Source organism: Zalophus californianus, chromosome 2 (genome assembly GCF_009762305.2).
Source record: "Zalophus californianus isolate mZalCal1 chromosome 2, mZalCal1.pri.v2, whole genome shotgun sequence".
Taxonomy (NCBI): domain Eukaryota; kingdom Metazoa; phylum Chordata; class Mammalia; order Carnivora; family Otariidae; genus Zalophus; species Zalophus californianus.
In genome coordinates this window covers 197,803,736-197,875,824 of record NC_045596.1, presented here as the reverse complement: position 1 = coordinate 197,875,824, position 72,089 = coordinate 197,803,736, and positions in this window count along the sequence as shown.

The following is a 72,089-nucleotide window of genomic DNA, read 5'->3' as shown; positions in this document are numbered from 1 at the left end:
CAACTTAAAACCAATAATTATGGTATTTCATTACCTAAGTCATCCATGAGCAGTCATGTAATAAAGACCTCTTCAATTCTTCAATTCATTCATGCATAATTAGAGAATTTTTGTCATATTATATTCATTGTTTGCTTGCCTGCCCAGAGAAATAAGACCCACATTGGCTAAGACATGTTGCTGTTCTTCTTTGGATACTTATAATTGTCCAACAGATTCTTATGTTAATAAATAAATACACATATGGTACCTAGTATGTTCTTTTAAAACGTTTCTGTAAGGGTTAGTCTCTCCCCAGCTTCCCTAAATTTCATCAAAATAGGTTAATTACTCTTAGGTAGGAACTCACTTGAAGCCTGACTGAAAGCCATATACTCCTATATCTAAATGCTCATTTATTTTCCTTCCTAAAAAATTCATAATTTCTAAATATTTTTACACAAAAATACCAACCAGCTTGATGAAATTGAAAAAAAATAGATAAATTCAGTACTCACATACCATGATGCTTTTAAGATCAGTGATAAACAGTAAGAGCACATTAAATAGATTCACAAATGCACTGCTGATGGGGAATCTGTACGCAAACAGAAAATCAATACAACTGATCAGGCATTGCAAAAGATTACTGAACACAATTATCAGAATGTTTATAAATCCAACAGAAGCCTAAGGGAAATAATGGCAGACACAACATCCATTTTGTGCAATGGGAATCATAGTAAAGGAAAAAAGACCAGAAGAAAAGTGTGATGCTGGGGATTTTGTGTTAAGGGATGAAACCTGAAAAGAATTCAGAATTGATCTTAAAATTTATAAAGGAAATTTAAAAAGGATATCTGAAACGTATTTTAGAGCTACATAGCAGAAGAACAGTCATATAAAACATGTACCTTTTCAAAAGTCTGAAAAGAATTAGGAAAAGTTTAGCATTAAATGTATTTAGAGATCAACTATGTCCTTCTGATTATTCTTTTGTTTAATTTAATTTTATTATGTTATGTTAATCACCATACATCATATCATCAGCTTTTGATGTAGAGTTCCATGATTCATTGTTTGCATATAACACCCAGTGCTCTATTCAGTATGTGACCTCTTTAATACCCATCACCAGGCTAACCCATCCACCCACCGCCCTCCCCTCTAGAACCCTCAGTTTGTTTCTCAGAGTCCATAGTCTCTCAGAGTCCATAGTATCATAGTCCAATCATCTACCCCTCCGATTTCCCCCCTTCATTTTTCCCTTCCTGCTATCTTCTTTTATTTTTAAACATATGTTAATCACCATACATTACATCATTAGTTTTTGATGTAGTGTTCCATGATTCATTGTTTGTGCATAACACCCAGTGCTCCAAGCAGAACGTGACTTCTTTAATACCCATCACCAGGCTAACCCATCCCCCCACTCCCTCCTTGAATCCTCAGTTTGTTTTTCAGAGTCCATCGTCTCTCATGGTTTGTCTCCCCCTCTGATTTAGTCCACTTCATTCTTCCCCTCCTGTTATCTTCTTCTTTTTTTTTCTTAACATATATTGCATTATTTTTTCAGAGGTACAGATATGTGATTCAACAGTCTTGCACAATTCACAGTGCTCACCATAGCACATAACCACCCCAATGTCTATCACCCAGCCACCCCATCTCTCCCACCCCCACCACTCCAGCAACCATCAGTTTGTTTCCTGAGATTAAGAATTCTTCATATCAGTGAGGTCATATGATATATGTCTTTCTCGGATTGACTTATTTCACTCAGCATAACACCCTCCAGTTCCACCCATGTCATTGCAAATGGCAAGATCTCATTCCTTTTGATGGCTGCATAATATTCCATTGTGTATATATACCACTTCTTCTTTATCCATTCATCTGCCAATGGACATCTTGGCTCTTTCCACAGTTTGGCTATTGTGGGCGTTACTGCTATAAACTGTGGGGTGCACGTACCCCTTCAGATCCCTACATTTGTATCTTTGGGGTAAATACCCAGTAGGGCAATAGTTGGATCATATGGAAGTTCTATTTTCAACTTTTTGAGGAACCTCCATACTGTTTTCCAGAGTGGTGTGCAAAAGATTTTTAAGCTGATAAGGTCCAATAGTTCATGTTTACCCTTGCTTCCCTTGCCTTTGGCGATGTTTCTAGGAAGAAGTTGCTGCGGGTGAGTTCGAAGAGTTTGCTGCCTCTGTTCTCTTTTAGGATGTTGATGGACTCCTGCCTCACATTTAGGTCTTTCAACCATTTGGAGTTTATATTTGTGTGTGGTGTAAAGAAATGGTCCAGTTTCATTCTTCTGCATGTAGCTGAAATAAGACCCACATTGGCTAAGACATTTAGCCAAATTTCCCAACAGCATTTGTTGAAGAGACTGTCTTTTTTACACTGGACATTCTTTCCTGCTTTGTCGAAGATAAGTTGACCATTGAGTTGAGGGTCCATTTCTGGGCTCACTATTCCATTCCATTGATCTATATGTCTGATTTTGTGCCACTCCCATACCATCTTGATGATGACAGCTTTGTAATAGAGCTTGAAGTCTGGAATTGTGATGCTGCCAGCTTTGCTTTTCTTTTTCAACATTCCCCTGGCTATTTGGGGTCATTTCGGGTTCCATACAAATTTTTAGGATTTTTTGTTCCATGTCTTTGAAAAAAGTGGATAGTATTTTGATGGAGATTGCATTGAATGTGTAGATTGCTCTAGGTAGCATTGACATCTTCACAATGTTGGTTCTTCCAATCCATGAGCATGGAACGTTTTCCATTTCTTTGTGTCTTCTTCAATGTCTTTCATGAGTATTTTATAGTTTTCTGAGTACAGATCCTTTGCCTCTTTGGTTAAATTTAGTCCTAGGTATCTTATGGTTTTGGGGGCAATTGTAAATAGGATCGACTCCTTGATTTGTCTCTCTTCTGTCTTGTTGTTGGTGTATAGGAATGCCACTGATTTCTGTGCATTGATTTTGTATCCTGCTAGTTTACTGAATTCCTGTATGGGTTCTAGCAGTTTTGGGGTGGAGTCTTTTGGGTTTTCCACATAAAGTATCATATCATCTGCAAAGAGTGAGAGTTTGACTTCCTCTTTGCCGATTTGGATGACTTTGATTTTTTTGTTGTCTGATTGCTGTGGCTAGGACTTCTAATACTGTTGAATAGCAGTGGTGATAGTGGACATCCCTGCCGCGTTCCTGACCTTGGGGGAAAAGCTCTCAGCTTTTCCCCATTGAGAATGATATTCGCTGTAGGTTTTTCATAGATGGATATTCTGATATTGAGGTATGTACCCACTATCCCTATACTCTGAAGAGTTTTGATCAAGAAAGGATGGTGTACTTTGTCAAATGCTTTTTCTGCATCTATTGAGAGGATCATAGGATTCTTGTTCTTTCTTTTGTTTATGTATTGTATCACGTTAATTGATTTGTGGTTGTTGAACCAGCCTTGCAGCCCAAGGATGTATTTCTTTGGTGTTGGTTGTGATCTCTCCTCTTTCATTCATGATTTTGTTGATTTGGGTCATTTCTCTTTTCTTTTTGATAAGTCTGGCCAGGGGGTTATCAATCTTGTTAATTCTTTCAAAGAACCAGCTCCTAGTTTCATTGATCTGTTCTACTGTTCTTTTGGTTTCTAGTTCATTGATTTCTGCTCTGATCTTTATTATTTCTCTTCTCCTGCTGGGTTTAGGCTTTATTTGCTGTTCTTTCTCCAGCTCCTTTAGGTGTAGGGTTAGGTTGTGTATTTGAGACCTTTCTTGTTTCTTGAGAAAGGCTTGTATTGCTATATGCATTCCTCTCAGGACTGCCTTTGCTGTATTCCAAAGATTTTGAACAGTTTTGTTTTCATTTTCACTGGTTTCCATGAATTTTTTTAATTCTTCTTTAATTTCCTGGTTGACCCATTCATTCTTTAGTAGGATGCTCTTTAGCCTCCATGTATTTGAGTTCTTTCCGACTTTCCTCTTGTGATTGAGTTCTAGTTTCAAAGCATTGTGGTCTGAAAATATGCAAGGAATAATCCCAATCTTTTGATACTGGTTGAGAACTGATTTGTGACCTAGGATGTGATCAATTCTGGAGAATGTTCCATGGGCACTAGAGAAGTATGTGTATTCCATTGCTTTGGGATGGAATGTTCTGAATATGTCTGTGAAGTCCATTGGTCCAGTGTGTCATTTAAAGTCTTTATTTCCTTGTTGATCTTTTGCTTAGATGATCTGTCCATTTCAGTCAGGGGGGTGTTAAAGTCCCCCACTATTATTGTATTGTTGTCAATGTGTTTCTTCACTTTTGTTATTAATTGCCTTATATAATTGGTTGCTCCCATGTTAGGGGCATGGATATTTACAATTGTTAGATCTTCTTGTTGGATAGACCCTTTTAGTAAATATAGTGTCCTTCCTCATCTTATTACAGTCTTTGTTTTAAAATCTAATTTGTCTGATATAAGGATTGCCACCCCAGCTTGCTTATGGTGTCCATTAGCATGGTAAATGGTTTTCCACCCCCTCACTTTCAATCTGGGGTGTCTTTGGGTCTAAAATGTGTCTCTTGCAGACAGCATATTGATGGGTCTTGTTTTTTAATCCAATCTGATAGCCTGTGTCTTTTGTTTAGGGCATTTAGCCCATTTATATTCAGGGTAACTATTGAAAGATATGAATTTAGTGCCATTTTATTGCCTGTAAGGTGACTGTTACTGTATGTTGTCTCTGTTCCTTTCTGATCTGTGCTGCTTTTTGTCTCTCTCTTTGCTTAGAGGACCCTTTTCAGTATTTCTTGGAGGGCTGGTTTCGTGTTTGCAAATTCCTTTAGTTTTTGTTTGTCATGGAAGCTTTTTATCTCTCCTTCAATTTTCAATGATAGCCTAGCTGGATATAGTATTCTTGGCTGCATATTTTTCTCGTTTAGTGCTCTGAAGATATCATGCCAGTCCTTGCTGGCCTGCCAGGTGTCTATGGATAGGTGTGTTGCCAATCTAATATTTCTACCATTTTAGGTTACATATCTCTTCTCCCGAGCTCCTTTCAGGATTTTCTCTTTGTCTCTGAGACTCGTAAGTTTTACTATTAGATGTTGGGGTGTTGACCTATTATTTTTGATTTTGAGAGGGGTTCTCTGTGCCTCCTGGATTTTGATGCCTGTTCCCTTCCCCACATTAGGGAAGGTCTCTGCTATTATTTGCTCCCATATACCTTCTGCCCCTCTCTCTCTTTTTCTTTTTCTTCTGGGATCCCAATTATTCTAATGTTGTTTCATCTTATCGTATTGCTTATCTGTCGAATTCTGCCCTCGTGATCCTGTAGTTGTTTCTCTCTTTTTCTCAGCCTTTTTATTTTCCTCATTTGGTCCTCTATATCACTGATTCTTTCTTCTGCCTCATTTATCCTAGCAGTTAGTGTCCCCATTTTTGATTGCTCCTCATTAATAGCCTTTTTGATTTCACCTTGGTTAGATTTTAGTTCTTTTATTTCTCCAGAAAGGGTTTCTCTAGTAACTTCCATGCTTTTTTCAAACCCAGCTAGTATCTTTAAAATCATAATTCTGAACTCTAGGTCCGACATCACACTAATGTCCGTATTGAGTAGGTCCATGGTGATGGTACTACCTCTTGTTCTTTTTGCTGAGGTGATTTTTTTCGTCTTGTCATTTTGTCCAGAGGAAAATAGATGAATGAGAGAACAAAATGCTAACAGGTTAACAACGTCCCCAGCAAATATACTCTATACAAATCAGAAAAGACCTGAAACCAGGAGAAAAGAAAGAGAAAGAAAGAGAAAAGAAAGAAAAAGAAAAAAAAAATAAAACAAAAACAGAACAAAAAAAAAACAGAATATGATCAAATATGATCAGGCTAGTGCATAGATCAGTGCCACACACTAGATTTTGGGTGTATTTTGGTCTGTTAGGAAAAAGTGCCTCCTAAAATTTTAAAGGAAGAAAGACATATATATACAAAATAAGGGTTGATACAATGAAGGGATGGAAGATGACTGTAAAGATGAAAATTATAAAAGATTTTATAAAAGGAATTGATAAGAAGTTGTTTGAAAAAAGAAAGAAGATTTTAAAAAAAATGGAAAAAAAAAGGGAGAGAATGTGATCAGGCAGGAGACTAGAACAAAGCCATATACTAGTGATTTAGGGTATATTTTGATCTGTTAGAAGAAACTGTATCTTAAGATTTTAAAGAGAGAACAACTTATATATATATGCCAAAAATAAGGGTAACTACTATGAAGGGATAAAATATGACTCTAAAAAGAAAAATAAAAAACGGTTTTTAAAAAAAAAAAGGATTGATAAGATGTTGGTTGAAAAAGGGAAAAAGAAAAATTAAAAAACAGTTAAAAAAATTAACTTTGAAAAACTAAAAAATCATGGTAAAAGAAAGCCATGAATTCTATGTGCAGTATTCCCCTAGCACTGGAGTTCTCCCGTTCTCCTTGATAGGTAAACTTGGTCTTGGCTTGCCGGCTGTTTGTGCTGATCTTCTGGGGGAGGGGCCTGTTGCCGTGGTTCCCAAATGTCTTTGCTGGAGGCTGAATTGCCCCACCCTTGTCGGTCCGGGCTAAGGAAGCTGCTCCGGTTTGCTCTCAGGAGCTTTTGTTCCCTGCAAGCTCTGGTACAGCTTTGGAGGACCAGGGTGAAAATGGTGGCTTCCCAATCTCCACTCAGAGGAGCTGAGAACTCGGGGCCCCGCTCCTCAGTGCGCCCCCAGAGAAAAGCAGTCACTCCCGCCTCCCTGGTCTCCGGCTGCACTCCGTGCTCACCTGGCCTGTGACCGAGTGTTTCTATCTCTGGAACTCGACCCTGTGTGGAGTCTCCAAACCCAGCAGATCCCTGCGGTGCGCTCCCGTGCCGCTCCTCCCGGGAGAGGAAGGGGAGTCTTCCCGGATCTGCCGCTTTTGGGTCCCTGTTGGAGGAGCAGTGGCCCGACTGGGCCACAGATCACAGTTTATGACAACCCCGAGCTGAGAGCCCACTCCTCGGCTCCATGTCTGCAGCTGGCTTCCCCACTCCAATACCTGGGAGCTCTGGTGCACTCAGGCACCCCCGGTCTTTCTGTGACCCTGAGGGTCCTGAGACCACACTGTCCCGCGAGGGTTCCACCTCCCGCTTAGCCACTGGAGTGACGTCCCTCAGCGGAGCTGGCTTCTAAAAGTTCCGATTTTGTGCTCTGCGGCTCTATCACTTGCCAGAAGCGGCCGACGGAGGCCCCCTCCCCCGCCGTCCATCCTTCTGAATATCGCCTCGGATTCACTTCTCTGCACATCCTACCTTCCAGAGAGTGGTCGCTTCTCTGTTCAGAGAGTTGTTGCTACTCTCTTCTCTGGTCTCCTGTTGAGTTCATAGGTTTTCAGAATGATTTGATCCCTATTCAGCTGAATTCCTGAGACCAGACGAAATCCAGGTCTCCTACTCCTCCGCCATCTTGCTCTGCCCCCTCCGAACAATCTATTATTTAAATGGGCTATAAAATCAAATAACATTTGAACAAATATATATGTATTGGCATATATATATGAGTATATGTATATATATGTATCTATCAAATAATCTTTCTTTGTTTTGTTGTTTTTGTGGGAAGAAATAACATGGAAGATTTGAGTTTTTCCCACCCTATGATTTTCTCCCAAAATGTTTAGAAAAGGAACAAATGATGCCTAAGCCACACATTAGAAGAAAAATAATTAAGATTACAGCAGAGATCAATGATTTAGAAACCAGAAACACAGTAGATCACACCAATGAAACTAGAAGCTGGTTCTTTGAAAGAATTAATAAGATCTATAAACCACTGGCCAGACTTATCCAAAAGAAAAGAGAAAGAACCCAAATTAATAAAATTATGAATAAAAGCGGAGAGATCATGACTAACACCAAGGAAATAGAAACAATTATTAGAAATTATTATCAACAACTATATGCCAATAAATTGGGCAACTTGGAAGAAATGAATGCTTTCCTGGAAGCCTATAAACTGACAAGACTGAAACAGGAAGAAATTGACAACCTGAATAGGTCAATAACTAGTAACAAGATTGAAGCAGTGATCAAAAACCTCCCAAAAAACAAGAGTCCAGGGCCTGATGGATTCCCTGGGGCATTCTACCAAACATTCAAAGAAGAAATAATACCTATTCTCCTGAAGCTGTTTCAAAAAACAGAAACAGAAGGAAAGCTTCCAGACTCATTCTATGAGGCCAGCATTACCTTAATCCCCAATCCAGGCAAAGACCCCATCAAAAAGGAGAATTTCAGACCAATATCCCTGATGAATATGGATTCCAAAATTCTCAAGAAAATCTTAGCTAATAGGATTCAACGATACATTAAAAAGATCATCCACCATGACCAAGCAGGATTTATCCCCAGGATACAAGGGTGGTTCAACATTCGCAAATCAATCAATGAGACAGAACACATCAATAAGAGGAGAGAGAAGAACCATATGGTCCTCTTGATGCAGAAAAAACATTTGACAAAATACAACATCCTTTCCTGATTAAAATTCTTCAGAGTATAGGGATAGAGGGAACATTCCTCAAGTTCATAAAATCCATCTATGAAAAACCCACAGCTAATATCTTAAGGGAGGAAAAGCTGAGAGCCTTTCCTTTAAGATCAGGAACACGACAAGGATGCCCACTCTCACCACTAGTGTTCAACATAGTACTAGAAGTCCTAGCAACAGCAATCAGACAACAAAAAGAAATAAAATATATTCAAATTGAAAAAGAAGAAGTCAAACTCTCTCTCTTCATAGATGACATGATACTTTATGTGGAAAATCCAAAAGACTCCATCCCCAAGTTACTAGAACTCATACAGCAGTTCAGTAATGTGTAGGATACAAAATCAATGCACAGAATCAGCTCCTTTCTTATACACTAACAATGCAATGTAGAAAGAGAAATTAGAAAAACGATTCCATTTACAATAGCCCCAAAAACAATAAGATACCTTGGAATAAACCTAACCAAAGAGGTAAAGGATCTATACTCTAGGAACTACAGAACACTCATGAAAGAAATTGAAGAAGACACAAAAAGAGGGAAAAACATTCCATGCTCATGGATCAGAAGAATAAACATTGTTAAAATGTTTATGCTGCTCAGAGCAATCTCTACCTTCAACGCCATCCTGATCAAAATTCCAAAGACATTTTTCAAAGTGCTGGAACAAACAATCCTAAAATTTGTATGGAATCAGAAAAGACCATGAATCACCAAGGAAATGTTGAAAAAGAAAAACAAAGCTGGGTGTATCACGTTGCCTGATTTCAAGCTCTATTACAAAGCCGTGATCACCAAGACAGCATGGTACTGGCACAAAAACAGACCTATAGACCAATGGAACAGAATAGAAAACCCAGATATGGACCCTCAACTCTATGGTCAAATAATCTTCAACAAAGCAGGAAAAAATATGCAATGGAAAAAAGACAGTATCTTCAATAAATGGTGCTGCGAAAATTGGACAGCTATATACAGAAGAATGAAACTGGACCATTCTCTAACACCATACACAAAGATAAACTCAAAATGGATGAAAGATCTCAATGTGAGACAGGAATCCATCAAAATCCTAGAGAAGAACATAGACAATAACCTCTTTGACATGGGCCACAGCAACTTCTTTCAAGATACATCTCAAAAAAAAAAAAAAAAAAGAAGAAGAAGAAGAAGTCTATGTAAGCAAAAAAAAAAAAAAGATACCTCTCCAAAGGCAAGTGAAACAAAAACAAAAATGAACTTTTGTGACTTCGTCAAGATAAAAAGCTTCTGCACAATAAAGGGAACAGTCAACAAAACAAAGAGGCAACCCACAGAATGGGAGAAGATATTTGCAAATGACACTACAAACAAATGGCTGATATCCAAGATCTATAAAGAACGTCTCAAACTCACACCCAAAAATCAAATAATCAAGTCAAAAAATAGGCAGAAGACATGAACAGACACTTCTCCAAAGAAGACATACAAATGGTTAACAGACACATGAAAAAATGTTCACTATCATTAGCCGTCAGGGAAATTCAAATCAAAACCACACTGAAATACCTCCTTATACCAGTTAGAATGGCAAAAATTGACAAGGCAAGAAACAACAAATGTTAGAGAGGTTGTAGAGAAAGGGGAACTCTCTTACACTGTTGGTGGGAATGCAAGTTGGTACATCCACTTTGGAAAACAGTGTGGAGGTGCCTCAAAAAATTAAAAGTAGAGCTACCCTATGACCCAGCAATTGCACTCCTGGGTATTTACCCCAAAGACACAGATGTAGTGAAAAGAAGGGCCATATGCACCCCAATGTTCATAGCAGCAATGTCTGTAATAGCCAAACTGTGGAAAGAGCTGAGATGCCTTGCAACAGATGAATGGATAAAGAAGGGGGGACAAGGGGCGCCTGGGTGGCTCAGTTGGTTAAGCGACAGCCTTTGGCTCAGGTCATGATCCTGGAGTCCCAGGATCGAGTCCCACATCGGGCTCCCCTGCTCAGCGGGGAGTCTGCTTCTCCCTCTGACCCTCTTCCCTCTCGTGTTCTCTATCTCTCATTCTTTCTCTCTCTCTCAAATAAATAAATAAAATCTTTAAAAAAATAAAAAAGAAGGGTGGACAAATGAAGTGGGGGAAATCAGGGGGCGAGATGAACCATGAAATACTATTGACTCCAAGAAACAAACTGAGGGTTTAGAAGGGAGAGGGGTGGGGGGATGGATTAGCCAGGTGATGGGTATTAAGGAGGGCACGTATTGCATGGAGCTCTGGGTGTTATATGAAAACAATGAATCATGGAACACTACATCAAAAACTAACGATGTGGGCGCCTGGGTGGCTCAGTTTGTTAAACGACTGCCTTCGGCTCAGGTCATGATCCTGGAGTCCCGGGATCGAGTCCCGCATCGGGCTTCCTGCTCAGCAGGGAGTCTGCTTCTCCCCCTGACCCTCTTCCTTCTCATGCTTTCTATCTCTCATTCTCTCTCTCTCTCAAATAAATAAATAAAATCTTTAAAAAAAAAACTAACGATGTACTGTATAGTGACTAACATAATATAATAAAATTAAATGAAATTAAAAAAAAGAATATTATCAGAAGTGTCATCTTGAAAACAGCTGGATGTTTGTATATGAATGTTTTATTTCCTTCTACAATGACTAGATTTCTTAAAAAATGATAAACAAAGGAAATTTTCACCCCACCCACAATTTGAATAAATGAGAAAAAAAGCAGATAGTGGTGAGGAAAACCTAAGACTGAAACCATGGCATGGAAATGCAGGTTGCTTCACATTGTGAAGAACGTACGGCTGCCTGCATCTTTTCCTGATGTCTCTATAGAACTGAGGAACAGTAGAGACCCTTCTCTTCCTCCATGTGCCACACAAGGAGTTCCCTTCCACTTATGCACCATCTGGTATTGTCACTCCACAGGGCTTTGAATACTTGGAGAACAAAGGGATAGAGAAAAAAATAATATTTCATTTTTAATGCACATATATTCTGGGTGATTGAACTTGGTGTCCCTTGATATTAGTGAGCTTTCTGCATTGAATTAAATCTAATAATTTTTATCATGTGTTTTCTTTTTATTTTGAAGAAAAGAAAGAATTTAGCAAATGTGTATCAGGTAGTAAAGAGAACAGGGAAGATACAATATCCTACTAAACTAGAGCAAAGCAATCAAATGTATTAGAGACTACTCACAACATAATAGACCTGTTAGATGGCATAATTTGCTTTTTTTAAATATGATAAGATGTGCATTATTTCCCCTATTGGGAAGAGAACATTGGGATCTAAAACTGTTAAATATGTTGCCTAAGGTTAGAAAACCAAGAAGTAGTAAAAGTGGGTTTCAAACTCAGTCGTATTTCAAAGCCACATTTTCCACTGTATCCCATTGACTTTAAGGTTAATGTATGATTGACTCACTAACCCATTGAATGAATGAATGAATGAATGAATGAATGAATGAAAAGTGAAAGAATTACTCACCTAGTAATATAAACATTATGCATGGACAATTTTAGTACTTGTCATTTTGAGTCACTACATGAAATGTTTAAACATAATTTTATCCTTATCATGTCCATCATATGATATGTTGGGCATATCTTAGATTTTTATATTACAGTCAGCCAGAATTACAAGACAAAGTAAAGTGTCTCTGTCTGACCAGAACATAGGTGAGGATTATGTTGTCACTAAGGACACCTATGCAAGAGAAAAAAGAGCCCAGAGCTTTAACCATGAACACGTGTAGGTCAACCAATATAACTGCTGCCTGGTCAGTTGTTATTAGAAAAGAAAAAAAAGCTTGAATGAAGAAAGTTCTTGACTGGATCTACTTCTTTACAATCACTGCAAGGGTTTGCAAGAAAAAACTGACTTTCATGAAAATCACATTCATGTATCTTTAACACAAAGAGAGAGAAATAAATTGTTGTTAATTTGTCAGGAATCCAAGATTTGACAGTTTTCCTACCATAGAATTAGAAGGACTGGATTATTCATAAATAATAACATGAAGCAATTTATTACTAAATCTGATCTGAAGGTAGAGTTTGGTTTCTTCAAAAACTGAAAAGATAAATATGAATCAACATTGTCAGAAACCTAACAAAATTCCTTCCAAGTATGTTTTTATTGTTCATAAATAAAGTATTTTCAAAACTGCAACTGAAAAAATTACATTTTGTCCAATATATATTTATTAAAATATAAAACAAAAAATTTGCAAATCAAAGAGACTGGGAATGTTGACTTGTGAATAATTTTTTTCTGTTCCTTAAAGCACTAATGGAAAGATTATTATATTCTCTGGTTTAATGTTAAGTATATATTCATATGTGTTATATAAGTACTTATAAATATATATAACATATAACATATACATATGCTAAGTTAAATTTATATATATGTATATATATATATAAACGTACATATGTTAGTTTGTTATTCTGTGCAAAGATCTTTGTTAAACCTTAGTGTGAATTTCAAGATGTGCATGAAAAAATTCATATCTGTGAGGTGTTGAATACCACATTATAGTATGATAAAATATCTATGTGTATTCATTTAGATATATGTATTAAATTAGATACATTGATTACACATATATAAATTGCTGATGGATATTATGTTATTGTGATCTGTGATTCAGGAAAAATATGATATATAAAATAAGATGTATTATAAATTGGTTTCCAAAACTATCCTCAAGTTAATGCTAACTCATATTTGCATGCATGATTTCTGAAACTGAATGTTTGGAAATATTAGTTACTAATTGAGAATTTTGCCTTAATCCCATTTTCTAATGGGGTATATCCAGAACAGGATTGATAACTACAATTCTTTAGCTAAACTATACTGCCTCCACTCCTAAGTCATCAATATTAGTATGAGTTATGTGAATTAGGTTTTTGCTGTGATAATGCTGTATTTACAAACAACTCCATAATCTTCATGGCTACAACACTCTTATTCCTCATTCACAAATGTTTGGCTAAGTGACAAAGGTTTAACTAAACGTGGCTGAGCCTGAGTTCAAGTTTGCTCCATGTGTGAACGAATCACACTATCATACTATATACAAGTTCACATCTATGATTGAATGGAGACCATTCTTCTCTATGTGTTTACTGGTGGCTATTATATAACTGCTGAACAGCCATCTGATATACTAAAAAAAAAGCAAAACAAAAACAAAAAAGAAACAGTAGAAACTTTCAGATATTCAAAATCATTGTCATCTGCTAAAAGTTGATAGTCTAGCCTTTGGGAAAAAGAAAAAAATAATTCAAAAGTGAAAGCTGCATCCACCACCCTCCCTACCTGCACTTGACCTTTTTAATGTGTATCTGCATTTTCCATCCAGAGAATTGGTCCCTATGATGAATATAGAAGCCCTAGTAGAGACAGGGTTTCATATTTAATGTGCTATAAGCAAATATCTTGTCATTTGTAATTGGGAAAACACACTGTCAGGAGTGCTGTTTCAATTACTTTTGCAGGAAAAAAACTTCATGTACACTTCAGACACAAAGATGAGTTCAGTAGGAGATTCTATACTACTCAGAAGAAGGAGCTCTGAGAACAGAGGATGCTCTCCCTGCTCCTGGACAAAGATTTTGAGAATAGACTGCATACCTCTAATACATTTTCTAGCTCAAAGAGCAAATTTACCTATGAAAACTGCCTTGGGAGTTAGAAAATAATTTACATACAATTTACTCCCCTATTTTTTCCATAGGATACTCAATTAAATTTGAATGTCAGATTTTATTTATTTATTTATTTATTATTATTCTTTATTTAAATTCAATTAAGTTAACATATACTGTACTATTAGATTGTTCTGCACATCAAAGGAAACAATCAACAAAATTAAAAAGCAACCTGTGGAATAGGAAAAAAATATATTGGCAAACCACATGTCCGATAAGGGGTTAATATTTAATGTATATATAAAACCCTTACAACTCAATAGCAAAAAAATAAACAAACTAGTTAAAAAATGGGCAAAGGACTTGAATAGACATTTCTCCAAAGAAGACACAAGATGGCAAACAGGAACATAAGAAGCTCAAGGTCACTAATCATCAGGGGTATGCAAATCAAAACGTCATACCTATTAGGATGGTCATTACAAAATGAAAAAACAAAACAAAACAAAGAAGTGCTATTGAAGTTGTAGAAAAATTGGAACGCTTGTACAGTGTTTGGACAGAGTGTAAAATGGTACAGCTGCAATGGAAAACAGTATGGAGATTCCTCAAAAAATTAAAAATGAAACAACTAAATCATCCAGCACTCTCCCTTTTGGGTATATATTCAAAAGGATTAAAACGAGGATCTGGAAGAGGTATCCATACCCCATGTTCACTGCTGCATCATTCATAATAGCCAAGATACAGAAACAACCTAAACGTCTACCAACACATGCATGGATAAATCAAATGTATATACATACAGTGGAATATTATTCGGCCTTAAAAAGGTGGGAACTCTATCTAATTTGCAACAACATGGATGGACAGGGAGGACAATATGCTGAGTGAAATAAGCCAGTTACAGGAAGATGGGTGCTGCATGATTTCACTTACATGAGCTATCTAGGACAGTCAGATTCATAAAACAGAGTGGAATGGTGGTTGCCAGGGGCTGGAGATAGAGATCTGCTGTTCAACTGGTATCAAGTTTCAGTTATGCAAGTTCCAGAGTGCTACTGCATAGCACAGCACCTACAGTTCATTCTTAATATTAAACATTAATTTAAATATTTAAATATTTAATATTTATTTATAAATACTGAATGTTCATTATTTGGGTAGATCTTATGTTAAGTATTCTTATCACAATAAAAAAGACAAAAAACAGGCTGAAAAATTATGCTTACTAAGTCATCAGTACTTAACCCGAAAATAAACCAACACAAACTATATTAAAATAAAATGGAAATAAAGTCACCAACATGTTTATTATGATGCTATTTGGTGAAGAGAACTTAGAAATTCCCTTTCCTATAAATTTTTTTCTTTATTTTAATATGTTTTCATTGTTAATAAACATTATGTTTATGATATCAAAATATTTATGAATAAAAGCATGTTCAAGCACAGATTTGTGAAATTTTAAATGATAAGCTAAATGATATAGACCCTACTTAGTTATATTAAGAAAAAATAAAGAGTAGTATTTGTGCTTTAACTGAAATTCCTCTATTTTCCCTGGCACCGCCCCTCAGTGGACTATAGGAGTGATGCTGGGTCACTTGGCTTCTTAGCTCTACAATGTGTTCCCAGCCCTATGAAGATTACACCTGGGTCTCTTTCCCTAGCTTCTCTTCCTCTGCTTTGTCTTCTAGCAATGGCATCCTCCAATCATGTCTCATCCTCTGTTTGCTTCATTTTTACCAGCCTCTTTGGAGGTCACTTCCACTTCCATGTTAAAACTGACACTGAGGATACTAGTTGTCCTATGTCTAGCACACTGAGAATGTAATGTTTTAGTTCTTTAGCATGTAATACCAGGATCTTTCAAGTGGGTCTCTCAAAAATCCTAAATTAGCTGTATGCATTTCACACCTGGCTTTGGGCAGGACCTGTGGAATATTCTGAATCACAGTGTAAGAACACATAACAGGCATTCCATGGGACCCAATAAAGGAATATTTATTGAGCAATTATTTATCATACACTTGAATTAACTGAAAAGTGACAAAAATGAAAGAAAATATAATTTTGTTCTGGCATGTCACAATTCTCCTTTTCCATTCACACAACTGAAACATTTACAGATTTCTTTTTACACTAATAGAGATATGTTTCACATGTCACTGAATCGTATTTTAACCTAGATGACCTTTTCATAGACTCTTGCTGGGAATAGCTTTATTGCTTGACCATCAAGGCTCTTCATTCACTTGGTGAGATTAACCCTGAATTGCATCTCTATTTTGAAGAGAATTCATTTACTGAATATTTGCTGTGTGTCAGACTCATGGGATGGAGACAATATTGTGAATAAGAAAGAACTGGCCACTGCCTCAGGTTTTACATTTCAGTCGTATGTATTTCTGGACTGTTATATTTTTGAAATAAGTTCTTAAAAACACACTAACACAACTGCCAAACACATACCTAGGATAATATGGCCAATGAATAATTTCAGAATCCTGCAGAAATTCTATCTAAATATCTAACTTAGGAAAAAATCTCCTTATCATGGAAATACAGAAAAATCACTAAATTATTATACTTCCATTTCAAATATTAATCAGATGGCTCTATATGCACATCATACCATGTAGAGTCAAAACCAGAGATTAATAATTGTTTGCTTGAATCTCATAATGACATATTTTTTTATTTTCTACAAAAACCTCAATCTCAAAATTTTCACTCTTTTTTCACCTGGAATAAAAACATCTGTAGTAAAAGCAAAAGAATGACCATCTTCTCTCACACATACACACACACACCCATCTACATATAAAATTCCTATTTATCATAATTATAATAAAGAGTGAGTCAGAGTTAAATTAAATTTCTGTAAAGAGTAATAAAAACTAGTATAATAAATTTATACTAATAAAATTACTATAAAACTAATTTTGTTTCAAATCCTCTGGTTGAAAGTGCTTATTAAATAAACCAATATAAATGGAACTAATAAATATTTATTTAATATTAATTATATTACTATATTAATAATTTACTTTCTGCTGAACTCCTCAAGCCACATGCAGAATCTGTGAGCTAACTCAGGGGTTGTTGCAGAATTTTTCATTTTCTGTTGACTCATCTTTATTATATTTACCCAGAAGAAGTGAGTGTTGCACAAATTTCAACTCTGTTCAAAGGCAGCAGAATGGGCTTATTAAACACTGACATAAATTTTTAGAATTCAAAAACCTGTTTGTTTGTATTTGTAAAAGCTCTAGGCTTAGTGTTAAGCTAAGGCTTACCAAGCCTGGCATGTTCTGACAGCTCATATGCAGCCCGTAATGAAATAAAAGAATCTGACTCTCAAAAGAAAGCTGATGAGAATGTTTTCACTTCCTGAAGCTGTTTAAAAAAAAAAAAAAAAGCTTATACCGTCCAGTTTAATTTATTTTAAATACAGACTACTTCTATCTTGGTCCCAAATGCTCATTTGCATATAGTCTTTGTTTTTAGGCAGATACCAGAAAAACATGCTTTCCCACCTTCTCACCAGGCTTGTTTTATAATACTTTTTTTTTTCTTTTGAGAGGCTAGGTCATATAGTTTTATAAAGTAAACAATGAGAAAAGAGTCCAGACTTTTATTCTTGGCCGTAAAACTGACTCATGGTGTCCTCTCAGAGACCTTATTTCTCCTGGAAGCATCTTGTCCTGAGAAACAGCCATTAGGAGAGGCGTGTGGTTCTCTGTTCCAGGAGATGGCCCTGGCCCACCTTCAGAAAAACAGTCTTCCCTTCCGGCGCTGGCTCCTTAGCCCGGGCGAGCTGTTTGTACTGAGCTGAAGACAGACACTCGACTGTCCTACTACACGACTACTTCTTACAGTAATTAGACCCACAAAACATCATTTTAAAATATGGAGTTCTTGGTGTGAATGAGGCATTAAAAATGTAATTATGGCAAAATAGCGAGAGGTAGTTAAATGAGAAAAGTGAGTGTTTTATCTTTGTATACCCAGCCCCTAGTCAAAGCTTACAGCAGTGAATTGTTTTTCAACAAAGAAAAACAAACTAATAAAATCAAGAAGAGAAATTGTTTTAGAAAGAAGATATTTGATAACAAATTATTATGCACATGTTGTTTTACATATTTCATCCAAAATTGTCTTTTAACACATAATAGCCATCATTTTTAAAATTTAAATGCTAGGTAAATTTAGACAGAAACAAAATATATGGACAGACAGACACACAAACATATGCAATTTTTTGTAATCAAAAAAACTACAAAATGATGGCGTAAACTTTTCAACTAGATCTTTGTGATAGAGGAGACCATATTCTTTCTCATCTACTACATTATTTACATCAATAAATAGACAAAGGGATTATGAAAATTTAGTTATTTTTTAACTTTCAAGACTTCTTTGCATTTTTTTATGAAACCCTTCATAATCCGTAAGCTGTGAAAACTCCAAATTGCCAAGAAAACAAGAAGTTATGTATTTATCCAATATTTGAAGGCTCTACCATCGGATTGTACACCCCACTTGGACCCACACATCCCCACCGTACCAATGCCATATTGCTCACTTAAATTTCAAATTTCTAGCTTACTGCTGATAAATGTATACACAGCAGTACTGACTCATTCCAAGTACTAGGACGTAAGAAGACCATGAGATGTACAAAGAAAAAGCATGAGAGGCTGAATTCTAAAATTGTTGATTTCTAAACACTGAGAGATACAGTTGTCTCATGGCCCACACAAGTTTGCAGGTCTACTGTGGCAGCAAGAGGAACACTTATGAGCTAAGGTGACTCTTCAGCAATTGCCTTAAATCTTTACCTTTTTTAAGTAATCTCTACACCCAACATGGGGCTCTAACTTACAACCCCGAGATCAAGAGCCACATGCTCTACAGACTGAGCCAGCCAGGCGCCCCCCTTAAATCTTCATCTTAACACTTCTAATATGATTGCAATCAGAATTTCATCATGAACCTAAGTTCCACTCTGTGCACCACAATCCATGGCTTCACCAGTCAAAAGAAATAAGAGACACCCAAAAGGGTTTATAAGATAAAAATATTAGGGCTGGTTTCAAGCAAAAACCAACATAATGAGCTATGGAAGGATTTTGGTTTCAGATTAGAAAGGACTGTCCAAATTACACATTTTGAGGAGATTTTGGAGAAAACAGTGATTGGACTATTCAGTTATACAAGGTGTAGTTGTATAGAGGTAAGCACACTTGCATTAACCCAGAACCTAAGTCACTCCCAGTTCTATAACATTGGTCAAGCTACATCCTAGTGTTAACTTCTTATTTGAAAAGTGGGAGATTTATTTAGGTGACCTGAGAAACCTCTAGCAACACTGGATTTTTCATATTTAATATGAGGTCAAAAAGGGTCGGAAAAGCAAAGTTAGAATGTTTAATGGCTACACAAATGTCAGAATCATTATAATTAAAACAGATAATTTGGAATGCTAATTTGTCTTACTAACAATTTAGAAGTTTTGGTTGGCAAAACCGAGAGAGAGAGAGAGATTACAATAAGGACACAATGTGCTTCCCTTGAGATATACAGACCAGAGGAAAGCCTAGATGAATTTAGTATGGCATCATGAAAGAACAAATTTTTTAGTGGGGGGAGGGGCAGAGGGAGAAGCAGACTCCCTGCTGAGCCGGGAGCTGGACTTGAGACTCGATCCCAGGACCCTGAGATCATGACCTGAGCTGAAGGCAGACACTTAACTGACTGAGCCACCCAGGCGCCCCGAGAAGAGTTTAAATCATTTTTAACAAAAGAAATGCATCTGATATTGAAACAATATTGTTGGAAGTGCCACCCATATGTAATCGTACTAGAAGGGAGTCTAAAGACCACTTGATTATAAAACAAGTAGACATATTTCAAGATTTTAAAAAACACACAAAAATAAATATATAAATCATGTAGCAGCTAGACAGGGTTTGCATGTACCCACTTGGATTGGTGAATTTATTGTTCAGTCAAGTCAAACATTTGAATACCTAGAACAAGAATTATGCCAACCTAGATTAAGTATATGGTCACAGAGCTCATTGAAATTTATACACAATTACCAACCTTCAAGGAAGCCCACTCTAATGGGACACATAAGGTACGTGTTTTAAATTAAAATAACAAAATCTAAAAATAATAATAAAAGTAAATAATAGTAAAGACGTCATGGGACCTTTTGGTACTGACTTCTTGAACTTCATGCTAAGTGCTTACACGGCCTTTTGGAGAGAGGGAATGTGGACTGCAGGCCACGGACGATGATGGTCGCCTTAGGAAGTGGATAATCAGTGCTCTGCATGGGTCCCTTTGTTGGCTCCAGGCGTGTTCCTGCCCAAGCAGCCAGAAACCGAGTCTCTGATGGACACTCAACTCAAACTGCTGGATCCCACCTGCCTGGACACAGGAGAGCTGGGGGTGCTCCCCCTCGTAGGCTTTACCAATGCTTTATAGATGCAGAGACATCACATTCCATTTGCCTTCCTAACGATTGGAACAACTGGGAAGTATCACCTGCATTGTTACGAGTTCTCGCCAGGATTAAGCCAATTACTCTCTGTGCACAGTGTGTAATATTATATCCTTATTTGGCTGTTACTGCTTCTCTGACCCACTTCCTGACATCCCTACTGGTTTTTCCTGGGAAATCTTCCTAATAATTTACTTTCACAAGAAATTTTCTCTTAGGGTTTCCTTCTGGGGACCCAAACCTATGATACCTTTGCAATATCCATTTTTTTTAGGGGGAGAAGAACAGGGGAGAACATGCACAACTGAAAATTATAACTGACTGCTCCTATTAGCTGGATGTGGCCAGGTGACAAGATTCCAGTACATGATACCCTGATGGATATTTGAGGGAAAGCCCTAGTTTTCCAATATGTTGATTGTCCCTTTCTCCATAAAGCATCCTTTTTTTCCTGCCTGGTGTATCTGCAGGGGCCAGAGGCAGAACAGCTAAGAGGCGATGGTGAAGACCAAAGGAACCTGTAGAGGATCACAGAGCAGAAGGCAAGGGAGCACAGTCCAGTGTTCAGTGCCACTGAGGACTCTGGATGGACACTGCCTGACACCTAGACAGCCAATCTCCAGACACCTGAGCAGAGAGCCAGACTTGGGACTTGATCCCAGGACCCTGAGATCATGACCTGAGCTGAAGGCAGATGCTTAACTGACTGAGCCTCAGTCAGAAATATGACTCTTCTTTTTTAAAGTTATGGACCATTCTATTTCCATGCAAGCAAAGGCAATCTCTCATTGATACCGTGCTGATGGAAACAGAGAACTTCAGGACATTTTTTGTGGGGTTTTTTTTTTTTAATGGATGAACATGATTTGCAGTTTTTTCAATAGCAGACGAAAGGCCCAACTCCCTTGACATGGGCTGGGTTGGGACCATGCTGAAGTAACCTTCAGGAAATTTGCTTGAAGTTGCATCCTAGCATGGCTTCCAGGCCCCTCTTGAACAACTCTCCTTAATTTAGCAACAGAGGACTTTTCCACCTCTGAAAACCATCAATCAAAGTCAGAATGCCTAGAAATGAATCTCAGCCTAGCACCGTACTAGGTGATTGACCTTGAGCAACTGTGCTAGGTTTTACCAACTGCAAATGGTATAAAACATCACCTACCACAAAGGTCAGTTGTGCAGGGGCAGCTGGGTGGCTCAGTTGGTTAAGCGTCTGCCTTTGGCTCAGGTCATGATCCCAAGGTCCCGGGATCGAGCCCCACATCGGGCTCCCTGCTCCGCGGGAAGCCTGCTTCTCCCTCTCCCACTCCCACTGCTTGCGTTCCCTCTCTCGCTGTGTCTCTCTCTGTCAAATAAATAAATAAAATCTTTATTAAAAAAAAGGGTCAGTTGTGTGGGTTAAATGTAAAGTACTTAGACTATGTTTGGCCCATGGTGTTAATTTTACAAGAAACTAAGTTCATTAATTTGAATTTCCTTCAATTCAGGATTTGGATTAGAACAGAAAGAGAGGGTTTTTTGGATGTAATGAGAAACTATTTCTAGGGAAATATTAAGCCTATAGGATGTCAGAAAATTCAACATGAGTTAAGGTTTATATACTGAGAGTCTGGGGTCTTTTGAATCCTTACATCAAACTGCAAATATTCCAGTGAAAAACAATATTTTAGAAGACATGCACTGAGAGCTAGTGGGCAGTAGAGTCCTGGCGATGGGAAGGGGGTTTCACTGTCACCAGGAGATCAGCGATACTCAAGTGCAAACAGTAGGTACACAAAGCTAGGTGGGTTAGGCACCTTCGTTGAGAACAACTCATCTGCAAATTGATATCTGGAGTATATTTTGAACTTCCATATATACAATCCTTGGCCATTTGTTAGTGGCAGTACTTTGGCTTATGTTGGCCCAATTGTAGAATTGCTTTGTCACCACTTATTTCATCCATAGTTCCACTGAGTCCAGCACTAGAGTAATAGGGAATCTTTCTTCAATAAAGATGCTGCCACTGGCCCTTTTTAAATAATAGTTCCCTAAATACAACTCTTTTATTTGTGCTTCATTGTGCAGATTTCTAATGAGTTGATGGCTCTGAAATCTTACCCTGGATGATTTACAGTAAATGGGCTAAATTATGAAAACAAAAGGGCTTTTTATTTACATTTTTTCAGTGACGACCTGCAAAGAGATGATGGAACTTTTCGGGGTTCTTGGAGATTTACGAATTTTGACCAATGGAACCCTGACAGTTGATTGCAAGGGATCATAGGAAGAGCTATGCCCATCTTGCATCCATCTACCAAGGGGTGAGGTTCTTATAAGACACATCTTCATCCTGAAATAGGGTCTTATTGATGAAAAACAGAGGGCCAGGTGTGAGCCTCTGTTCATCATGTTCATTATCCAAACTTGCTGATTGCGAAGTCATTATACAAACAGGTGATTTACAGAAAAAGAGGTGTGATTACCATGATAATGCACAAAAAGTTCCTACTTAATTCAGTGACTGACTTAGAGCATCAGCTTGATAAAAGTTAAGTAGTAAGATAATGTACAACATCTTAATATGTTATTGATGTTGTATGTACCCACTTGGATTGGTGCATACATTAAACAGAGTCAAAAAGTCTAAACAGTGAAAAAATAAAAGAAACACACATGAATTAAGCAAATATGAAGGGAAACATATGAAAGATTTGACAAGGGCAAGATGCCACTGGAGACTCCTGAATGAGGAATGAGTTATAAAGACGTACAGACTTAGGGCAGTTTGGTTTCCTGTAGAGACAGGTGCCCTCTGAACCCTGGGATTTCTTGTCTCTGCTCTTGGGGTGAGGCATGGTCCTGAGGGAATTTTGCATTCTGGGATTTATTTTACACCTGTGCACTCTCTGAACAACAACTTTGTCCAGTTCTACAAGCTGTTCAGTGAAGAACAAGATCAGCACTGGCGATAGATCATCCATCCGAGCAGTAACCACCGAGTTTCTGCAGTTCCAGATAGCTGTTTTTCAAATACTGGACTAAACTCTGGGGAAACCAAAGATGAGCCACCTGGGAGCCCCCTTGTGCTTAATGTGCAAGCTTCTGAAATCTTCACTGTCACCTGTGATGTTTACTACAGGTGGGATCTCCTGCAAGTTAATTTGCCCCTTACTCCCCACTTCTGCTTTCTTGAAGATAAAGGTGATGATCATGAGAATATCTCTCACAGGGTGGCAATGAGGACTAAATAAGGCAATTTCGGTAAAGTACCTAGCACAAGGACTGTCCCATGGTAAGCCCTTAAGTACTGCGGGCCAGATTTACTCCACCAACTTACTTAGAGTGCTCTGGAGAAAGAACGTACCCAAGGGAGAGAGGGACAGAGCTGCTGCAGGTGGAGCAGGGGAATATCAGGACCGGTGTGGGTTCTCTGAATGGGAAACAAGCTGTGGTCAGTTAGGTTCCATCGGCAAGGGAACTCCACCAAATAAGAATAAAATAAAGCCTGAGCCTGTGTGGCTGGAGCTAAAGAAAATGGATGGACGAGGTAGCATGAAGTACTGAGATTTAGTGGTAGAATCTTATCTGCTAAGGCTCTGTGAAACCAGGGGAGTTTAAAATTGCAAATATCCACTTAAAATTTTAGGAACGTGATTTCCACCTCAGGACACAGTGAATGCAGTATTTCTGTATATTTCTTTTTCTGGTACGTAATCATTTTCCCTTGTAACTTACTTTTATACACTCAAGCTAAAATGGATTCCAAGGACACCACATATTGCCAATAACCGTCCTGTTGAACTGTTTTATGGGACAATAATCTGGCATCCTGGTGGTGAAAGCCAGCCATCAACATCACGATTAATTCACCAGGGAGGTGTATTATTGCTTCATAAAACATCACTGCAGTATTACTATGAGTAAATGATAAGTAAACTTTTTGGTATTTCAATTGTTATTTAACAAATATACATATATATATTTAAAGGATATCTGGCACCATGTCAAACAAATATATTATATATATATATTTCCCCCCCTCCAGTGGGTTTAAAATACTGAAACCCCAAATAGAGCTGTAGTTTATGCCTCCAGTAAAGGTAATTAAGTTGTAAATGCTGATCTTGCTAATGCTAATGAGTGGTTTACTAGAAATAAATTGCACTTAACTGCATTTAGAATGCAATCCACACAATCAGAAATGACTGGCAAATTAGTACCAGTCAAAGCTATCAGCATACAGTAAGGATGGCAAGTGAAAAAAGAAAAAAAAAGTCCTTGTTGAATTCATGCATGCATAGATGAAAATATCAAATCTGAAAATTTCAAGTGCTACCATGAGTCTAAGAAACCATTTATTTCATGCCCCTGCTTTCCTATAAACCATGCAATTTTTTTTTAGCTTTCTTGGCAATGCAGTCTGGTGGCTCAGAGTCTTGATAAAAGAATGTTCTTTTTTAATGTGTAATCTAAATCCCCTCTGCTGTAATTTAAACGAATCTCTGCTTTCAGTCTCTCAGCAGGAACAAACTTGAGCTCCTTACCTCCATTCCTGTAAGGCTTCTTTGCTCACCTTCCCATCCTCACTCAATTCCATATGTGACTAATATAGATCCACAGTTTATAATCCATAATATTTAAAGGGTGGGTGATAGAAACATCAGCAAAGAGCTTTTATTCTATTCTATTCTTTGCTTTAATTCCTTTGAGTTGTAACTAGTATTACTTATTTTTTGAAATAATTTCCTTCTGATGTATGAAATGTCACAGAAGTGGTTTTGCTTTATGTTGTTGCTTATTAGGACCCAGTTATTTTTTTTTAATTTTTCAGATCCTACACACTAAGTGCATGGCTGGAACATGTGCAAATATACTGACATGCATATTCACTGTTTTCTGTACATGTAAATCGAAATACTGCTTCTGTGTGTGTGAGGAGGGAGAAGGAGCCAAGCAAAATAAGAAAAGGAAGAATCTCCATCTTCCTAGGAAATATTGCATTATATTTTCAGATGTACACTTAGCATTTCTGAAACTAATTAATTACAGTGAATTAATGCATTTCTTTTGCAGCTTTCTCATATGGGAACATGTAACTATTAAAAATTAATGATTTTTATTATTTTTTAAAATCATTGTGGTTAAGTTAAACTTATTAGTAATCTATTTCTCTCATGCACTCATATTCAGTAGTAATGCATGGAGTGTCTCCTATGCATCTCCTGCCCCTCATGACTAAATAGAATTCTCTAGACTAGTATCACCCACTAGTACTCATCCTTAGGATTACCTGAGTTCTGAAACTTTGTTGCTATTTCTTGTGTATGAGTGTGTGTGTATGTTTAACCGTTTGTCAAAGGTATAATTAACAAACTATAAAATTCACATTCTGTAAGTGTATGATTGAGTGATTTTTAGGATATTTGTGGGACCATTACCACAATCTAGAACACTTCCATCACTTCAAAGATATCTATTTTATGTAGTCTGTAGTCTGTTTCATATGGTTTCATTGTGTGATGATTTCTTTCTAAAACCATGTCATCTAGGGGAAAATTTGGAGCTACCCAACACATTAATTTAGCTTGTATGATGCTGAATATATTTTGTTATAAAAATAAAACAACTTTGGGGCCTCCTAGGTGTCACCATTAAGCATTTGATTCTTGATTTTGGCTCAGGTCATGATCTCAGGGTTGTAAGACTGAGCCCTGAATCTGGCTCTCCACTCACCTGGGAGTCTGCTTGAGATTCTCTGCCTCTGCCCCTCCCCCTAGTTGTGCATGCTCTCTTTCTCTCTCTCAAAAAAAAAAAATAAATCTTTAAAATAATAAAGCAATTTTCACATCTCTAAATGTGTCCCATAAAGCATATGTGTCTTAGTCCATCTGGACAGCCATCACAAAATACCATAGGCTGGGTGGTTTATAAACAGCAGAAATTTTTGCTCACAGTTTTGGAGGCTGAAAGTCTAAAATCAAGGTGCCAGCATGATTGGATTCTGCAAAGTCTTTCTTCTGGGGTTGCAGACTTCTTATAGCCTCACATGGCAGAGAAGTCTGGAAATTCGTGAGATCTCTTTTATAAGGGCACTAATCCCATTCATGAGGGTCCCACCCTTATCACCTAATCACCTCCTGAAGGACCCCTCCTAGTTCCATCACCTTGGAGGTTTGGATGTCCATATAGAAATTTTCAGGGAGAGACACAGACATTCAGCCCATAGTAACATATTTTGATAAAAACAAAAACCGAATGCTCATGATTTCTAATATATTTCAAATAAAAAGATTGGACACAGATTCTGACCACAGACAGATCAATGACATGGAAGAATATTCAGTTAGACTTTAGTCTCAATCTATAAATTTCCCTACTATGTCTTCAAAAAATGGGATCTAGTTGGTCAGGTTCTCAGGTTCCCAACCCTGCTTCCTCAGTAACCCAAAAGTCACACTCACATACATTTTTCACATGAAAGTCTCTAATGTTAACCTCCATGGGAACAGACAAAAAGCAGCCCAATTAACCCATTCAAGGACATTACAAAGTTTAAAGCAATTTACTATGTTCTTACATTCATGCTACATACTCCCGAGTCAAGGGCTATCTTATATACATGGTGTTACAGCTTGTACTTGAAACTAAAAAAGGCAGTAAATGTTACCATAGCTAAAAGTAAACTGTTTCTCTGGATGAAATTAGGTATAATCAAATATAAAGGATGAGATCAAACACCTTTAAAAATTACCCAGGTATTTTTTATATATATTTAAGTCCAATCTAGGGAAACTAGGTTGTAATTTTTTGTAGAAATGTTCATATATATTTACAATATAATCTACATTAGTAAACAATGCATTAGTGAAAGATATGGTCTCAAGAAACCTACAAAAAGGAAGTCAGAGAAGTAAGTATGATGAGTGTGTTCCTAGACATGGCCAAGGGCAAATATGCTAGCAATTTTGTGTGGCAAATATACAAATGTCTTTATTAAAGAGGGTTCTATTTGTGTATAATGGTTTGATAACATTAGCTAATAGGATCATACCACTAGTACTCTGATATGATTTTGTGGTCACCAACCAATCTTTTTCACAATTGACATTATTTACTAGGCATCCATAAAGACAGACAATATGCCCATTGTTGAACAGAGGTCACATTTGATAGTTACTATTTTCAGTATCAATTGAGGAACAATGTTCACATATTAGCACCAAGGTTTATTCGGTTATGCCAAATTAAACTCTAGGACCAGATGATTTGTGAGATCATGAATAATTAAATTTCCAAACCTAAATGCTGAAGAGTAGTCTTTGGAAAATCCTTAAATTATCAAGAAAATTCCTTGGAATACAGTTACTACATTAGGATAATGCCACCTAAGGAAATCTGTTGGGGTAACACTGCTCTATCCCCAGTAATTTCAACTTTGTTTCATTTCAAAGTGCAATCATTAAAGCAGAGTGCTCATCCATGCAGGGGAACATAAATCCTCTCTTGGTTATATGGCTGTGGGAGCTTAAGGGACTCCGTTTCCACATCCCCCTTTCCACATTTGGTCTTTCTTAACCTGTTCTGAGACTGAACTTTCAGTTTGCAGTTCTTCCTTCCACCCCCAACCTCCCCTTCACACTTCCACTTTCCAAGAGAAAGGCAAGCCTCTCACCCACATGGAATCTTATTATGGTTCTTTGCCTAGAGTGGAATAATACACATGGAGCCAAAGAGGGAGACCTTTCAGAAATCATTGTTCCTGAGGGAGAGCCCATTGAGAGTAAAACAAAGAAAGATTCATGTAAAACATAGAAATGGAAAGTAGCTTAGTATGGTACTGGCACAAAAATAGACACATAGATCAATGGAAAGGAATAGAGATCCCAGAAACAAACCCATGATTATATGGTCAATTAATCTTCAACAAAGGAAGCAAGAATATGCAATGGGAAAAAGAGAGTCTCTTCAACAAATGGTGTTGGGAAGACTGGACAGCTACATGCAAAAGAAAGAAACTGGACCACTTGCTTACACCATTCACAAAGGTAAAGTCCAAATGGATTAAGGACCTAAACGTGAGATCTGAGGCCATAAAAATCCTAGAAGAAAGCACATGCACTTACTTCTCTAACATAAGCTACAGCAACATTTTTCTAGGTATGTCTCCCGAGGCAAGGGAAACAAAAGCAAAAATAAACTATTGGGACTGCATCAAAATCAAAAGCTTTGCACAGCAGAGGAAACAATCAACAAAACTAAAATGCAACTTACAGCATGAGAGAAGATACTTGCAAATGGCATATACCATAAAGGGTTAGTATGCAAAATATATAAAGAATTTGCACAACTCAACACACATACACAAACGAATAATCCAATTAAAAATGGGCAGAAGACATGAGCAAACATTTCTCAAAGAAGACATACAGATGACCAACAGATACATGAAAAGATGCTCAACATCACTCATCATCATGGCAATGCAAACCAAAACTACAATGAGATACCACCTCACACCTGTCAGAATGGCTAAAATCAACAACACAAAAAACAACATGTGTTGGTGATGATGTGGAGAAAAAGGAACCCTCTTGCACCATTGTTAGTAACAGAAACTGGTGCAGCCACTGTGGAAAACAATATGGAGGTTCCTCAAAAAGTTAAAAATAGAACTACCTTATGATGCAGTAATTCCACTACTGGGTATTTACCCCCAAAATATGAAAACACTAATTCAAAAGGATATATGCACCCCTATGTTTACTGAAGCATTATTTACAATAGCTAAATTACAGAAGCAGCTCAAGTGTCCATTGATTGATGAATGAATAAAGAAGAGGTGGTATATATACACATAAGGGGAATATTATTCAGCCATCAAAAAGAATGAAATCTTGCCATTTGCAATGACATGGATGGAGTTAGAGAGTATAATGTTAAGTGAAATAAATTAGTCAGAGAAAGACAAATACCATATGATCTCACTTATATATGGAATTTAAGAAATAAAACCAACAAACAAAGGGGGAAAAAAAGAAAAAAACAACAAAAAAAATGGACTCTTAACTCTAGAGAACAAACTGATGGTAACCAGAGGGGAGGCAAGTGGGGGAATGGGTGAGTACACTTATCATGATGAGCACTAGTAATATATAGAATTATTGAATCATTACATTGTAACCTGAAACTAATGTAACACTGTATATTAACTATACTGGAATTTAAATTAAAAAAAAAGAAATGGAAAGTATTTTGTTTTATGTAGGCAATGGGGGCTTGGAGTTCTTTCGTTCACTCGTACGTTCACTCATTCAACAAATATCACGTGGTTACCATGAGCCTGTCTCAATTCTAGGTAGGGTTTTCTTTTCCTTCCTTCCTTCCTCCCTTCCTTCCTTCCTTCCTTCCTTCCTTCCTTCCTTCCTTCCTTCCTTCCTTCCTTCCTTCTTCCATGTTTAGACCCAAGTTTTCTGATCTCTCAGTAAATACATTTCAATTATTTGGAGGGAGGTCTGAATTGCGTGTGCCTCACAACCAATTCAAACACATTTCTATTTCATAAGCATCTGATTTTAGGAAGCATAAGGATTTTGCCACAAGGTTGTGCTCCATTAAAAAGTATATTTTTGTTATCACTGCAAAAACAATTCCATTTCATTGCCAAACTTTTAACTTAATTTGTGATAGCACTTAGAATGTTTTAACATTCAAGAGAATGAACGACAAAAGCATTATTTTATTCAGTGAATTGAATGAAAAAGGAAAATTATTGGAATTAATGGTTACAAAACTGGCATCACTTAAGTGTGAAGTTATTCAGCTAGTGGAGTCAACATATTAGCAGCCGTGGTGTTAATACATTTTGTATGTGACAGGAAAGCATCAACTCCAAAATGAAGAACGTTACTTTAGAACAATCTTTTGATCTAAATGAAATATGCTTTCCGAGCACTGGACAAACACATTTTATGCAGCTGCATGGGCTGTATAATCATTGGGCCCAGACATCTTCACAATTACCAACTTCTAAAGGTGGGATAGAAAATGGAATCTTATTAAAGCCACACCAAATTATTCTCTTGCAGCTATTAATAATATATCTCATTAAATATTGAGAAATCCTGAGAAAATTCTTACCTGGATGGAATGGTTTAAACCAGGTAATATGGCCAACCTAGGTAAAGACTTTGTAATACTGCTCTGCCATGATAAGCACTATGTAAATGTTTGATAATTTTTTATGGTCCGATTGTATTACTGCCAGAAAAAAATAAAAACTCTTACTTGCCTGGCAACTTTCACAGTTAAACTAGCTTTGTCCATTAAATTATCATATTAACTCAACTGTAAGATGTCCTTTTCTTCTTTATCAGTCTCTGAAAACTGTATTGTGCTTATTGACAGCTCAGGTTGGCTGCAATAGTAGCCTAATTAGTGTGCGCATAGAAGGAAAATAGCTTTATGACTGGAAAGCTACGAGATGGAGTCGACAATTAATATCATTTTAGGAAGGGCTGTAAAAAGTGGATTGCTATCACCCAGCCACCACATCCCTCCCACCTCCACCACTCCAGCAACCCTCAGATGAGAGATGATGGACTCTGAATAACAAACTGAGGGTTCTAGAGGGGAGGGGAGTGGGGAGACGGTGATTAACATAACATAATAATAAAAAAAATCCCCCCCAAAAAGTTAAAGAAAGAAAGAAATGACATGAAGTTTGGAAGAGGAAAAAAAAAAACTGGATTGCTTACATCTGTTCAAATGACATTGTCTGGGAAGGATCGACTACTAGTGAGGAATCTTGGAGTGGAAAACAGAGTACTCTTAAGAACTGCTACCTCGTGGCAGAATTCGAGAGATAAGCAATACCAAAAGATGAAACAACATTAGAATAATTGGGATCCCAGAAGAAGAAGAAAGAGAGAGGGACAGAAAGTATATTGGAGACAATTCTAGCAGAGAACTTCCCTAATGTGGAGAAGGAAACAGGCATCAAAATCCAGGAGGCACAGAGAACCCCTCTCAAAATCAATAAAAATAGGTCCACACCCCAACATCTAATAGTAAAACTTATGAGTTTCAGAGACAAAGAGAAAATCCTGAAAGCACCTCGGGAGAAGAGATCTGTAATCTACAATGGTAGAAACATGAGATTGGCAAGAGACTTATCCACAGAGACCTGGCAGGCCAGAACGGACTGGCATGATACATTCAGAGCACGAAATGAGAAAAATATGCAGCCAAGAATACTATATCCATCTAGGCTGTCACTGAAAATAAAAAGAGAGATTTAAAACTTCCAGGACAAACAAAAACTAAAGGAATTTGCAAACATGAAACCAGCCCTACAAGAAATATTGAAATGGGTCCTCTAAGCAAAGAGAGAGCCTAAAAGTAACATAGACCAGAAAGGAACACAGACAATACACAGTAACAGTCACCTTACAGGCAATACAATGGCACTAAATTCATATCTTTCAACAGTTACCCTGAATGTAAATGGGCTAAATGTGCCAATCAAAAGACACAGGCTATCTGACTGGTTAAAAAAAAACAAGACCCATCAATATGCTGTCTGCAAGAGATCCATTTTAGACCCAAAGACACCCACAGATTGAAGTGAGAAGGTGGAAAACAATTTATCATGCTAATGGACACCAAAAGAAAGCTGGGGTGCCAATCCATATAACAGACAAGTTAGATTTTAAAACACAGATTTTAATAGGGGTGAGAAAAGACACTATATCCTACTTAAAGGGTCTATCCAACAAGAAGATCTAATAATTGTAAATATCTATGCCCCTAACATGGGAGCAACCAATTATATAAGGCAATTAATAAGAAAAGCGAAGAAACACATTGACAACAATACAATAATAGTGGGGGACTTTAACACCCCCCTGGCTGAAATGGACAGATCATCTAAGCAAAAGATCAACAAGGAAATAAAGACTTCAAATGACACAGTGGACCAAATGGACTTCACAGATAGATTCAGAACATTCCATCCCAAAGCAACGGAATCCACATTCTTCTCTAGTGCCCATGGAACATTCTTCAGAATAGATCACATCCTAGGTCACAAATCAGGTCTCAACAGGTACCAAAAGATTGGGATCATTCCCTGCATATTTTCAGACGACAATGCTCTGAAACTAGAACTCAATCACAAGAGGAAAGTCAGAAAGAACTCAAGTATATGGAGGCTAAAGAGCATCCTACTAAAGAATGAATGGGTCAACCAGGAAATTAAAGAAGAATTTAAAAAATTCATGGAAACCAATGAAAATGAAAACACAACTGTTCAAAATCTTTGGGATGCAGCAAAGGCAGTCCTAAGAGGAAAGTATATAGCAATACAAGCCTTCCTTAAGAAACAAGAAAGTTCTCAAATACACAACTTAACCCTACACCTAAAGGACCTGGAGAAAGAAAAGCAAATAAAGCCTAAACCCAGCAGGAGAAGAGAAAAAATAAAGATCAGAGCAGAAAGGAATGAAATAGAAACCAAAAGAACAGAAGAAAAGATCAACGAAACTAGGAGCTGGTTCTTTGAAAGAATGAACAAGATTGATAAACCCCTGGCCAGACTTATCAAAAAGAAAAGAGAAAGGACCCAAATCAACAAAATCATGAATGAAAGAGGAGAGATCACAAGCAACACCAAAGAAATAGAAAAAAATTATAAGAACATATTATGAGCAACTATATGCCAGCAAATTAGATAACTGGAAGCAATGGATACATTCCTAGGGATGTATCAACTACCAATACTGAACCAGGAAGAAATAGAAAACCTAAACAGACCTATAAGCACTAAGGAAATTGAAGCAGTCATCAAAAATCTCCCAACAAATAAAAGCCCAGGGCCAGATGGCTTCCCAGGGGAATTCTACCAAACATTTCAAGAAGAATTAATACCTATTCTTCTGACACTGTACCAAAAAACAGAAATGGAAGGAAAACTTATAAACTCGTTTAATGAGGCCAGCATTACCTTGATTCCAAAACCAGACAAAGACCCCATCAAAATGGAGAATTACAGACCAATAACCTTGATGAACATGGATGCAAAAATTCTCACCAAAATACTAGCCAATAGGACCAACAGTACACTAAAAGGATTATACACCACGACCAAGTGGGATTTATCCCTGGGCTGCAAGGTTGGTTCAACATCCACAAATCAAACTCATACAGGAATTCAGTAAAGTGGCAGGATATAAACTCAACACACAGAAATCAGTGGCATTCCTACACACCAACAACAAGACAGAAGAAAGAGAAATTAAGGAGTTGATCCCATTTACAATTGCACCCAAAACCATAAGATACCTAGGAATCAATCTAACCAAAGAGGCAAAGGATCTGTACTCAGAAAACTATAAAATACTCATGAAAGAAATTAAGGAAGACACAAAGAAATGGAAAAACGTTCCATGACCATGGATTGGAAGTACAAATATTGTGAAGGTGTCAATGCTACCTAGAGCAATCTACACATTCAATGCAATCCCCATCAAAATACCATCCACTTTTTTCAAAGACATGGAACAAATAATCCTAAAATTTGTCTGGACCTAGAAAAGACCTCGAATAGCCAAGGGAATGTTGAAAAAGAAAAGCAAATCTGGCTTCCTCACAATTCTGGACTTCAAGCTCTATTGCAAAGCTGTCATCATCAAGACAGTATGGTACTGGCACAAAAACCAACACATAGGTCAATGGAACAGAATCGAGAGCCCAGAAATGAACCCTCAACTCTATGGTCAACTAATCTTTGACAAAGCAGGAAAGAATGTCCAATGTAAAAAAGACAGTCTCTTCAACAAATGGTGTTGGGAAATTTGGGCAGCCACATGCAGAAGAATGAAACTGGACCATTTCTTTATACCACACACAAAAATAGACTCCAAATGGTTGAAAGACCTAAATGTGAGGCAGGAGTCCATCAAAATCCTAAAGGAGAACACAGGCAGCAACCTCTTTGACCTCAGCCGCAGCACTTCTTTCTAGAAACATCACCAAAGGCAAGGGAAGCAAGGGCAAAAATGAACTATTGGGACCTCATCAAGATAAAAAGCTTTTGCACAGCAAAAGAACAGTCAACAAAACCAAAAGACAACCAAGAGAATGGGAGAAGATATTTGCAAATGACATATCAGATAAAGGGCTAGTATCCAAAATCTATAAAGAACTTATCAAACTCAACACCCAAAGAACAAATAATCCAATCAAGAAATGGGCAGAAGACATGAACAGACATTTTTCCAAAGAAGACATTCAATTGGCCAAGAGACACATGAAAGTGCTCAGCATCACTCGGCATCAGGGAAATCCAAATCAAAACCTCAATGAGATATCACCTCGCACCAGTCGGAATGGCTAAAATTAACAAGTCAAGAAACGACAGATGTTGGTGGGGATGCGGAGAAACGGGAATCCTCCTACACTGTTGGTGGGAATGCAAGCTGGTGCAGCCACTCTGGAAAACATTATGGAGGGTCCTCAAAAAGTTGGAAATAGAGCTACCATATGACCCAGCAATTGCACTACCAGTATTTACCCTAAAGATACAAATGTAGGGATCCAAAGGGTTACGTGCACCCCGATGTTTATAACAGCAATGTCCACAATAGCCAAACTGTGGAAAGAGCCAAGATGTCCATCAACAGATGAATGGATAAAGAAGAAGTGGTATATATATATATATAATGGAATATTATGCAGTCATCAAAAGGAATGAGATCTTGCCATTTGCAACGACGTGGATGGAACTGGAGGGTATTATGCTGAGCGAAATAAGTCAATCAGAGAAAGACATGTGTCATATGACTTCACTGATATGAGGAATTCTTAATCTCAGGAAACAAACTGAGGGTTGCTGGAGTGGTGAGGGGTGGGAGGGATGGGGTGGCTGGGTGATAGACATTGGGGAGGGTATGTGCTATGGTGAGCGCTGTGAAGTGTGCAAGACTCTTGAATCACAGATCTGTACTTCTGAAACAAATAATACATTATATGTTAAAGGAAGAAGAAGAAGAAGGAGGAGGAGGAGGAGGAGGAAGAGGAGAAGAAGCTAGCAGGAGGGGAAGAATGAAGGAGTGAAATCGGATGGGGAGACGAAGCATGACAGACGATGGACTCTGAAAAACAAACTGAGGGTTCTAGACGGGAGGGGTGTGGGGGATGGGTTAGCCTGGTGATGGGTATTAAAGAGGGCAGGTTCTGCGTGGAGTACTGGGTGTTATATATGCAAACAATGATTCATGGAACACTACATCAAAAACTAATGATGTAATGTATGGTGATTAACGACATAATTAAAAAAAAAAGAAATGTTACCTTATTATGAATGCTTTCAATATAGCAAAGGATCCATATAGCAAAGGTTGGTATATTATGTAAAAGAATTTGATGACTCTCACTTAAAGGATAATTGGATTTGTGTTAAGAGAGTTGAACAACGAATGGAAAAACACATAAGAAGTAAGTGCTTATATCACTGGTGTGTTTTTTTTTGATGAAGCACATGAGAGACAGATAACATATATAAGTAATTTTAAGAGATCTCTCTCAAAAGGCAGAACACAAAACTTGGGGTGAAAAGAAATCATTACATCATCATTTTCCTTTCTCACTGATATATGCTTCTAAGTATTTCTCCTCTTTTCCATATGGTAAAATGTAAAATTTATTTTAAATCCCTGATAATAAATTTGGAATCTTAATGTAGTGTCTCTAATGATGGGAACTTACAGACTTCGACTCGCAGTGCCTCGTACTACCCCAGAAATAGAGTTGTCACTTCCTAATATTTTTTAAACTGAAATGAAGAAGAAATCAAGATTAAGCAAGGGATGTGAACTAGAGTTTGTATGAATACATATTTCTGCTTATAATTCTTATCTTTTTTATGTATTTGTATTTTTCTTCTACACTTTTTCCTCCCATCTTTCATTTCTTCCCTTCCTTCATCCCTAACTTTCTATAAATTTGTAATCTCTCCTATCAGGCAATCTACAGGAAGTGGGCAACTTAAATTTCTGGAGAGTCTACTGAAGTGATAATAGGATAGAGTCTCCTACAGCACACCAGCTGCTCAGGACCGCTACTTCCTGGGCTTTCCCTGAAGGGTTGAAGGGAACTGTCTGGCCATCCACACCAGCCAAGGAGGTGGTAAAGGCAACTCACACTCTGTATCTACTCTTTCACACTGGAACAGGTCTCAGAATTAACTCTTGAAGGTAAAACCATCTTTAAAATCATACAATTTTTACAAATGTAAGGGAAAACTGTTGTACTCATTCACATAAGAATCTGGCATAACAGCTTAATACATTTTCAGTGCTACCCAATTTTATTTTCATAAATCTACTAATTGGGATATGTTTGAATTTTAAAAGGGAAGAAAACAATTTCCCCATCTCCTGCTCCTAACTGAATATGAACCAACAGCCGCCATTTTAAATGGAGGTGTAGACTCTAAACTCGGAAGTGTGTATCCTCCATGTTATCCATCCAACTTCATGTAGACTTGTCGGTGTATATGAGAATGAAGTTGAATATGTTCAAGACTTCTATAAAATGGTTCAGCTGTTCAGAGTAAAACCATCCTGAGCTGCTGCTATGTAGAAATATAATATCAACGCTGATTCTGATGATCTGTATGGACAAGTATGACAAAATCTATGAGGTATAAATCTAAGAGGAGCAGATTTGTTCAGAGAAAACAGTTTGACAGGAAAATTACCACATAAGAAATAGAGTTCTTAAAGTGTGAGAACCCTTACTGGAAATGGCCAAGGGGAAGTGGAGGCTAAATGGCTGTAATTAGCTCTTCAGTAAACACCCTCCATGTTCATCTTCTTACTCCTTGACCTCCTCCTGCCCCCATGTTCTTGTCTTTTCTTCTTGTTCTTTATTCACTGGGTTCGCCTTCTTAATATTCAAATGCTCACTCAGGCTTTCTTTCTCCTTTCTTTGCAGAGTATAATTGCTTTGGGACATTTATTGCATTTTGAATATATACAGTGGATATTTATGAGCATGCCAGATTTCTCCCATTTGCCCTTCACATTGTCCTATCCCCCACCTAATCTATGTCCCAGGTCCTTTATGGAATTCATAGACAGGCCCCCTGCCCCTTGGCTTCTAGGTGTATTCCACTAACTGGGAGCCTCATGAAGAGATTGGAGAGAGAGAGGAGGACATTTAAGACAGGTTGCTTATTCTGCGAGCACCTTCTGGATGATGTTGCTTGTGTCCTTTGACTTGAACTTCTCATGGCAGCTCCTTTATTTGTCCCTGCTTCCAGATTCCAGCTACTGATCTTTCCCCACTGTCCTTTAGGGATGGCAACAGCTGAGCTAGCACTGGGCCATTTGCACTGTGTCTCATGGTTTCTCCATGCTCATGCCATTCTAAATACTTCACTAACAAACAAACTTTCTGAATTCTCCCAGTGGGAAAGAGACCTCTGTCTCATATCAAGAAATCATCGATACAATGGACCCCCTCTGCTAAAGGTATACAATTTACCTTTAAAACACACTGCCCCAGCCCCATCCTCCTCCCTCACTTACCAGAGGAAATCACGATCCTCAATTTATTGTCTGTTCACTCCTTACATTTCAGTATGAAATTAATATTGTGATATTGCTATGGAATCTTTTTTCATGTTTTTAACTGTTCATAAGTAGATTCATACTATATGTATTCTTCGGAAACTACTTTTTCCACTGGAGTTTATATTCCAGAGTTTCCTGCCTATCGGACATTTTCACTACTGCATTTCTTCAGTTTCATGCTATACACCATATATCATGTGTCCTTTATACTGTGGATGAACATCTGTATTGCTTCCATCATTTTGCTGTTACCCATTTTTCAGCTATGGTGATGCTTGCACAGGTCCTCTGGCTCTCGTGTCTCTCTAAGTTGTGAGGTATTGCATGGGAAAACCTTCAATTTTACCAGACAATGACAGTTTTTTTTTTTCCTAGTGACTAAACTATTTTTTTAAGCCACCAGAAGTATATAACAATCCAAGAATCTGAAATCCTTGCCAATACTTGATACTGTCCAGCTTTTAAATCTTTATAAATTTGGTCCATGTTTTAAGTGCAGATTTCATTGACAGTTCCCTAGATAACTAATTAGGTTGCAAATCTTTTCATGTGATTTTTCTTCAGGCCTTCTGCCCATTTTTTTCTAGTGGATTGTTGACATTCTCACTGATGTGTAAGACTTTTCTTTTTAATATCCTACATATAAACCATTTTTAAATCATGTTTGATGGGAAAGTCTCCCTGTATGTGACTTTACTTTTTACTCTCTTTATGGAAGTTTTTGATGAAAAGAAGTTCTTAATTTTAATGTGGTTGAATTTACAACTCTTGACCATCCATAGTTTTGAATTTTTATGCCTGACTTAAAAATATATTTTCCAATCATGATATCATAAACATATTCTATTTTGTATTCTAAAATTTTATAATTTTGCTTTTCTTTAACCTTGAAAATTTAATTGAGCCCACAGTAACTGCTTTATATGTTGTGTAGGAAGAATCCAATTTCTGTTATTTTCTTTCCAAATGGATCACTCTTTGTGATGAGATAAGATATTAAATAATGCCTTCTCTTCTCACTGCTAGGCAAAATATACCCTTGTCCATCCAGGTTACCTATATTCATTGTCTATTTGAGGGTTATCTATTGCTTTCACTGGTCAATTTTTCTTTTTCTATAATATAGACATGCAGTTATAAGAAGACATTTTTATTACAAGTCTTTTTTTTTTAAGATTTTATTTATTTATTTGACAGAGAGAGACACAGCAAGAGAGGGATCACAAGCAGGGGGAGTGAGAGAGGGAGAAGCAAGCTTCCCCCTGAGCAGGGAGCCCAATGTGGGGCTCGATCCCAGGATCCTGGGACCATGACCTGAGCCAAAGGCAGACGCTTAACAACTGAGCCACCCAGGCGCCCCTTATTACAAGTCTTGATATGTGGCAAGGCAAGTCCCTTCAACATGATCCTAGTGTCTTGTCTATTATTGGAACTTTGAGCAACCATGTAAATTTTAGAGTCAGTGTGGATAGTTAAACACACACACACACACACACACACACACACACACACACACACACAATACTGGCATTTTAATTGGAAATTTACTAAATCTAAAAATCAATATGGAAGGAATTATAATCTATATTTGTTTCCTAGGGCTTCCATAACAACATTCCACAAACTGGGTGGCTTAAGACAATGGAAATGTATTCCTCTCACATTTCTGGAGGCCAGAAGTCTGAAATTAAGGTGTCAGTAGGACTATGCTCCCTTTGATGGCTCTAGAGCAGGATCCTTTCTTCCCTCATTCTAGGCTCAGTTATTTGCCACCAATCTTTGGTGATCCTTGGTTTACAGATACCAACATTTTTTTCTATATGCTTATTTGCCATCTGCATATCTTCATTGGTGAGGTATCTGTTAAGGCCTTTGGTCCATTTTTTAATTTTTTTTATTGTAGAGTTTTAAGAATTCTTTGTGTATTTTGAATAGCAGTCCTTTATCGGATGTGTCTTTTGCAAATAGTTTCTCCCATTCTCTGGTTTACCTTCTTCTTCTCTTGACACTGTCTTTTGTGTAGCAGAAATCTTTAATTTTAGTTAAGTCCAGCTTATCTGCTATTTCTTTCAAGGATTATGTCTTTGGTGTTGTATCTAAAAGTCATCACCATATTCAAGGTCATCTAGATTTTCTCCTATGTCCTCTCCTAAGTGTTTCATAGTTTTGTGTTTTACTTTTAGGTCTGTGATCCATTTTGAGTTAAGTTTTGTAAAGTCTTCAAGGTCTACATCTTTGTTCTTTTCTTTTCTTTTCTTTTCTTTTTAATTTTTTTATTGTTATGTTAATCACCATATATTACACCATTAGTTTTTGATGCAGTGTTCCATGATTCATTGTTTGTTTATAACACCCAGTGCTCCATGCAGAACGTGCCCTCCTCAATACCCATCACCAGGCTAACCCATCCCCCTCCACCCTCCCCTCTAGAACCCTCAGTTTGTTTTTCAGAGTCCATCATCTCTCATGGTTCGTCTCCCCCTCTGACATACTCCCCTTTTCTTCCTCTCCTGTTATCTTCTTTTTCTTTTTTCTTAAAATATGTTGCGTTATTTGTTTCAGAAGTACAGATCTGTGATTCAACAGTCTTGCACAATTCACAGCACTCACCGTAGCACATACCCTCCCCAATGTCTATCACCCAGCCACCCTATCCCTCCAACCCCCAACCACTCCAGTAACACTCAGTTTGTTTCCTGAGATTAAGAATTTCTCATATCAGTGAGGTCATGTGATACATGTCTTTCTCTGATTGACTTATTTCACTCAGCATAACACCCTCCAGTTCCTTCCACGTCGTTGCAAATGGCAAGATCTCATTCCTTTTGATGGCTGCATAATATTCTGTTGTGTATATATACCATTTCTTCTTTATCCATTCATCTGTCGATGGGCATCTTGGCTCTTTCCACAGTTTGGCTATGGTGGACATTGCTGCTATAAACATTGGGGTACACGTACCCCTTCGGGTCCCTACATTTGTATCTTTGTGGTAAATACCCAGTAGTGCAATTGCTGGATCGAACGGTAGCTCTAATTTCAACTGTTTGAGGAACCTCCATACTCTTTTCCAGAGTGGTTGCACCAGCTTGCATTCCCACCAACAGTGTAGGAGGGTTCCCCTTTCTCCGCATCCCCGCCAACAACTGTCGTTCCCTGACTTGTTAATTTTAGCCATTCTGACGGGTGTGAGGTGGTATCTCATTGAGGTTTTGATTTGGATTTCCCTGATGCCGAGCGATGTTGAGCACTTTTTCATGTGCCTGTTAGCCATTTGGATGTCTTCTTTGGAGAAATGTCTGTTCATGTCTTCTGCCCATTTCTTGATTGGATTATTTGTTCTTTGGGTGTTGAGTTTGGTAAGTTCCTTGTAGATTTTGGATACTAGCCCTTTATCTGATATGTCATTTGCAAATATTTTCTCCCATTCTGTCGGTTGTCTTTTCGTTTTGTGGACTGTTTCTTTTGCTGTGCAAAAGCTTTTTATCTTGATGAAATCCCAATAGTTCATTTTTGCCCTCGCTTCCCGTGCCTTTGGCGATGTTTCTAGGAAGAAGTTGCTGCGGCTAAGGTCGAAAAGGTTGCTACCTGTGTTCTCCTTTAGGATTTGGATGGACTCCTGTCTCACGTTTAGGTCTTTCAACCATTTGGAGTCTATTTTTGTGTGTGGTGTAAGGAAATGGTCCAGTTTCATTCTTCTGCATGTGGCTGTCCAATTTTCCCAACACCATTTGTTGAAAAGACTGTCTTTTTGCCATTGGACATTCTTTCCTGCTTTGTCAAAAATAAGTTGACCATAGAGATGAGGGTCCATTTCTGGGCTCTCAATTCTGTTCCATTGATCTATGTGTCTGTTTTTGTGCCAGTACCATACTGTCTTTATGATGACAGCTTTGTAATAGAGCTGGAAGTCCGGAATTGTGATGCCGCCAGCTTTGCTTTTCTTTTTCAGTATTCCTCTGGCTATTCTGTTTTCTTTTCTTTTCTTTTATTCTTTTTTTCTCTCTCTCTCTTTCTCTTCCTCCTTTCTTTTTCTTTCTTTTTTTTTTCTTTCTTTCTTTCTTTCTTTCTTTCTTTCTTTCTTTCTTTCTTTCTTTCTTTCTTTCTTTCTTTTTTCCTTCCTTCCTTCTTTCCTTCCTTCCTTTCTTTCTTTGCATGTGGATGCCCGTTGTTTTAACACCACTGGTTGAAGAAAATCTGTGCTTCATTGTGCTACTGGGTCAATGATCAGTGGACTATATTTATGGAGGTCTATTCTGTTTCACTGATCTATTTGCCTGTTCTTTTACCAATGCCTCATGGTTTTGATTACTGTAGCCTTACAGCAAGTCTTGAAGTCAAGTAGTGTCCATCCTCTAACTTTGTTCTCCTTCAATATTGTGTTGCTTATTCTGGGTCTCTTTTTTAAAAGATTTTATTTATTTATTTGAGAGAGAGAGAGAGAGAAAGGGACCAGCTCTGAGGGGCAGAGGGAGAAGCAGACTCCCTGCTGAGCAGGGAGCTCAATGCAGGGCTCAATCCCAGGACCCCGAGATCATGACTTGAGTCGAAGGCAGACACTTAACCAACTGAGCCATCCAGGCGAGCCTGGGTCTTTTCTTATTAGTTTTTGTTGTTGCTTTGTTGTTATTGTTTCTGTCAGCACAGTGAAGGCATGATTTTCAACACAATTATATAATTGGACGTTAAAAATATAATTTTCATGTAAATATAATTACATTTGAAAAGCCATCTATCAGTTTAATTATTTTTTCTTTATAGAAATTGTTCATTCTGTATGTTTTCAGTCTTCCCCTTGGCATTCTTGAGTTTTACCACTATGTGTCTACATGTGGAACTTCTTTGCCTTCCTTTATGTTGATATTCACTGGGCTTGTCAGATCATTTAATTGGTTTTCAATCAGTTTCAAAATTCTTAGCCAAAATGCCTTTCAATATTGCTTATCTCTATTCTTTCTCCTTTTGAAAATTCAGATATTATCTATGACAATATCTCACGTTATCTATCAGAAATCTACTTCTCTTTCATATGTTTCCACTCTTTGGCTTTCAATGCTTATGCACTGAGATGCTTTCTCCAGATATCTCCCCAGTCTGCACATTCTCTCTCATGGTGTCTAATCATCTCTTTAACCCACCCCCATGTTTTAATTTAGGGCATTCTACTGTTTAATCCTAGAAGTTTTATTTACTCATTTAAAATACTATTGTTAATTTTTATAAACTTATCTTTATCTTTTCAAAGTATTTATTTCAGATGTATGACAAAAATTTAAGCATTTAACACCCCTGTAAATTTAATCTGCTATCTGTACTTTGGGTGATTCTTGGCATGCGCTGTGTTTTATTTTTTTGTTGTTGTTTGTTTTGTATTTATTACTGTGAACTAGTGTTTTTTGAAACTTTATCTCTAGGGATTATTTGAGGAAAGAGTTGAAAGAAACTTAGTTTAAACATCCACACCATAACCAACAAAGGTTACCTGAACATAAATCTGGGCTTTAGCCTCTCAGGTAACACAGGTTATACAAATGAGGAATGAAAATCCATGTGAAGGTTGGCTGTGGTGACAAATTCCTAGGGGGCATATTTTCCCCCTTCACTCAATGGATGAAACAGTCAGATATCCTCATCGACACGTTATGGTGAATGGGCTATATGGCAACTTAGTAAACCTTTGATTTGTTTTCTAATCCAGTTTTTGAATGAGTATCACATTTAGATGGGTCAGAATTCATCAAGGTGCAGAACTACATGCTCTGGAAAGCTATTTCCCATTCCTGTACTTCAGCCTCCTAACAACCCCTCCTTGCAGGCAAACCCTGGATTCAATTTGTGTGTGTCCTTTTGTAGACATTTTCTGCACATGTAAGCAAATACTTTAAAAGATTATCCACCTAATGCCTTTTACACAAATTCCACCATACATGATCCATCTTTTTCACTCACCATAACTTGGATATCTTCTATTGTAAAAAAAGAATTTCCTTGTTCATTTCATGCAGCTGTATAGTATTCCACTGTATGGATACACCAAATTCATTGATCTAGTCCTTACTGATGGGTATCTAGGGGGTTCTCAGTGTTTTGCCATTACCCAAATACTTCATTGAATAACCTAATACATCTTTCTGCATATTTGTGTCTGTGTTCATTTGTTTGATTAGTTAATCATATGCATAAGGGTGCAGCTCCTTGGGGTCTTTATTGTGGGGATCTCATGTGAGGCTCCTACCATAGGGAGACACCTGTCTAAGTAAAAAAAAAAAAAAAATATATATATATATATATATATATATAAGCTTTAATTCCCTTAGCTTTAGCAGATGTGGATGTTTCAGTGTGAAAGTAGCTCCAGGCTTTCCTGAACACTCTGGATTTCCACTTTAGTTTCTACTTCTTCCCCCCCCAAAGACTTTCCATTTGCTTTCCAGTTAAATGGAACCCTTAAAAGATTTTTAAAGACTTTTGTCATATTGTTTTAAAGTGGGGAATTTTTTTAGCTATTGAATCAATCATACTGGTGGAAACATATGTCTAAACCTTTACTTCAAACTACAAACCAAACCATGTTATCTAACAGTCAGATTCAAAGAATGTATATGAAATTAATATTTAAAGAAAATAAATGACACATATCTAACATTCTAAACACACTTGCAGTATTAATTAGAAACCGATTCTTTCATAAATCTATGTAACAAATATGTTTCTATCAATTTCTTTCTTTTCATAAGCTCAGGACAGGGTTTTTGTTGGTTGGTTAAGTGGTTTGCTTAATCATGGGTTTTAACAGTCAACTTGGAATATGGGAACTGTGAAATGAGTTTTATTATTTAGAGAACTACTATCATACAGGATTTTGCCAAGAATTTATCATAATACACACTCAGTTATTGGGATATTGGTATTTTAGAAAGCTTAAATATTTCATTGGACTGATATAAAAGGAAAATTGATAACTATTATTATTAAACAGAAAAGAAACATGAATGATCAAGACTCTCTGAAATTAAAAAAACACTAAAACAGTTATTTTTCAAAATGCACAAGTCTGTCTTATATCTCTGCATATAATAAACATGTAAATCTTAGAAATGAAAGGAACTTGGAAATTGAATAATCTAGCTCTCTCTTAATTAGTGAGTACTGTTTTTAGGGTGGTAGTTGATCATGAGGCCATATTAACCCTCCTGCGTTCTATGTGACAATATCTGTGACAGGATCAAAGAAAAATAAGCCCGGGTAGGATGTACAGGTAGATTGAAAAAAAATTCATCCTTTACTACAGTCAACAACCAGGTTCTCAAGTATTTATTGAGAGTCTAGTGTGTGCATGTCACTTTACCAGACAGGGCTATCATGGTGATAACCCCCAAGAGTTAACAATGAGGTTGGAATATAGTTTTATTTTCTACCTAGTCATGTCCTCATGGTGCACACACATCTCAAAATAGGCACTGAAAAGAAGGAGGTTTGCAGCCAGGAACATTCAGGAAAGCTTAAAGACAGGCGGGGTTAGAGCATGTAGATGCTGGACAGATGGGAAGAACGGACATGAAAAGTAGTAGAAATAGCAGACACAAGGCTTCAGAGCTGGAACAGTCCTGGGGAAATCTACCCCACCCATTTCTGCTGGATTCCCCCTCCCCAGAGTAACTGGTCACATTTCACGGAGATTTTTTATTCCTTGCCTCCACCTACTTTTCCATGCACCCCATTCTTCAGCCATGAATTACCCTCATCTCCCCTCATTCTTATTTTCTGTATTTTAGCAAACATAATTATTTCGTCTGTCATGGATAAAACCCTTCCTATTTTTCAACAACTTACTCCATGCCCTGACCAAATACCAGCTCATTTATGAAGTTATCCCTGATCCCTCACTGTGATATTTTCCCTCCAAAAAATCTGCATGTCATATGTCTAACATTTTCCATGTAGCTTAGAGCAAGTCCCATTTATGGAAATAGATGTGGCAGAAAACAGCTCTCCATTTTGTTTTATTCCCTAGAGTAACTTGCAGAGTATCTCAAATATAATTTAAAAATTCTAAAGGAAAAAGATGATAGGTGCTGAAATGTGTTTTTCTCCCTTTTTCCTGTATGCCTCATGATTTGACACTTCATGTATATTACCTTATTTACATATAGTTTTATTGCATTTATGCTCTAACTAGGTGGTATTATTATTATTATTTTCTTCCACATGAGGGTCAGACACATGTCACTTACCCAAGGTCAAAACCATAATAAGGCAGCAGAGCTGGGATTAAGATTCAAATTAAGATTCAGATTCAGACCAGCCAAGTCTGTTCGCTCCCTGCAGTAGCATAAATCACAAATAACTGACAGAGCTTGGCCCTTGCATGAGTCCCTTGCCTTGACCAAGAAGGGAGAAAATCTAGAACAGTGTATTCTTAGGGAAGACATCTCAGATAAGGAGAACACAAGAAACAGAAACAGGCTTTTCTTACATGCACACAATGTCTTTCTGTTGTGTCAGCTTGATTCCCAAGCAGATTTGAGGGCTACTGAATAGATTTGCTACAACCATCAAGGGAAAAGTTGAATCACTAATGATGAATCGTAGAATATTAGGCATTGTATGTGTAGGCAATATTTGCTCAAGCAAAGAAACAACTTAGCAATAAAATGCTGTTTGAAATTGAAGGCTAGACTAACTAGATGACAAATAATCAGAAAATTAATGTTTCTTTGTTGGAAATTAGTATATATTGTAATGTCCATATTAGGAAATGAATAGGTTAATTTAACAAAGTACAGTAAAAACTTACAGATGCCTGATTTGGAGGTCATTTAGTAAATAGGAAAAAAGTTAAAAACTAAATAGAAATTCTCATGTCACTCAATTTTCCTGCCACCTCAGCCCTCCTTACCTGTTGATTAATTCCACACTTTAGCTGTCATGCCACTCCAAGAGTTGGTTCCCATTTGCACAAAGTGTGACAGTTACCAGCAGACTAAATAAAATATCTTTTAAGCAACCTTAGTGATATTCAAGCCTTCTCATGTAAATGAAAGAGGCACACAGCCTTCATAGGATGTCACTTTTCTTTGATGCTGACATCTAAGTGCAGTCTACAAAAATTCCAAGTAATTCTTAATTCTCTAATGAAGCAGAGGACCTCAGGCTTCGTTTACTTAAAAGTTATACCACAATTTTCAAGTATGATTAGAATTTTCTGAAGGTTTATAATCTTTTATTGATCAATAAATAGCAATTTGAACATAAAGTCCCATTTAATGGGTGAAACTGACCATTTTAATTCTCAATCAAAAGTTAACCAAAGCAACACCATAAAAAAAATGGGACTGACATAGGAAAGGAGAAAATGTTATGAAATTATATATAGTGGCCACCAAATACTACACTTTGAGACTTTTTTCCCCATTACTTATACTATTTGTCCTTCACATTAACCTTGGCAACACCACTGTGCTATTTTGGTTTTGTTCTCATATTGCAGAAGAGAAGAATGAATGTAAAAGATATAATAAAATGCAATGTCTCCTCAATAATGAGAGTTAGTAGAAGGGAGTTCTGGGATCTTTTTTGAATCTATCACTCCTGATATTGCCAGTATTTCCTTGTTATACATATGACACAATAAAATGCAAACACAATATTATGAATGCATTTTTAAGAAGTGGGAAAAATTAATCAGGCTAAATTTCCTAATGATTCACACTTTAGAAAACTGGAAGTGTTCATAGCTACTTATTCAGCTTTGTGATTCTGCAGTTACCTGGAACCAACTCCCAGGATTCAAATCCATTTTCCCCTGTGCCATGCTAAATGCTATATGCATAGACGATTTATACTTAAACAAAACAAAACAAAAAATTACTCATCTATTTAAAAGGAAAAGGCTACTGGAGCAGTAACCAAGGTATGCAAAAACCCCAGGGCTAAATTTGGGGCTTAGAGAGAGAAGCTCTTGGTATCGGTACTTCTTACAACACTGAAGAGGCTTTTGGGTAGAATGTAAATATTAGGAGATGTGGAAATATCTGCCCCCAGAAGCACTCTCCTCCTGTCTCCTTCCACCGGTGTAGTTACTTTCAGCACCTAGGAGAGCTCATCCCTGCCACACCCTTCCCCTTCTTTCTGATGATTGTTGCAGGAACACTTCATTCCCCTGCCCCACTTCTTATCACTGCCCCTATTGCTGGCCTACTCTGTCCTGTCTCTTCACACACTATGCCTTCTACCCCAACACTGTGACATGGCCCCCTAATATATGCTCCTTGGTGGGTCAATTCACTTTTCATCCCATCTAGGAAAGTGCTGCCAAGTCCCATTTCACATGAGTTACAACTAGACTCAGCCTCTACTATGAAAATTACCATTTTCTATTTTATTTTATGCTGTGTGTGATAGGGACTTCAGAAGGTGCTTGTATTTTCCAAACTAAAATTCCGGATTCAATGTCCAAGCAAAAAAAAAAAAAAAAAAAACCCAAAGTGTGGGTTCAATTGTATGAGTTTATAAAGTTATTAAATGCAAACCACATTTTCCTATATACATAATATATTCTCTATTTTTAAGCTTACAGAATAGAATAGAATTAGGTATCACTAAACAAATGTTGGGTATTCTGATTCTGGGATGATTCTTTACACTTATTTTTATATATTTAATAACTTTTCCAAGATTTGCAAAGGTGTACTCTACCTAAGTTCCAGTATTCTTGGTGGAAAATGAGTATAATAATAGAGATCTACATTATATAGTTATTTCAATGATTAAATTGAGATTATGCATACAAAACCATGAGTATATTTACGAACTCAAGGAATGCTAGCTCTTGTCAATATTAGCAGGTGTTGCAATAATGAAGAATATAGATATACTACAAACTACATGTAGGACTTTATTTTTTTAAGATTTTATTTATTTTTTAAGTAAACTCTACACCCAATGTGGGGCTCGAACTTATGGCCCTGAGATCGAGTCCCATGCTCTACTGACTGAGCCAGCCAGGTGCCACCACAGGTAGAACTTTAAATATGTACCTCAATAAAACTGTAAGTTTGGCTGATTACATGTTTCAAATATATGTCTTTCAAACCCATTCAAGCACTCTATGAAATGTATGTTAATATAGGTTAAAAAACATAATTTGTTTTGTCTGTGTATCAATGAGCTACAAGAAGAGAATGGGTATAGAAACAAAACAGTGAGATTTTATGTAAATAGTCCCCTCTCTCATTTTAAAGATCTGTTTTAGTAAAAAAAAAAAAATGAAATAAGGATTTGTTAATTTAGTTTCTATAGAGGTGAAATGCCATGTTTAAGGTCACTCAGCTAGTTCATAACAGAATTGTAATGGTAACCTATATGTCATGATTCTCAAATTAGTGGTATATTTTGGTATCAACATTTATAATTATTCTAATAAATATGGGCTATATTGAAACATATCTGAGTTTTTTTTTAAGGACCAAGAACTTAGGAAGTTTTGTAAAAGCCTTTTAAAAAGTCTTCTAACTAGTGTAAAACAAATAACTCACAGCACATACTGCTTTTGTATTCATCAGGGGCTGCTTTGTAATCCATCATAATATTTAGAATGGATTTGCTTCCATAAATTATGTTTTGGTGTGATTCATTTTACCTTTGTGTATTATTTTCTGCACAGAGAAATAAAACTTTGTGTCACCCAAGATTCTCAGAATAGTATTAGATTCATGAAAATCCAAAATCCTGGAAACGTTTTCCAAAACGCTCACTCAGTTAAGATTCTCCATTATTGAAAACACTGAGCCAAATCCTCTCCTTTTGTAATTTTTAATTTAATTACTAGCATACATAATTTATACACTCAAACCACTTACAACTAGTTCTTCATATAGTTTTATAGCCTCTAACAGAACAGCTTCCTCCCAGCCTGACAGTCTCACTACCTTGTGGGAGGATTAACTGGACAACTCAATAAAATATGGCCAGGCACTACAGAATCCAGAGAATTATAGTGGTGCTAATAGCCTGCCTATTGCGAAGACTGCCGTGGTGTTTTCATGATAAACTCTGATTAGCAGAGCTGTACATTTAAACTATTCTAAATTGCACTGTCTGAACCCTGGCATCATGGCAGCAAATCTTTCTGTGAGGCTCTTTGAAGGGCTGCACAGGTTGTTCTGAGGTTTAGATCTTGGAAACACAGTCGCCAAGTTATTGTCTTGGTACTCCAGAAACAACTATGCACTATGTGGATTGATGAGAGTCAGCTCTGTGGTTCTTCTCCTCAGGTAAGGCTCCCTGTTGGAACCAGGCTATTTGGAGTAGAACCCAAAGCCTTCAGGCAGACAGACTGAGATGCCACAACTGTCCATATCCACAGAAAGTAAAGAAGAATTGAACCCTAGCCCCCTAGGCTGAATAAGACATGGATATGCCAGTTCATATCTCACCGGCATAGACTTTTCACTGTCAGTATCTCAAAAAGATGGATCTTTTTCAGGATTATTGTCATTTATATTTATTTTGCAACAAGATATCCTTTTCCTTTTGGTAGAGCACCTGAATCCAATAGATTCAGTGGTCCCAATCCCCATCATTTTCTGAAGTATCTGGTTAAATACTGTCCCATAGGGCAACAATTACAAACATTATACTGTATTAATCTTCAATGACTGATATCTTTGTTACTCAGTAAAGACCTCCAAACTGGTTAAATTCTTTATGTTCACTAGTTAACCCCTGAAGGGAGGAGAAAGGACACAGTCTTATCTTCCCAACAAATCTCTAAATTAAATATAAGTAAATAATTGTGAAACAGTATATAAGGAGGAAAGACAAAGAAACAAGGAAAATGAGTTAGCCATAGGCTAAAAGAAAATGTGAATGATAAAAATAAAAAATAAAAAGCCAGTAGCTATCAAGCACGCAAAAGTCATACACCATTTTGACCATTACAGACTTTAATTTGACTTACTATTTAGAGTTGATTTTGTATGTGCATGTGCATACACTGAATTCTTATATTTTGGCTTCAGGTACTCATGATGGGTGATGACAGCAATAATTTAGAGGAACACAGGCTTGCTGATGGCCCTCATATCTGAACAGGTACATATCACATATCACCATAAGTATGCCATACCCCTGGCTAATGTGTACATGTCAAAGCTGTTATAAAATAACTGTCTTGTATTTAATGAACTGAGCTGAATTACTTTGAGGTTGGAAGTCTCTCTAGTTTAAATGTAATCCTGAAGTTAATTTTAGAAATGTAAAGGATCACAGAGATCATATAATCAAATGCTCTCATTTTATGGGAGAAGATGGAATGTCTGTGAAATTGCCTTGCCTGAAACAGTGCCAGTAAAATATTAACTATAAGTACAGATCTTCCTTGACTTCAATGGGGCTATGTCCTGATAAACCAATGCTAAGATTAAAGTCCTCATTGTACTTGATTCTTCAGCAGTATCCTAGGCTTCCTCAATATAGAAATCACTCTCGCAAATTTTTCAAGAGTCACCATCAATTGAACCCATCTCATCCATCCGTCACCCTATTTCACTATTCCCTTTTTGAGCAAAAGCTCTTGAAATGTTATCTATGCTTACGGACCAAATGGTTCTTTACCTACTGTGCTTCCACCCAGTATGATCTAAATTCTGCCTCTACCATCTTGTGCAAGCTACTCTTCCTTAGTCAATAGTGATATCCATCTCACAATCCTTAAGAAACATATAGAAGGGCACAGTACTAGAATAACTCATTCAACTTTATATTTTAAAAATTAGCTTTGGACGGGGTGTAAAATGAGATTACTTGGCATTGAAGCTTTGTGTCATCTTGATCCAGATGATGAAGGTGGTTATTGTAGTGGATCAGTCAGGGAGTAATGGTGTCCTCTCAGTCTGAATGGTGGTGGTGGAATGAATGTGGCGGTATAGGTATGAGAGGTGTATGGGAGAGAGAGAATGAGAAGGGTGTGATTAGGTGTTGCCAGCCAGAGAGACAATGGAGTCAAGATCCTATACCAGATATTTAGACTGAACAACTTGGCAAATGGTAGTGGTCCTTAATAAGATACTGCACCATGGAAGAAAAGTAGGTTTTAAAGGGATGAAGCTTTAGACATATAGTTTTTCACCACTGGAATGGCAAATATCTAGTTGGATATATGTGATTGGAGATCAAAACAGAAAGCTGAAATGGAACTATATCTAGGTGTCCTTTGGCACCCATTCACTCATTCAAAAATTATTTGTTGAGTATCTACTACCTACTTACTCTATAGCAGGCAAATTTGTAGGCTCTAGAGGTATACATTTGTGGGGGGAAATTACAGATTTTACGTTTGACTTGGTGAAATAACAATTGGACGTATTAAATAAGTAAACTATATGGTGTGCTAGAAGATGATATGCATTATGTAATAAAAGTAGGTTGGTGTAAGGGAGACAGGGAGTATCTGATCAGGGGTGATGCCTTTTATAGACACATAAACATGGAGATGAAAACTACAGCTATGACAAGGCACAAACTGAATTTTTTTCAGCATTCTGTAGAGAAGAGGAACTAGGGGAACAGTCATGAAATTTCCCAAAGAGGAGGAAGGGATCATCAGGGTCTGGTGGCCAAGATAAAAATGTGGCTAAAAAGGAAAATGGTTTTCAGCTATACAAAAGCTAGAGGCATCACAGTTAAACTGAAGACTAAAGAATAATAGGCTTCCAAAATTATCATATAATGAAGCCCAATTTTCTTAATGTGCAAGTTCTTGATTAGCAAGATTGAGCTTCTGACCCCCCTTCAGATTTATTCCATTCTGCTCTCTTCTTCACTCCATTCACTGCGGCAATAATACACCTCACTCCGTATTTTGAATACAATTGTTTACTGTGTTTATAGCCTTAGAGCCTGTGCACTTGTTCTCCGTATGCCTGTGACAAACATGCCTAGCCACTGTTTGACGAGTTGATAGTCACAACTCCTCCATTAGCTTAGAATATCTTCTCCACAGAAGCCCTGTCTGACTTTCCTAGGCTGAGTTAAGTTACTAGACATAAGTCTCTATAGTGACATAGAGATCTCCTCCCCCACATTCATTGCTCTCCTGGGATTTTTATTTTCTGTATTTCCCTTAGTACTGTAGCACTTTAAGGTTGAAAGTATGCAGCCATTTCTTTTGGCTCAATATACTTAATTATCTTTTTTTTTTTCCTTCCCGAGATCACAGACTGTTCCATCAACCCCTAATATTTTTGTGTGTCTTTCCTATGAAATGAATATGTGCCTTGCTCTGTTCCATCTAATGGTTTCTGACTGAATTGTTCAGGAGAAGACAGAAGAGAGGAAGAGAAGGAAGGGGGGAAAGAGGAGATGAACAGGAGGGGAGGGGGAGGAAGGGGAAGGGAAGGAGCAGAGAGAGAAAGACAAAGACTAAGAGGAAGAATAAGAGCAAGAGGTAAAGGCATTCTTTACAGTTAAATTTTTCATAGAAAATGTCTCTACTTTTAAAAAGTATATATTAAATAGGAATTTTACAAACTCTACTTTTTATTATTTTCTTTCTCTTGAAATGCAGGAATCAAGGAAAGCATGATCACAAGATCAATTAACGAAACCTGAGATTCATATTACAATAGGAGAGATCCGCGTTACAACAGGGTAAATAAGAGCTCCCACCTGTTTGAAGCGTCTGTATTTATGCTGATGGGGACTGACATCAGAGGGGAAAAGTAATCAACTAACTCCGTCTTTAAAATAATTTGACTCAAAAGATCAACTACAAAGACTGAGAAAAAAAAGTTGAATGTTTTGCTCTTGCTCTTTGTTTTGACCAAGTCCTGAGGACGTGGTCACCTTCCTGGTGCCGCCATCTCTAACACCTCAAAGAAAACTTGTAAACCTACTCATCCATGGTCCCATCACATACGCCTAGGTAATTTTGGAGAACTGAGCTTGACATATAAATTTTGTTCTTCCATTGGTGCTTCTGGAGGTCAAGAAGCATACCTTTCATGTTTGCATTCGGAGAAGCCAGCTCAGGGCTTGTCCCAGAATGTCCCTCCTGCCCCCAAGCACAGAGTCACATGTATACTCATACATCTAAGTACCCACAGAGAAGATGATGGGATATCTCATGACTTTTAGAGTAGATGAGAAAATGCATGCTGAAATTCAAAGTCAGAGATCATGATGCCACATTTTACCATGGGGCAGCGGAGGAAAACACTGTGGGAGCTGCACTCATGCTCTCATCTCTTGGCTCTGTGGCTTCCTGCTTATACAACTTTTGAAGGATTGACATTCTCTTCTGATTTCAGCAGCAATTAGGAGACATCCTTTTTATACCTTGTTTTTCCCCCTCCTCCTCCAGTGCTCACATACACTCTCAGGGAAAAGAGTCTACTTCTCAAGCAATAGTCACCTACTTCCCACTTCTACTATTCTCTCTAATTACCTGAAGGCTTTGCTGACATCACCTGCCTGTGTTGGCTGCCTTGTTGTCCACTGGATGCCAGTGGTTGGGAAATGTGAATCATAGGTTTTTCTCAGCCCCTGAGATCCTCAGACTAAGAATTTCCTCTCAACTATAAAAAGATTATGTGAAGGCTTCCAAAAAATGATATGTTATATTAAGCATTGAGTGCCAGCTCAGGCATCACCTGTAATGTAGCCAAAATAAGCACTGTAATCCCATTGCTTAAACCACTATCTAGACTCACCATTAATTTACATAGGAAAGGGAGGCTGTGCTGAGTAGAAGCACACTTCAGTCCTGCTTTAACTGATAGATACAGTATGTTTAAATAATGATGTAACTCCTGGAAAATTGCAGGGCTGTTCTTTTCTGCAGTGGTTGAAATTTTTGGAGAAACAGACGGCTTCCTCCTTAGACATGGGACGGCCCAGGAAGCAGAGCTTAGCCTCAGCATGCATGTGCACTGTGGCTCGGGGGCAGGCCTTTCTCTAGTTGTTACATAACATTTCTGAAGCTGCGGACACAATTGTGCATGTCCCTACCAACTGCACAGAGCTATGTGAATGAGCATGTCAGGAGACTATAATTTTTTCTACCGTACTGAAATTCTGGTTCAAAGGCAAACAAATAGCATAATAGGGAGTCATTTATGTCACAAAGGCATAACAACAACAACAACAAAAACCCCTGGAAAACCACTTAAATTTACCCTCTGTGTGCTCCTCAGGGCGTTTTATGACTTTCATACTAAACATGAATGTCCTACAATAGTGGTGAAGGGAAGAACAATGCACAGGCAACATACTAGCCCTCTTTCTCCATTGGAGAACATCAAAACCAGGTATTCTATTTAAATGAGGGTACAGTGAGATAGAAAATACCAGGTACAAAAAGAGTCCAGATAAGACAATTTCACAACACAATAAAAGACTGAGTGCCTAGGATGAACTCTCCTCGTGTCCTTGAGCTGAGCTTTTTTGACTGTATTCACTTCTAGGTCTTACACATGAGTTCTACATAAGGCTGTTTCTTTCTCTTCAGACATGCATGGTATAAAAGGTGCTAGAGAAACTTCAGTGTCCCTACCCTGTGCTACTTATTACCCACTCCCCCCCCCAAGTTTAGTGCCTCATACTTTCAGCCTAAAGACTTGATTTCAAATAAAGTGAAAATCCTTTCCATTAGAAAAAAATGTTTTGTGTTATTATCATTTGCAAATAAATGCTGATAACTCATATTTCTTTTTTTATTTTTTTATTTTATTGTTATGTTAATCACCATGCATTACATCATTAGTTTTTGATGTAGTGTTCCATGATTCATTGTTTGCATATAACTCATATTTCTATAGCACTATCACAGTATTTGTTGCAATTAATCCCTACAGAAACTAAGAATGCATGACGATATATTTATTTTACTGATAAGGCGTTCAGAGAAATTGTGATTCTCCAGAGTCACTAATTGGCCACTAACTGGCAGAGGCAGGATGAGAATCGATCTGCCCGGGTAATCTAGCTCCGATCCCATGGTGCTTTCAGAATAGAATGTGCCGCCCACGTAGGCCTGAAAAGGCTCTCAGGAAGGTCTTGGCTAGAAGAAGAAACATGCGTGGGGTGGAAGAGAAGTCAAAGGAGATGGTGGAGATCATTTTAATACCATCTCTAGAGCTAGCTCTGTTGTTTTTCTTGCAGGACAAAGAGGATGCTGATGCATCTGAGAAATGGTATTACAATAAGCATGAAAGACTGAGTAGAATCTACCTCCAAGTATTTTAAAAATAATATTTGGTATTTAGTTTGGGGACGTGCTGTCTCTCAGATAACGTTCTATTATAAAGCTAACCCTTTCCCAGGGTCATCGCCTATCTAGCAGACAGGGGAGGGCAGTATGTAGATATGCACCAGCCAACACCAAACAAGTCAGCCACCAGTCACATGGCACATTGCGCTGCCCATCATATGACTTCTGCTTGGAAGTCCCGCAACTCACTGAACACAATCAGGCTGTCAGCAACAGCACACACTGCACTTACTGAAACATGTGAATGCGGACACATTTTTTTAAAAAAAATTTGCTTCCCTGAATTCTGTTCTTGTGACAGCACCTAGGCTCTATCATCTGTGGTTATAGAAATAGGGCTGTCCATTCACTTTGCACCTAAGAAAATGAAAACATTAGGGACGATTATTCTATCCACTATTGGCTGTTAATTCTCAAAGCTTGTCACATAAATTTTACTCGTCCAACATCACAAAATTCCCTTGTTCATTTCAAGTGGCTCATTTAAGGGTACTGCAAGCCAGTGTCTCAAATGGGACTATGTTAGTTACAGAGTAAGCACTTACTGTGTGCTCTCTATGAAGGATAATGTGATAAAATTGAAAACTGTCTCTGCAGCACATTAGAGAATGTCAGATCTGTGATTAAATAACGAGATAAAACCTATGTAGACTGAAAACCTGGCTTTAAATAAATCATAAAGTAAACTATTTTACATGAATTTCTAAAGATTCAGTGTATTGGTTTATTTTTTAAAGATTTTATTTATTTATTTGACAGAGAGAGAGAGAAAGCAAGAGAAGAAACACAAGCAAAGGGAGTGGGAGAGGGAGAAGCAGACTTCCCGCTGAGCAGGGAGCCCGATGTGAGGCTCGATCCCAGGACCCTAGGATCATGACCTGAGCCAAAGGCAGATGCTTAATGACTGAGCCACACAAGAGCCCCCAAGTGGACTGGTTTAAAACCAACTTATACAACACATATGATAATCTAGTAAGTGTTAATAATAATGATATGTAATAGTTGCATGGTATTTACTGTGTGCCAGGCACTATTCTGAGCACTTCGCATCCATTCCCTTATGTAGATTCCATAACAAATTTTGGGGGGGTTTCACTGGAGGAACAGAGAGTTCCTGTGTCCTGCCCAATGTTGTCCCCATAGTAAATGGCAGGCCAGGGTCTGGCCAAGGGGGCAAGGCTCCAGGCTGCACTTATGAAATTTTATCCTCACTACAACTCTGCAAAGCAGACTGGTAACGTCTTTCATTAATGTATGAGGAACTGGGATCCTAAGATGGCCAGCAAGTAGCAGAGCAGGATTTCAGACACAGATATTATGAGGTTGTTCTCAGAGTCTTCCACCACCTAAGTGTGGCATCCCTTAGACGACAAATTTCACAATTCCATTATGGAACGCCTAAGAAAAAGCAATACTAATGAACCACGACAGAGTCAAAGGGCTCCGTCTGCAGTCATACCTTACAACACATAACCCTCCAAAGGTGCACTGCCTCTCAGGACTGCTGATCATTCTCGGCAACAGTATTTCTCATTTTTATAGGATTCTTCCAATCATGATCTTCCTTGAAACTCCTCCCAACACAGATTCTTGAAATTTTTTATAAAATTAAAATTAAAGGCATGTATTTTTCTCAAGGGAATAAACGGTGAAAATTCAAAGAATTTCTTTATAGGTGAATGTTACAACTCTTGGATTTGAATTTCTCCAGCAGTGAGTTAAACAAGGATGTGAGGAGAGATAGAGTTGGAAGGGAGAGGATATTTAGAAATCATGTTGCACATTTTCCCTTGCTTTCATCTTCTCATTCCACGGAAATATATATAATTATAAAGTTGATTTCTAACTAGAATTAGACCTGTAGAATAAACTCTCATATTTGTGTTACATGGGACATAGTACAGAGTGCTCTTTCATCCCGTTCTTTCATTTGAACTCGGCAATGCTTTTACAAGGTACGCAGAATAAAGATTGTCATCCTCACTCTGTAGATGATGAAGTTGAGTTGGAAGATGTTCAATAACTTATCACCTGTAAAGCAAAGTGGTCAGGTACCAGTGGTCTTTCTGCTGCCCCAATTCACCTGCCTCTTGGGTAAATAAGAAAAAGGTAAACATTTTCCAGAAAGTATTTAATTAAGAGGACATTTATTTTCTTCCTTCCTTCCTAACTTCCTTCCTTCCTTCTTTCCTTCCTTCCTTCCTTCCTTCCTTCCTTCCTTCCTTCCTTCCTTCTTTCCTTCCTTCCTTCCTTCCTTCCTTCCTTCCTTCCTTCCTTCCCTCCTTCCTTCCTTCCTCCCTTCCTTCCTTCCTTCCTTCCCTCCTTCCTTCCTTCCTTCTTTCCTTTCTTTTTTTTTTTTTTGGTTACATGGGCCTATGACATAAAAATAACAATATTTACGGGGCACATGAATTGTAGGCGAAGTCGATTCATAGTTTGAAAAGCAATCATTCACTTAATATATTCAAGCAACTCCTATCTCCCTTGGGGGTGAAAATAAGTTCATTGACACATTCTGTAACTGCACACGAGATGCACCAGTGGATGTAACAGACCAACAGATGCTGTTCTCATGGTGCTCATGTTCAAGTCCGTGACGGAGTATAAACAGAACCCGCATACCAAGTTCAATAGAAATAAAGCAGAGAGGGTCGGGAACAAGTTACAATTTTAACCAGGATGGTCAGGGAAAGGCCCACTGCAAGTGTTAGATGTGAGCCAAGAGCGGGACTGTGAACCCCAGGGAAAGCGGCACTGGGGGATGTAGGCCGAGGAGTGACATTATCTGATGTGTGTTATGAAAAGAACACACTGACTTCTGCTTTGGGGATGGTGTGATGGCACCAAGAGCAGAAGTAGAAAGTTCTACAGGGAAATGTGGGGGACAGAAGGCAGGACTTGAGAGTGGCTTGGACTAGGGTTGCAGCAGGATAGATCATGAGGAAGTTAAACCAGAAAGTAGAGTCCTCAGGATTCCCCAAAAGATTGGAAGTGGGTATGAGAGAAACATTAAATCCAGGATCACCCCAAGGCTTCCCCCTGTGTATCTAGTTAAGACGGAGTTACTACTTCCTTTAAGACAATGGATGAGAGAGGGGTAAACTGGGGGCAGGGGGAAGGGCACAATTTGTGTCATGCCAGGTTTGAGATTTTTATTAGGCTTCCAAGTAGAGATATCACCTATACAAATCTGGAATTTAGGGGGGAAATTTTCACTGACGTTTAAGACAAAGTGGTGGTAGGGAGTGTCCTGGTGATGTTTCAAGAGCTGAGAGAGGAAGACCTAGGGAGCGAAACGAGAGAAGAGGAGATGCCAGGGACAGCCCTGGCATGTGCCATCTCTTAGAGCCTCCCTGTCCAACATGCTAGCCCTTAAGCTTGGGGCTCTTTAAATTTAAATTAAGTACAATTAGATACAATTAAAAATTTAGTTCCTCAGTCACAATGGCCACTTTTCAACTGCTCACTAGTCATGCATGGCTACTGAATGGGGCCGCACAGGATATGAGCAATTCCAATATTGTAACATTTATTTTGGTTAATGTCACTTTGGAGAATAAAGAGATAAGGAGAAATAGCAAAGGAGACAAAGGAAGATAAGTCAGTCCAGGAAAGGAGAATGAAGTCCCAGATAATGTGGGCATCTCAGAAGGCAAGTGAAAAACTTGTTTAAAGAAAAAAATAAATAAATAAACGTATCAAACTCTGCTATTAGGTCAATGAAGATGAGAACTAACAACTGACTATTGGATTTAGTCACATGGAAATTATTTTTGGCTCAGCACACATACCAGTTTGCTGGAATAGATCTGGTCTGTGCTTGTAGAAGATCTATTAAAGGCGATTAATCACTTTAGCACCTCATATATTTTAAGTGTCAAGATTTAAATGATGTTTTCTAGTTCTCTTAGAATGATGATCTTTACAAGATCAATTTAACTAAAGGAGAAGGAGAAGGTGTTGATTTAGATTCAAGAGGGAATAAAAGGAGAGAAATTAAAACCAGAAAGAATACGACTTTCCAAGTAGTAGGGAAATGGCACAGTAGGTGGAGAAAGATGTAGAACCTAGAGAGAGACTATTGTTTTGCTTTTGGTTTTGTTTTAAGATGGTAGAAAGAGGAATATGTTTATATGCCGAAGTGAATCACTCCATCAGGAAGAGAGCAAGATGGCCTTAGCCTCCCCCTCATCATGAGTTAACCTTACACAGGTTTCTTCCTTCCTCTATGACCTGATGTCCCTCTTCTTGTAGCATTTACTTTAGAAAACCTATAATTACAAATTGTTTACCTGCCTTCTGCTCCCTTGAGATTTATGTAAATCTTTTTAATAGACATTTGCCAGATTTACAACCCAGTAATATATCTCTCAAGTACCTAAGGGCCACTCTTTGAAATGTAATCATTAAGGAACACAGCACCCCTATCGCCCAGTTTCTGTGAGGGGATAGGAGCCTAAACTCAGGGTCCACCTGCTCCAAGTTTCAAAACTATCTCCAGTCACAAAGTTTACTTTTCCTGTAAATAAAGCCAGTAAGTAAACATAGCCTATGATCTCCCAACACCAGCTCTTAAAAACCCTCCTCACAAAACAATAATCACAAGAGAGCCAATAGAAACTTTTGAGATGATAGGTTTATGGCATGGATAGAGGTAATGGTTTCATGGGTGTTGTCTTAGTTTGGGTGGCTTAAACAACATTATTTTTCACAATTCTGGAAGCTGTGAAATCCAAAATCAAGGCTCCAGCAGATCCAGTGACTGGTGAGGGCCCACTTTATGGTTCCCTGTGTCCTCACGTGACATAGCAGGGAGGGAGCTCTCTAGAGGTCTCTCTGATAAGGGCACTAATCCCACTCATGGGATCTCTACCCTCAAGACTTCATCACCTCCCAAATGCCCCAGTTTCAAATACCATCACACTGACAGTTAGGTTCAACATATGAATTTTGGGTGGAAACATTCAGTCAACAGCAGGTATATACTTATCTCTAAACTCATGAAGTTGTATACATTAATTATACACACAGCAAATTGTATATCAATAATAACAAATGGAATAAATAAAACCCTTCCACCCTTGTTTAGGTAGAGTTGAGTTCAGGCTGAGTTCTGGTCTCTTTCCCCTATTGCAATAGTTGGGAATAAACACTTCTTTGCCCATCTAAGTTTGTCTGGAGCAACTTTTGCTTTGACAGAAGGGAAAAAATGATAAAAAAGGAGTTAGCGCTGTGTGAATTGTGCAAGACTGTTGAATCACAGATCTGTACTTCTAAAACAAATAATGCAACATATGTTAAGAAAAAAGAAAAAGAAGAAGATAGCAGGAGGGGAAGAATGAAGGGGAGTAAATCGGAGGGGGAGACGAACCATGAGAGACGATGGACTCTGAAAAACAAACTGAGGGTTCTAGAGGGGAGGGGGGTGGGGGGATGGGTTAGCCTGGTGATGGGTATTAAAGAGGGCACGTTCTGCATGGAGCAGTGAGTGTTATGCACACACAATGAATCATGGAACACTACATCAAGAACTAATGATGTAATGTATGGTGATTAACATAACAATAAAAAATTTTTAAAAAGGAGTTAGGGAAAAATTAGTATTGTTTCTTGCTGTTGGTGAGAGAGCAGAGACTCTAGGTGGGAGGTGGAGGGGGCTGTGAGATAGCAGGATGGATACAAAAAGGAAAAGATATATAGAGGAAACAGTCATCTATGAGCACAGGAAAATGACAGTATGAGGGAAAGGGCCACAAGTCAATCTTTAAGAGCCCACTGTGGTTAATGGTCGTGATTTAGAGTCATTCTAATTAGCATGGTGGTACATTTCTCCCCAGTTATATGCACGTATGTATGGAGAAGGCAGATATTTGGATGTAACCAAGGTTGGTACCAAGGTTGCATTTGACACACAGGCAGGAAAAGGGATCAAAATTGAATGTAAGAAGGTGATAATAAGGGTCAATTGTGGCATTTAGTAGAGAGGTGAGAACCACAGACAGATAATAGAGGTTAAGTTTATGCTTACAAAACTTATGCTATGTTATGACCACGGGAAAGAACGGCTGAAGAAGCATAGAGAACACAATCATTGAAAGGTCAAAGAATTCAAAGGTTAGGTTTTTAGAAAAAATATTTTAATGCATATTAAATACTCAAAATAATATTGGAGGATTATTAATGGAGAAAGTAAACATAGACCAGGATTGAAAAATTTCAAGAACAAGGGGAAATGATTGTTTAAGGCTTGAATATATACAAAATAATGAGGTATAAAAGTCAAAATATTAAGGAAGCTCCCCTCCCCACTATCACTTGGCTTCTTCGAAGATCCAGCAAAACCTGCCATTATTAACTCAGTGATGGTTATTTTAAGTCAGTTTCCCCAGAAAGACTGAGGCAAAAAGGTAGTAATTATGGGTGCTGTGTTTTGTAGATAGGATTCTGGGGCAGTGTTAATGAGGAAAGGGGAGATGAGGTGGGCACAGTTATGATACAACTCAAGGCACACACCTGCTGGCCATAGCCCCACAGCAATCTGAGAGAGACACTGCTTATCAGCCAGCAGGTGCTTTCTGCTCGGCCACCTGATGTCTCCAAATAAACTGCACCTGGGAAGTTTGCCTGGGGGCAGTCCAAGAGAGGGAGGAGGAACCATACCTTGGAGCAGTCTACAGAAGGGCGGAGGGAAAGGAAGCTAGTCTGTCAGATGTGCCCTTTTTGCATATTTCCTGATATTCGAAGTTTTGATGCATTTCCAGGTGACATCTTCTGGCTCTTTGGCACTGCATGGGAGCCAGATTTTATATCATCTGGTACAGTGTTTCTCCCAAGTCCAGAAATGGCACAAGGAGTCAGAAAAACAGGACAAAAAGCAGCAGTCAAGGAGAAGGGTCCAGGCATCCAAGATAAATAGTTGCTCTGCCCCCAAGGGCAGAACAGTGTAAATATTCATGAGAGTGATTTATAAATAGTAACATGATACAAAAATGCCAGGTATCATTTTTTTTTAATAAATTTCCCCTGATACTATCTATTGTCTTCGCTTCAAGGCTCTAACAGAATCTTCAGGAAGCATCTTTGAAGAAATGTACATACATACATACCCTCATATCATAATATATAATAAGGAAGTCCTTACAGAGGAAAAACCAAAAAAGAATGACAAAAAAATATTTTAAACTATTCATATTTCTCATTTCAGCTCTGGTATGTAAAATAACTTGGAATTTGTCATTCTCATTCTTACAACAGGAAAATTCTAAAGAAACTGTTAATCAATGACCTATCCTTGGATACAACACTGAATTGAATAGCCCTCCACCCCCCAAAATCTGAAAGGGCAGTTGAATCTAGAGAGTTGCAGGAGATATATGCTCCACTGGAGCAAATGCCTGTGAAGCCATAAACTGGAAGAAAGTGTTAAATAATTTTGATCAATTTCTCCAGGCTAAGTTTATACTAGCATGAGAGAGAGAAACTTATAGGGGCTACAGACTTAAAAACAAATTTCTGTGGGTATAATCTCCAGAAAACCTAACATGTTCTTGTGGAAATCAGAGAAATATCCCCTCCTGATTCTGTCAGCATGATGGAGGGGAAATCCTTATGAAATTCATCCAGAGCATTCTTCACAAACAGGCCTACTCAGCAGGGAAATGACTTTGCAAGAGCTTTATACCAGCTGGGTAAAGGGCACTGCTCCAAAGCACCCTCTTCCTATCTCACTGAAGGGGTTAAAGATAAAAGTTATCCTGTGGAAGAAACACTTAGAAAGATCACAGCCCCAAGACACCAGCCCACTAAAGGACTAAGCTATCATCATAAGATTTCAAAATGTTTCCCTCCCCTATATCTCACTGTCACACCAACAGGGATCCAGTGTAACGGTGGATTGAGGTTGGAAAGCTACAAAATACAAATGCTATCTGAGCAGGAGTTCTTAGGGAATCTCAAGTTCAACAGTGAACACAAACACAAGGTCACTGGAAAAATAAGAATTTCTGAGAGCTATGGAAATGGCAAACATTAAATATGGACCAACTCCCAACCAGATAAACACAGAACCTCACACTGAAGGCCTATTGGACCTCAGTTCCTACTACCCCATACATTATGTTCAGTCTTTGACCAAAATTACAAGATAGGCTAAGAGGCTGAAGAGACAAGGAAAGCATCAAACAGACTCAGATGTGGGAGACATTTCAGGTTTATTAGACAAAATTTAAAATAACTATGATTAATATGCTAAGGGTGCTGATGGGAAAAGTGGACAATATGCAAGAGCAACAAACAACATTATAAGAAATCTAAGAGAAATGGAGACTCTAAAAAGAATCAAAAGGATATATTAGAAATCAAAAACTCTAACAAAAATGAAGAATGTCCCATCCAGAGACTGGGTACATCTGGAGACTGGGCATGGTCAAGACAAGAGTCCATGAACTTGAAGATAATGTCAATAGAAATCTGCACACTTGAATGCGAAGAGAAAAAAAAAATAAAAAAAATAGAATGTCCAAGAAAAGTGTGACAATTTCAAAAGGTGTAATGTCACATTTCATTAACTGGAATAGAAAAAAGAAGAAAAACAATAGAGTGGAAGGATATTTGATGTAATGGCCAAGAACTTTCCTAAATTAATGATACCAAACAGACACATACAAGAAACTTAGTGACTTCCAAACAAGATAATTACCAAAACACCCACTTAGGCATATTGTATTTAAAATGCAAGAAACTGAAAACAAAGAAAAACCTTGAAAACAGACAAAAAATAACAATCTAATCTCTAAAGGAAGGATAAAAGTTAGAGTACTTCTCATCAAACACTCTGCAAGGAAGAGGAGAGTGGAATAAAATACTTAAAATGTTGAAAGCAAAAATTAAAAAAAAATTAAATACTCCCAAACTAGAATTCTATACTCAGTAAAATTATTCTTCAGAAAACAAAAAATAAATAAATAAAATAATGACTCTCCTTTCAACAAAAACTGAAGGAATTCATAATTGTAGATCTGCCCTATGAGAAATATCAAAAGAAATTCACAAGGAGAGGAAAAATGAGGTAGGCAAGAAACTTGAATATACATAAGTCAAGGAAGCCCAATAGAGAAGAAATCAATGGAAGTAATACACAAACTTTTATTTTTCTTGTTCTTAATCGTTCTAAAAGATAACTGTTTAAGATAATAATAGTAAACACATATTGGATAATTATAGCATATGAATAGGTGAAATGAATGATACGATGTCATTAAATACCAGAGAGGGCGCCTGGGTGGCTCAGTTGGTTAAGTGACTGCCTTCGGCTCAGGTCATGATCCTGGAGTCCTGGGATCGAGTCCCGCATCGGGTTCCCTGCTCAGCGGGGAGTCTGCTTCTCCCTCTGACCCTTTTCCCTCTCTCTCAAATAAATAAATAAAATCTTTAAAAAAAAAAATAAATAAATAAATAAATAAATACCAGAGAGAGAGATTGGCAATAATATGTTGTAAGATACCCACCTTATACGTGAAGCAATATAGTGTTATTTGGACCTAGACTTAAATGACTTACAAATGTATGTTGAAAAACAATAAAATTATTTTTAATTAAGTATACTTGATAAGCTAAACGAAAAAGGTAAAATCCTATAAAATGCCCAATTAAACTGAGAGAAGACAGAAAATGAAGGGGAAAATAAACAAAGAAAAAAAGCAATGGACAGAAAATAGTTACAAACATGGTAGTTATTAATCCAAATATATGAATAATTACTTTAAATGTAAATGTTCTAAATATAGCAATGAAAAAACAGAGATTGTCAGGAGGGATTCAAAGTAGAAAAACAAAACAAAAGAAAAAACTAAAAAAACTAAACCCAACTAAATGTTGTCTACAAGAAATTCACTTCAAATATAAATAAATACTAAATAGGTGAATAGTAAAAATAGGTAAATAGTAAAAGGATATATCATGCTAACATTAATCAAAAATGAAATGAAGTAGTTACATTAATCTCACAAAAGCAGACTTGTGGAATAAAGGAAGGCATTACATATTACATAATCAATTATCCAAGAATACATAACAATCCTAAACATATATACACCTGACAACACAGTGTTTAATATGTGAAGCAAAACTTTACAGAATTAAATGGAGAAATAGAAACTATTATAGTAGGAGACATCAGCAGCCTTCTTTTAAGAAATGATAGATCAAGCAGCCAAAAAGATCAATAAGGAAATAGATAGCCTGAAGACAGGTATCATTGAACTTCTTCTAAATGGTATTTATAGAACACTCTATTCTCCAACAAAAGAATACATGTTTCTTAAGATCATTTGGAACATTCACTAACATAGATATAAGTAAGGGCTATAAAGTACACCTTAAATTTAAGAGAATAGAAATCATACAAAGTATCTTCTTATACAACAGGGGAACTAATCTAAGAAACAATAGCATAAAGAGAACTGGAAAATCCTGAAACACCTAGATATTGAGCAACACACTTCTTTTTCTTTTTCTTTTTTCTTTTTCTAACTAGGCTCTGTGCCCAGATGGAGCCCAACACAAAGCTTGAACTCATGACCCTGAATTCAAGACCTAAGCTGAGATCAAGAGTTGGATGCTTAACCACCTGAACCACCCAAGCACCCCATTAAACAAGACTTCTAAATGACATTGGTCAAAGAAAAAGTCCCAAGGTCTATTCAAATATTCGGTACTAAATGAAAATAAAAAATATCTTTTATTTACCCTTGCTGCTTGTGTTCCTTCTCTTGCTTTGTCTCTCTCTGTCAAATAAATAAATAAAATCTTTTAAAAAATTTATCAAAATATGTACATTGAAAACAGTGTACACAGGGAAATTCGTAGCACTAAATGCAGATATTAAAAAACAAAAATGTCTAGGGCCGCCTGGGTGGCTCAGTCAGTTAAGGGCCCAACGCTTGATTTCTGCTCAGGTCATGATCTCAGGGCTGTGAGATCAAGCCCCATGTCATGCTCCATGCTGAGCATGGAGCCTGCTTAAAATTCTCTCTCTCCCTCAGTCCCTCCCCCACACACACTCACTTTTTCTTAAATAAATAAATAAATATATCCAAAATTAACAATATGAACTTTTTTGGAAACTAGAGAAAGAAGAGCAAGTTATGCTTAAAAGCTAGCAGGAAAAAAAATCAAAATCAAAGCAGATATAAATGAAATTGAAGGCAACAGAGGATATCAATGTGTAATAAAAGTTGCTCCTTGGAAAGAGCAGTAAAATTGACAAACCTCTTAGCCGTGCTAACCAAGAAAAAGACAAGACAAAAGTTACCAATGTCAGAAATGAAAGAGATAATTCTACTGATCTCTACTGATTCCCTGTACCTTGAAAGCATCATGAAGAATATATGAAGAAAACCATACCCACAGATTTGATAATTTAGATGAGGACATTTTAAATTTTTTTAAAGATCCTTTTTTTAAGATTTTATTTATTTATTTGACAGACAGAGACACAGCGAGAGAGGGAACACAAGCAGGGGGCGTGGGAGAGGGAGAAGCAGTCTCCCCCGCTGAGCAGGGAGCCTGATGCCCAGCCAATCCCAGGACTGCAGGATCATGACCTGAGCCAAAGGCAGACGCCTAACGACTGAGCCACCCAGGTGCCCTAGATAAGGACCTTTTTAAAAAAGGCACAGACTATCATAACTCACACAAAGAGAAATGAATAATCTGAACAGGTCTATATCTGTTAAAGAAATGAAATTCACTAATTAAACCTTTCAACAAAATAAAGCATTAGGGCCAGAAAACTTCATTTGTGAGTTCCACCAAATATTTAAAAAAGAAAGGAGAAAAATTCTCCACCATATCTCACAGAAATTGGAAGCAGAAATAACACATTCTAATTCTGAAAGACATTTACACTGATATAAAACACAGTTTCTATGACAGGAAAAATACAGACTAATATCTTTCATGAATACTGATGCAAAAAAAATATCAGGAAATAAAATCCAAAAATGTTTAAAAACTAATTATACACCATGACAAGTTATCCAATACTGGTTCATTAATCAAAAATGATTTCTACTACATCAACAGGCTAGAGAACAAAAATTATACGATCACATCAATTGCTTCAGAAAAAGTATTTCACAAAATTCAATAGCCATTCATAATAAGTACTCTCAGCAAATTAAAAATAATGGAGAACTTCTCCAAATTGTTAAAGAACATCCATAATGTAGTTTCAACTAACACCACACCATAATACACTTTCAGCTAACACCAGCAAGAAACTGGACACTTTCCCATTTTGAGGAACATGGCAAGGACGTCCCCTCTCATACTTCAACATCCACTGGAAGTCCTGTCTAGCACAATAAACAATAAAAGGAAATAAAGTAAGAAAAAAAAAAAAAAACAGTCTTTATTTGTCGATGATATGCTTTTCTGTGTAGAAAATCCCAAACAGCTGACAAAATAACTCCTGGAATTAATAAGGAAGAAAAGCAAGGTTACAAGATAAAAAGTTAACATACAAAAATCAATCACGGGGCGCCTGGGTGGCTCTGTTGGTTAAATGTCTGCCCTCAGCTCAGGTCTTGATCCCAGGGTCCTGTGATAAGAGTCCCACGTTGGGCTCCTTGCTCAGCGGGGAGCCTGCTTCTCCCTCTGCCTCTCCGTCTGTCTCTGCCGCTCTGTTCATGCTCTGTCTCTCTCATTCTCTCTGACAAATAAATAAATAAAATCTTAAAAAAAATCAATCGCTTTCCTATCTGCCAACAATGAACTATTGGAATTTAATATTAAAAAATAAAACATTTACAATCATACCAAATAAAATGAAATATTCAGGTATAAATATAACAAAATACATATAAGATCTCTCTATAGAAAACTACAAATTTCTCATTAAAGAAATCAAAGACAATCTAAATAAATGGAGAGATATTCCAGCTTTCCATGTTCATGTATTAGAAGAGTCAGTATTTTTTAAGATTCATTTAATTATTTTAGAGAGAGAGAAAGTGTGGCAGGTAGGGCAGAGGAGAGGGAAAGAGAGAATCTCAAACAGCCTCCCTGCTGAGCTGAGCATGGAGCCAATCTCAGGACCCTGAAATCATGACCCGAACCAAAATCAAGAGTCAAATGTTCACCCAAATAAGCCACCCAGGTGCCCCAGAAGAGTCAGTATTTTTAAGATGTCAGTTATCGCCAATTTGATCTAGAGCTTCAGTGCAATCTCACTCAAAATTCCAGCAAGCTATTCTGTAGATGTTGGCAAACTTATTCTAAAGTTTATATGGAAAAGCAAAGCCTCCAGAACAGCCATTATATTATGAAACCACAACAGTTGAAAGAAACTACGTAAAGTCAAGACCTACTATAAAGCTACCTTATTCCAGACAGCTTTATGCAAGACAGCATGGTATTGGTGAAAGAATGGAGAGAAGCAATGCAACCCCACTAGCAGCAAGAACAGCTAGTGCTCAGAAACTGGTTTATAATGCCATCATCCCATAAAAGGAACCTGGGTTCCTGGGACAAATGGGTGATTCTAGGGCTGGGCAGAACTTACATAAGATGAACCTGGAACATCTTATAGTACAGAAAGTAAGAAAGTGCTCAAAAAAAATTCTAGATTGTTTAGAGTGTGTCAAAGGACACAGGAACAAAATCCTAATGGCCAATCATGGAACAATTACAGCAACAAGTAAGTGATTAAGTTAAAAACAAATTACATAATATAGCATTGAACTGTACCCCAAATTATAAACTACATAACCCGAGTTAACACTGACACAAATAAATGATTTTCTAAATAAAAACAAATAAATAGCAGAGAACAGACAAGGCTCCTCTGCAGAATTCCAAATGATATAAAAATATATTTTGCCATCAAGGAGGTAGAGCATATCTTAGTATCCCTTACATGTGGGCAACACAGACTGGCTTCCTTCCAAAATAAACAGTATGGAAAATGGAAGAAAAAAAAAGAGAGAGAATAACATTATAGTAGGCAAACAGGACAAACACTACCTGAGCCAGATGATGAAGGTCAACATTGGTGAGAAGTCACACTAATAGGCACACACTCTTGATCAGATGTGATAAACATGGCCCTTTACTTATGATGGTCTTCCTCCCCAAAACCCATCACCCCTGTCTTAATTATGAGAAAAACATCAGACAAATCCAACCGAAGGGCAATCTGCAAAATGCTCATTGGTACACCTCAAAACTCCAAGATGTCAAAAACAAGGAAAGTCTGAGAAACTGTCATACAATAAGCTAAGGAGACGTTACAACTAAATGTGATGTAGTTTCCTGGCTGGGATCCTAGAACAGAAATAGTTAAACCTTAAAGATATCAGAATGAAGACTGGACTTTAATTAATACCAACACATTAATATTGGATCATTAGTCATAAAAATTATGTACCATAATAATGTGAGATGTTAATAATGGGAAAAATTGAGTGTGGGGTACATTGAGACTCTCTATGTCCTAGCTTCTTGAATTTCTATAAATATAAAACTATTCTAAAATAATTTTTAAAACAAATATATGATTTAAATATGCTTACTATATTTGTGTCTAATGACAGATAAACTCACACTACTTTAAATATTTTAAAGTTTCAGGGAGAGAGAGAAAGTTCTATATTCAGTAGGTTTAAATTTCTATCCTCACCACTCTTCACCTGTGTCATTACATGCAAATCCCTGTCTCTTCATTTTCTACCTCACGAAGATGAAGTGATGAAGTGTTCAGATCCTATCTAGCTTTCCTTCTATCACTGGCAGCTATAACTTCTAACTTCATTCTCTAAAATTACTAGAAGAGTACTACTTTCATTTGGATAAATAGTAAATATTCATCAACTGAATGCTATAATTGCCTTTTATTTCTCATAAAGACTGATGAATTGACATTATTGATATCATAATAAAAGGTTGTTTATACAGCTGATTCAAGATGACCAAACTGGCAGAATGTGATTAATTTTTAAATCATAGAGTCATAGACTATCAGGGTGAAAATGAGCTGTTTTATAGATAAGTTGACTGAGTCCTAAAAAGAGAGGAGACTGCCAATGTCTTTAGTTAGTGGTATAAATATTTAGGCATCCAATGCATCCACCAAATTTTAAATCGAAAATCATCCACACATTTTTTAAATACTTCATCATATGCTTATTAAATCCTTCCCCTTAAAATAGCAAAGAGACTGAGACATTCTTTGACAGTTAACTCTGTATGTGTATATATAGACATATACATACATATATGTACCTATATATACTTTTTTTAAAATTTTTATTGTTATGTTAATCACCATATATTACATCATTTGTTTTGGTGTAGTGTTCCATGATTCATTGTTTGTTCATAACACCCAGTGTTCCGTGCAGAATGTGCCTTCTTTAATACCCATCACCAGGCTAACCCATCCCCCTACCCTCCTCCCCTTTAGAAACCTCAGTTTGTTTTTCAGAGTCCATCATCTCTCCTGGTTCGTC